This window comes from Drosophila albomicans, chromosome 3 (assembly GCF_009650485.2).
Source record: "Drosophila albomicans strain 15112-1751.03 chromosome 3, ASM965048v2, whole genome shotgun sequence".
Taxonomy (NCBI): domain Eukaryota; kingdom Metazoa; phylum Arthropoda; class Insecta; order Diptera; family Drosophilidae; genus Drosophila; species Drosophila albomicans.
In genome coordinates this window covers 1,526,554-1,598,028 of record NC_047629.2, presented here as the reverse complement: position 1 = coordinate 1,598,028, position 71,475 = coordinate 1,526,554, and the positions used below count along the sequence as shown (strand labels likewise).

Genomic DNA, 71,475 nt, shown 5'->3' with positions numbered 1-71,475 from the left:
TTTTACGTTTGCTTTGAACTGTTTGCCACGAATATAATAAATGCGAAATAGGCGCACAACTGTAAAATTTGTTTAAATGCCACCCAAATTGATGCTCAATTTGTGCATGAATAGAACTTCCCCAATCATTTTGGCGGCAAGTGAATCTGCGTTGATACTCAACTCTTTAAGAATACCAACTTCCGTCTAGACTTTATTTGTAACAATACGTTAAAAAAGGTCAAGGATTCTTGTTTTTTTTTATCAATGAAACACGATGTTAAACATTTTTTATACTTGCAAATTATGTAGTACTGAATTATTTGAAACAGCTCAAATTAAATTACTTTTAATTAAATCCAATACATCTATCTCTAAAAATACTAATAAATCTCTACTGTCCAGACAGATACTGAAATAACTCTTTAAGATTAACAACTTCTGGTTATACTTTAAGTATTTTTGAAACAATATGTTTAAAAAGGCCAATTATTTTGTACATATCATATTAAAATATTTAAAACAGTTTAAAATATTCAATCTTAGGATGCAACTGTACTCTGCCAACTTAAAATGTCTTTTTATAAAAGCGTTTAAAGAATGCACCATAACCATTCAAACCTGTACCTCATTTAACCTTTCTTTTTAAATATAATATATTGATGAACTTTTATGCAAGAGAAATGAACTCTTCGAAATGATTTAAGCATTAGACCTTTAAGTTTTTAAGAGTGCCTCAATGATATGTTACAATACGAGTAAGTTAAGTCCAATTGCTTATTTAGTGTCCGCTGTTGAAAGAACCCATTCTATGGACCCTGCGGGAAAGAAAGACCAATAAAATTCAAACGTTAAAGTGAATGAATTTTTCCGACGCGAAAATACCTGAGAGCGAAGTGTGTTTAATGAGGGCCATAAAATCGAAGCGCCGGACCACTTTCGAGGGTTTTCAAAGACAAAAGGCGCCCAAAGAAGAAGAATGTGTAACAGGTGCGATAACAACAAAAACACAGGACTGAACTCAACTGGACGGACTGACAAGACAATGAAAATATAATGCAGATTATGTGTAAAACTCGGGCTACTCTGGAACACTAAAACGCAGTTTAGGTAGCTGCAACAAACTGGACAGGACATTATGTAAAATGTTGAAAGCAGTTTAAAGCTATAAGCAACTTAAACGAAAGAAAACATTTTCTAATTTTTCGTGTTTACTTTGATATTTTGCCGTCGCGACGGACATACTCTTAAAACGTATTCTTCAGAAAATTGAAATCAGACCGAAGAGGAAGAAAAACACAATAACAGAAACAAAAATCGAGTTGAGTTTAAAGGCAAAGTCTTCGGTCGGACTATGCAAATGTGTGACAGAGATGGGGGTGATGTCAGTCCTTCTAAGTGACTGAGAATGTATAATCTATGAAGGAAGAAGTAAGAACACAGTAACAGCAATAGCAGTAGAACAATAAAAGTGCTAAATGCAATGTAAAAACAATTTAAGCTGCTTGCAAATGCTCGACTTTTGGCCAAACTGGCAATTGTAATCCAAACTAAATTTTCGACTTGAATTGTACCATGATTGTTCACTGAAAGAAAAAATACTTGTTATTATTGAATCGAGTTTAATCTAGCGGCGAGAAGAAGCAAGTGGTTCTCCACACACAGCTCCTCCCTCTTGCCAGAAGAAGAGAAGCTAAGAGAAGAGCCTGTCACTGCGATGATGACTGACAAGTTTATCCTTTCTGGCAGTTGCATCTTTTCATTATGGCCACGTCAAGTTGGGGCTATCTATCTATGCTGCTGTAGTTGCTGCTGGATGACTGCTGAATGCACACCAAATGGGTCAACGACCTGCGAACTGTTCTCTCTGGGTACTTGGAAATATACTTGTCGTTATAATGGACTGGGCCTAGCCCTGGAGTTTTGTGCCGTGTAACGCTTATTGTTGCCTGCTGATGAATGCTTCATAGTCATCCTATATCTCCCATTCATTTGTCCTGCTGTATGTCTGTCGGTCCGTCTCGTCTATCCACCGGGCAGGGCAGACTGCTGGTTGTCCTCTGGCCCCGTGTCCCTTGTTCTCCATACCTATCACAACTTCAACTTTTGATACCCATCTGAATTTGCATTATTTTCTTTCGCTCTTCATTTCGCTGCTGCTGTTTACTGTCATTCTGATTTTAATCTTTACAGCTCCCGCTTGCTCTCCGTCGCCCTTTCCCTTTTCCTCTCTCACTCTCTGTTCGCCTGTTGTTGCTGCTGCTGCTTCCGTCTTGCTTTATTTAGTTTTACATTTTTTCCACTTCTGGACAGTACATTTGTTGTTGTCGTTATATCTGTTCTGCTCTCATACCTGCCGCGTGCCCAAGCGAACAGGTTCCATTTCTTTAGTTGGCCACTGCATTGTTGTCGTTGTTGCTGTTGCTGTTGTTGTTGTTGTTGCTATTGCTGCTCTGTTCCTTCTGCCACTTACCGTTCCAATCGCATTTCATTGCCGTACCACGAGTTAAGTCTGAAAAAGTATCCTAATTGGTATTAAAAACGCTGTTATTTTTTTCTTTCGTTATTTGTTGTTGTTCCTTGCGTAGTCTTTAAAAGGCATATCCAAATGCATTTTCTGCTTTTATCCTTTAAGCGCTATTCAAATTGCATTCATCGCCCAAAAACAAATCTACACAAAACACAATCTTGAAATCTTTTTCTCTTTTCTCTGATTTTATCGCATCAATTCCAGATGCAAATCAAAGTAATAAAGTTTCCAATTACGCAAACATTTCAATATCGCATTACCTGAATTCTTTTTGAAGTAAAAGATGTAATTATCTTAAAAATTAATAATTTTAATATTGAATTTAAATTTTTTAAATTTTAAAATTTCTAGTTTAAGCGAATGTTGCTTGTGTAGGTCAGTTAAACATTGCTAATGTTAACTATTATAACATAACATTAGTCCGAATTGTGAATAGAAAACTGTTGGGCCCATCATCAACAGTGCTGTAGGCGTCAGCCATGTGTGGACTTTATTAGTTATAAGTTAAATAAATAAATATATAGAAAATTTCAATTTTAATAAAATTTTCATATTTTTCTTTATATATTTTTTTAATTTTTCTTTGTCGGAAATAGATGGTAACTTTTCCTTTTCGGCCTGCTATTCGCCAATTGCACATGAGTCTTGAATATCCGAAATATCCCCTTAAGCCACAAGACAAATGTTATCGTTAACAGATGCTCGATTATCATCCACAGACAGCGAAAAAACGTAAACAGTGAGAGCGAAGAGTTAACAGCGACTGAGCGAAAGTATCAACAGAATGTTAAGCTGTGCAGCGAGTGGAACCTATGTCGAAAGTATGTCATTTGTAAACTTTGACTCCAATACGAATATACGTAGTTGTACATGTGTAAGTTAAGACAAACAAACGGTCTGAGTTCGCTGACCGAATACGACACTGGCCAAATAGCTGAATAAGCATTTGACCGGATGTCGTTGCATAGCCGGCAACCACGACATATTTGCGTGGCCGCTATGAAACGATCTCGTAACCATAAGTTGCGGGATTGTCTTGTTTGAATTTATGTTTTAGTTCATTTCTTTATTCGAACAGAGGCACGTCGGCCCTGTAATAAACAGTAATAAGAAATACTCCGCCTTTCATTTTCAAGTTCTTGGATTTCAGGCGTTATCAGTTTAATCAAACTCTTGGTTAAAGTAAAACAATTTTATTGATTTTAATAATTGGCGCCCAACTAGTGGTAATTTTAATTACCCGCGCGTGTTTTAATATCGCGTTATAAAAACAAAAACCAAAGTGACAACACTAAAAACAAAAGAAAACAAAAAACAACAGCAAACGCTAAAAGTAAAAACCAAAGTGACAACAATAAGAACAACAGCAAACGCTAAAAATAAAAAAAAAAAAAAACAACGACAACTACAAACCAGTGACTGCTGCGCGGGAAGCCTACCCCATTATAATAACAACAAACCAGTGACTGCTGCGTGGGAAATATACCCTTTCCTACCCTATAAATTTTCGTAACAAGTCATGTAAGTGGAGTTCCTTTTAACAAAGTTTTTAAGTCTGCTTAGCAAATTAAATTAATCGAAAGTTAAACTGCTTCATTAAATTTTGCAACTTAGAAATAAAAAAAAAAAACATTTTAAGTAAGAACTGTGTTTATTTCTTTTTGCCACATTGTTTACGAAAAAAGTTTTAGCTTTGCATCATTCGTAATTCGACCCGTTGAATTTTTTTTGTTGTTTTTGCGCTCAGTCGCCTACTCATGAGTTTGGTTGTTTTCTTTTCCGTACCCATTCAACGTTCGGGCCGATGAGCTCGCCGTTTTCAAGCTACAGAACCCCTCAGCAACATTGCACCGATTCAGAGTCAGACTCTGATAGTCATACTAGAGTTCTTAGGAACAGAATTGTAAAGAGCAAACGTATTCTTGTTGCTTCTTCACCAAACATGGACCCAGAACAACTTAGAACAGTGGTTGAGGCAGCGATTCGCAACGCTTTAGCTGAGCAAGCTGTCGCCCACGAACGTGAGCAGCAAGCATTAATTCAGAGAATTAATGAGTTGTCCAACCAAGTAGCTTCAGTTCAAATTACACCGCCTGTAGTTGAAGAATACAAGGCCGTTGAGATAAGAAGCGACATACGTTGTGACGAGCCACTGGATGCCGTCAAATGTCTGCAAGAGTTTACAGGGGCCCAAGAGTCGTATGTCTCTTGGAGACAAGCGGCGCTAGCCGCCTACGAAATTTTCAAGCCATATAATGGTAGCTCGCGCCATTATCAGGCAGTAATTATAATTAGAAGTAAAATTCGAGGCCCTGCGGATGCAGTTCTTGCCTCTTTCGCTACAGTTTTGAACGTTGAGGCGATCATAAATCGCCTCGACTTCACATACAGCGACAAGCGCCCAATGCATGTCATTGAACAGGAGCTTGGTACATTGAGGCAGGGCAACATGCCACTGCTTCAATATTATGATGAGGTAGAGAAAAAACTCACACTGTTGATAAACAAAGTCAACATGAGTTACGAGTCAGCCCTAGCTGAGGGCTTACGTAACAAGTTCCGCGACGATGCGTTGCGAGTTTTTGTTTCGGGGCTCAAACGCAACCTCACAGATGTTCTTTTTGCTGCAAAACCTAAAGACCTACCTACGGCTTTAGCCCTTGCTCAAGAAATCGAATCAAATCACGAAAGGTACGCTTTCGCGGCTAACTTCGCTAAAAGTTTAGAAGAAAAAGCCCACAAAGCGGAACAGAAGACTCAAGGGAAAGACCCAAAGTCAAACCCGAAGCAGTCCAAGTCCCCACACTTTAAGCAACAGCAGGGTAGCAAGCAAAATGACCAGGCACAGAGCAAGCCAAATAGCTCAGACACGCCGGAGCCAATGGACGTAGACCCATCTTCGTCCAAATTTCGGCAACAAACGGCGTTTTCAAGGCCAAGCCCCTCGGGTAATAACTATACCCAAAACCAGAAACGTTCCGCTTCTCAGCGCACGTCTGGACAAGGTCAGCGACAAAGAGTTGATCATATCACGCCGGACGCACCTCAGGCACAAGCATTTCCCTCTTACAACGAGGCAGCCACGTCAGCTGTCAGCAATATAGACAGCGACGCAGATTCAGACCAAGATGCGGTCAATTTTTTAGGGGCGAGTCCCTGCTACCGTTCATTCAACGGAGAGTAGCAGGGATTAGCAGAAAATTTTTAATCGACACGGGCGCTGCAAAGAGCTATATAAAGCCATTTCAGCAACTAAAAAACATTACCCCTGTCGATAAGCCATTCTCGATTCATTCAATCCATGGCTCAAACCAAATAACTGAAAAATGCCTAATACAAATCTTCGGCGTAACCGCCTCATTTTTTTTACTAAACAACCTGTCGACATTCGATGGCATTATAGGCCATGACCTCCTAGCTCAAGCGGGAGTCGACTTGTGCTTAAAAGACAAGCAATTAAGGATTGGCTCCAAATCCGAGACCATCCAATATCATAAATGCGTAAGCGTTAACCTCACGACAGCAGCAGATATAGATGCCCCGTCGTGCGTCAAAACTAAATTCGCACAAATGCTAAAATTCAGGGTCAATGCCTTTGCTGACCCAGACGAAGCATTACCGTTCAACACTTCGGTTGTAGCAACCATACGAACGGAGGACGAGGAGCCTATATATTCTAAGCTATACCCTTACCCTATGGGTGTGGCCGATTTCGTCGATTCAGAGGTAAAAAACCTCCTTAAAGACAAAATCATACAAAAATCCAAATCACCGTATAATAACCCAATTTGGGTTGTTGACAAAAAAGGTGTAGACGAAGCGGGTAACAAAAAGAAGCGTATGGTAATAGATTTCAGAAAACTGAACTCAAAAACCATTGCGGATAAATACCCAATGCCAAACATATCAATGATATTGGCGAACCTCGGACAAGCGAAATATTTCACGACACTAGACCTGAAGTCAGGCTACCACCAGATAACTCTGGCGGAACGTGATCGCGAGAAGACCTCGTTTTCTGTAAATGGAGGCAAGTACGAGTTTTGTAGGCTCCCGTTCGGTCTAAAGAACGCGGGAAGCATCTTCCAAAGAGCCATCGACGATGTGCTCCGTGAAGAAATTGGCAAGACATGCTACGTCTACGTAGATGACGTCATAATCTTCTCAAAAAACGAAAGCGATCATGTCAAACACGTTGACGTGATTTTGAAAAGGTTAAGTGAAGCAAACATGAGGGTTGCTAAGGAGAAATCTAAGTTTTTCAAAACTAGCGTAGAATACCTTGGTTTTATAGTAACCGATCAGGGAGCTAGGACTGACCCCGAGAAAGTAAGGGCCATCCAGCATTACCCTGAGCCAAAAAACCTGTACGAGGTTAGATCCTTCTTAGGTTTGGCCAGCTACTATAGGTGCTTCGTAAAAGACTTTGCTGCCATTGCAAAGCCGGTGTCCGACATCTTAAAAGGTGAAAACGGCACAGTCAGCAAGTACAAATCAAAGAATATTCCTGTGTTCTTCAATGAAAAACAGCGCAACGCTTTTGAAAAACTGAGAAATATTCTGGCGTCGGAGGAGGTCATGCTGATGTACCCTGATTACAAACAGCCATTCGATCTGACCACCGACGCCTCGGCATACGGTATTGGGGCAGTCCTATCACAAAAGGGCCGTCCAATCACAATGATTTCTAGAACTCTCAAAGACAGAGAGGCGAACTACGCTACTAACGAGCGTGAACTCCTAGCAATTGTATGGGCGTTAGCAAAGCTTCGTCAATACATTTACGGAGCAAGAGAAATCAATATCTTCACAGACCACCAACCTCTGACCTTTGCAGTTTCCGAGGGTAACCCCAATGCAAAGATAAAGCGTTGGAAAGCCCGGATCGACGAGACCGGCGCCCGATTATTCTACAAACCCGGGAAAGAAAACCACGTAGCTGATGCATTGTCGCGGCAAAACGTGAATTCCCTTGTAGACAACACTCCAAGCTCTGATGTCGCTACGATACATAGCGAAGCTTCCGCCACTTACACCATCGAGACCACCGATAAGCCAATAAATTGCTTTAGGAATCAGATCGTGATTGAGGAGGCAAGGTACCCTTTAACTAGGAGAGTCATATTGTTCCGAGAAAAAACTCGGCATACTCTTCATTTCGTTAACAGGGAATCTTTATTTAGGGAAATTAAGGTTGCAGTTAACCCCAAAGTAGTCAACGCGATCCATTGCGACCTCCACACCCTCGCCCAGATTCAAGATGAACTGGTTCGAACGTTCCCAGCAACTAAATTCCAACATTGTAAGAAGATAGTCGCCGACATCTTCGACATCAATGAGAGAAGGGAAATCTTGACGGACGAACATAATCGCGCCCACAGGGCTGCACAAGAGAACGTCAAGCAGGTCTTAACAGACTATTATTTCCCCAAAATGACAAAGCTCGCGAACGAGATAACATTGAATTGTAAGGTGTGTCGCAGAGCCAAATACGACAGACACCCAAAGAAACAGGAACTAGGCGAAACACCAATCCCTTCACATACGGGGGAGATGTTACACATAGACATCTTTTCCACTGATAAGAAATTCTTCCTCACTTGCGTCGACAAGTTCTCCAAGTTCGCTGTAGTTCAGCCCATCCCGTCGAGAACCATTGAGGATCTGAAGCCAGCAATTCTTCAATTGATGAATTTCTTCCAAAGGCTAAGACAATCTACTGTGACAATGAACCCTCATTGAACTCGCAGACAATCTCAACAATGCTGACCAACAGTTTTGGAGTCAACATTGCGAATGCTCCACCGTTGCACAGTGTTTCGAATGGGCAGGTAGAGCGATTTCATAGTACCTTGCTAGAGCTTGCTAGGTGTCTAAAAATCGACAGGAAAATAAGTGACACAGTAGAAGTCATTTTGTTGGCGGCAACGGAGTACAATAAGTCAATACACTCTGTTACTAACAGAAGGCCGGTCGATGTCGTTCAGGCACGTTCAGACGAACCGCAAGATCAGATCCAAAGCAAAATAAGAAACGCTCAAAACGCGCTAAGAAGCAGAGAGAATGCGTCGCGGCAGAATAGAGTCTTTGAAGTTGGCGAGAAAGTATTAGTTAAGTCCAACAGAAGGCTGGGAAACAAGCTGACGCCTTTGTGCGAAGAAAGAGCGGTAGAAGCGGACCTGGGGACCACGGTCCTAATTAAGGGGAGGGTGGTCCATAAAGACAACATAAAATGACCCCCTTTCTTCTCCTTTTTTTTAGCCACTAGGCATTTATATTTTTTAAGCCACTAGGCACCTACTTTTTTGGCCACTAGGCACGCTAGTATTAGTTAGTAATAGTTTCGTCAGCCACTAGGCGCATTTATGTTTAGCCACCTTGGCATAAGTTTCTATCAATCTTCCATTTGGTGCTGGGTAACCTCTCTAATTCAAAAAAAAAACTAAAGTAAAAATAAAACACACATTTCACCCTACAGGTTTGAAATCATACTTGTCTTTTCTTTGTCGCTGGCTTCGGCGCACATCACCGACTACTCGCACGCCAAGTACATCCCCATCATAGATGGACAAGTCCTGGTTTGGGAAGAGTATGCTTATGTAAAACATTCCGCGAACCTGTCGGAGTACGAACGAGTTGTAGAAGAGACAGTCAAGCTCATTGACGTTTTTTCCACAGTCTCACATGAAGAAGCTCCTGGTCGTAGATACAGTGCATCTGCAGGACTTGCTAGAGGCCTTGGGTACGCACCACAGGGTCGCAAGAAGCATAGACTTCCTAGGGTCCATACTAAAGGTTGTGGCAGGTACACCTGATGCAGGTGATTTAGAAAGGACTAGGTTCACGGAGATGCAACTGATAAATTCCAACAATAGACAAATAGAAATAAACACTAGAGTTCAAGACCAAATTAATAAACTAACCTCCACGGTCAACAAAATTTTAAAAGTAACTCAAAACTCACAAATCGACACAAGTCACCTGTATGAAACTTTGTTGGCTAGAAATAGAATGTTGTCGATGGAGTTGCAGAATTTAATGTTGGCTATTTCACTTGCAAAAGCTAACATAGTTAGCCCTAACATTTTGGATCACGCAGACTTGAAATCAATTTGGTTAGAGGAACCCACCAACACCCCGATAGGTGACCTTATGTCTGTCTCATCCGTTAAAGTCCTTCAGTCCCCTAACTCATTGCACTTTATTATTAAATTCCCCAAAGTCAAATTTTCCTGTAGAAAAATAACTATTTACCCCGTCGCCCATAAAAACTTCATTCTGAGAATGCCGGACAACGTCATAGCCGATTGTGATGGAGAAACTCATAATCTTCAGAGCTGCACCGTCTCGCCGGGGGCCACATTTTGTCGCTTGGCGACAGAGACCTCATGCGCAAGGGAAATACACGCAGGGGGCACGGCACATTGCGAGATCCAGCCTAGCGACCTGGAGGCGATCACCGAGGTAGACGAGGGGATTATCATAGTCAACGATAATCCAGCAATGATTCAAGTCGACAACGGTACCGAGATCAGAGTGCTGGGCACGCACCTCATCACCTTCAACGACAGAGCCAGAATCAACGGGACTCTATTCGTCAACCACAACAACGCCCAGAGTAGAGTTCCTGGGATCTCCAACTTCCCTATCTTGAATATCACCGCCAGCCAAGATATTCTGAGCCTCCCGTTCCTTCATCGATTAAATGAACGAAACCTGGAGGAGATCGAGAAATTCAAGGAAGAAGCCGGAACGCATCGCACCTACAACGTGGCGTTCTCCGTGGCGGCTGTATGTTGCACGCTCATCTGTGTCGGCCTCACCTGTCGGCGCATCATCACTGCGAGAAGGTCTGCAAAGCGGCTGAGGGACGTCGTTGCGGAGATAGGGTCGGCCGAGGGCGGCCTTAACCTCGAGGGGGGGAGTAGTTAAGACAAACAAACGGTCTGAGTTCGCTGACCGAATACGACACTGGCCAAATAGCTGAATAAGCATTTGACCGGATGTCGTTGCATAGCCGGCAACCACGACATATTTGCGTGGCCGCTATGAAACGATCTCGTAACCATAAGTTGCGGGATTGTCTTGTTTGAATTTATGTTTTAGTTCATTTCTTTATTCGAACAGAGGCACGTCGGCCCTGTAATAAACAGTAATAAGAAATACTCCGCCTTTCATTTTCAAGTTCTTGGATTTCAGGCGTTATCAGTTTAATCAAACTCTTGGTTAAAGTAAAACAATTTTATTGATTTTAATAATTTGTATATCTATGTATGTGTGCAATGGAGAGTTCCACAAAGTACTTCCATGTAAATAGACTAATTAATCAACGTTTATGCAAATAAAGCACATGCATGTTGTTAGTTACATTGCAGATTAATAGCAGTCGATTATGCAGAAATGGTAGCAAAGGACTATGAATAATGGTTAATGATTATGATGATGGTGATGACAATATTAATGAATAACCTGCTAACGATCCACATTAATTTAATCGGTTGCCTTGAGTTTTATTGAAGAATAAAATAATAGTGTATATATAAATAGTTATAATATATTATAGCTCTTAGGATAGTAAAGCTAAGGTTTAGTTCTTCAGCTGAATTACCACTAACTTGCGTGCTCGGCCATTAACAGAATGCATTTGTAACAGCGACAGCGACTCTCACAATGTAAACGGTGAACAGCGCATGCGAGCAACCCACAATCCACAATGCTCTCAACATAGGGCTGTTAGTTAACATTCGTTTGCGTTCGTTTTGTAATGCTCGAGCTCAGTGTTGCCGAGAGTTTCAAGCGTTGTGGTAGTCGTAGCGGCTGACGTTCAATTTCACACAAAAACCGATTCGCGTTCGTTCGCTCGTAGTACGTTCGTCGTCGTCGTTGTAGTCGTATTATCGTCGTATGCCCAGAAAGCTATTAAAAGATCCATAGCGGCATCCAGTTGACCAGTCGGGAATAACGCGTGCTTCTCCTTCCAAAAACACATCCAGCGTCTGTGGGTCGGCTCCTTGTCGTTCGATCGCTTTTTTTTCGAGCCGAGTCTTCTCGAATTGTGATTTTGACGGGTATCCGCAGTCTCTTGAAAATAACATTGGGAAAAAAGTGTACCAAAAATTAAAGGAATTTAAAGAGAAAAATTTGATGGGAACTATGCAAACAGCGGAAGCACAATAAAGCTGCGGCGAGCGAATGCAGATTATGGATGCTGCAGCTCACGCACATAAAAGAGTTGTGATTGCATCTGTGTGTTGTTGTTGTGTGTATGTGCCAGTGTGACCAGTGCAAAAGTGTACAAATCCAAATATCCAAATATTTAATTAGCTCACTCGGTTGGTGAGTGGGACTCAACATAGTGAGGAGAGGAAGGATACAGGATACAGGGATAAGGGATACGGTTCCTTGGCCAGCGGATTACGACAAGGATTAAATAACAAAGTAATTTGCATATGTTGAAAATAAATTAAAATTATGAATGCCCATCAAGTTGGACAATACTAATTAAGCATTAATTTATGCCTCCCCTCCGCCACCGCCTCCGCCTCCTCGCTCAACACTCCACGCTTTGCACTGTGCACAATCCGCAGTCGGATGTCCGTCCGTGTCCATGTTTCGAGTCAATGAAATTTTTAATTGTGCACGCGTGTCGAAAGCGACCCCCAAAAACGGGGAGTGAGTGTGAACGAGTGTGCCTGAGTGTATGTGAGTGTGCGTGAGTGTTTTGGGTGGGTGGGGACTGACCTGTATTTTGTGCCAGATCCGCCCCGTCGCAGAGTGCATGTTTCCCGCATATTCATCATGCGTATTTCAAGTCAGCTTGCAACCATTCCACATGCCCCATGCCCTGAACTGCCCCGACAAGTGCAACTCTGCATCGAATAATGTTGATTTCTTGCATTGTAGTTGGGGAAACTGTGCGTAAATATGCGTTTCATAAATGCCGTTCAAATTCAGTAGTTCAGAAGGTACAATGAACTCTAAACGATTTCTTCTTTGTATTTTCTATTGAATACTTGCAGCTAAATTGTCTAATTTCTGGAAGAGTAATTTTTCTCAGCAAATTTTATGGGGCATTAATTAAAACTCTAACAAACTTTAGCAGTTGATAAAAGTTTGAAAGTTATTTTAAAACTTGCGACCAAAGCATCTTACGAAGTGCAATTTGTAACTTTATGATGTTATGTGATTTTTGAATAAAGATTTAAATGGATAATTCTAGTCATCGAAGTAGAAAATCGTTGTAAGATATTGGAATATTTTGGAGATCTAACAAAATATCATATAGTCGAAATTTAGCTTTAATTTGTAAACTTATATTTTAAAGTATAAATCTGGGTATTATTTGAAAAAGTTTAATGATTCGGAAGTAGAGATTTCAAAAGGATTCCTTAAAATTTTTGTAGTACATTGTTGCTTATTTTAATAATAATGAGATACTTAGAAACTTTGGCAATCGCTTCACAGTTGTCTTAATCATTTTTGTAAAATTTCTATTAGCAACTAAGTGAACCCCATCCTTCTTCGATAACTAACTAAGGATCTCATCAACATTAAACTTGTTAATAAATCGTAGATAAACAAGTTTATTTTCATAGTGGGGCAATGTTAAGAGTCTGCTTAGTTCGCATCTTATTTTCAATTTCAGTTTTCCACTCCAGCTCGCTACGTCTCAAATTAATTCCAGAGTCGTCTCCCTCTCCGCGCCATTCAGTTTGTGCCACGCTTTGGCTCTTTGCCACCAATTGTTGAACGAGCCACTTGGCTCAGTCCACCGGCTTTTGACTCTCACTCGTTGTTCGCTTTTTGTGTTGCGGTCAGTTTGACGCGTGCCGCGTTTTTCGTTCGCACGTGAAAAGGACATAACACACACACACAAAAACAGTAATACATACATTCGTGTGTGTGTGTGTGTGTGTGTGTGTGTGTGTGTGTGTGTGTGCTAAGAACCAAACACACAAAAGCCAAAAAAAGAACCACAACGTTGGGTTAGAGAACATTGTAGAGGGATTTGTGGCAATGGAGAATGGAGAAGGCGTCGGGCTTGGGGCATGAGGCATGGGGCATGTTGGGTCGTTGCGAAGTCCACGTTGACCTCGCGTCGCCTGCAGCGTTAATTTATAATTTACTGTGCTCACTGAAATCGTCGAAACGAGGCGAGGCGTGGCGAGGCGGGGTCTGCCACCAACCATCCAACTGCTGACTGCCACCTGCCCCGCAGCTGCCACCCACTGCCTACTTTTATTATTATTATTTCTGTGCGTTCTACGCGCTTTTCCGTGGCGCGCTTTTCCATGCCGCAATGCCTCCATGCCTCCAGTCAGCCCCGTCTCCAATCTTCATTCGCAATCCTCCGCTCTCATTCCCTTAGAGTTTTTGACTTTTTTACATTTGCCGCCGGCGTTTGGCGCTCTGACGCTTTGTCGTTGTCCTTGCTGTGGTTGTTACTCGTTGCTGTTGTTATTGTTGTTGGTGGTGGCATTGTTGTTGTTGTTGCTATTGTTGCGGTGTCCCTTCATTTACTGGCTCTGGTCTGCATTGGTCCTGTTCTCTTCCTGCGCTTGGCTAGCGGCTCCTTTTTCGTGTTGTGCCCGCGACAGACGTTTGTGAAAATTGCCTTTTCAACTACTCAGTGACATTTGACTTGTACTCGTTGTGTTGTTGTTGTTGCTGTTGTTTTAGTGCTTTAATTTTGTTTTCGTTTTGTATGTGTTTTTTTTTTTTTTTTTTTTTTTTGTTTTTGTTGGCAGCGCTTTTTTATGCACACAGATTTCTGACTGCTGACCCCAGAGCTCAGCGAGCTGTTGCTTGTCCTTTTTGTCGCCGCTTTTTTGTATGTTGCTTTAATTAATTTGCAAATTTATTTGTTGAGATTAAAATACAAAAAAAATTCTTGAGAGACAAGCGAAGCAAATTAGGCAAAAGTTCAAATGAACAGACACATCATATACATTAAATTCAACTTAAAAAACTTGTGTACAAAAATGTATTTGAGTTGAAATGTTCTTCGCTTGAAATGATTTTTTTTTGTTCCAAGTGATACTAATAAGGAAAATAGATGATACACTGAAGAACAAAATGTTATAAAATCAAGATTTTACTCTTCGGACTCTTATTCATAAGACTAAAAAAAAGGTATTCATAAATATTTATGAAGCTATAAATACATTTGAAGCCATAAATAATTGAGATATATAAACTAATTAGAAATTTCGATAGATTTGAGAATTTTGTAGCCTAAATCTAGTATTTAAGGTCTTATTTTGACATTTTGTAGATTAAAATTCTTAGTTTGAGTTAGTTAGTTAAGTACTTAATTTTTAAGATGTTCTTGGTTAAGCCAGTGAAAGAACCATTTTATTTAATCTGATTATCCATAATTTAATGTTATGTGCAAAGGAATGCAAAAATGAAGCTACAAATCATTGAAATTATTATTCTGTTTGTCCGGCATAATTAAATTTAATAACAATTGCCTCGCCTTCAGTCAAGAATGCTTGCCTAGTTGATTTTAGATAATATTCAACATGATTTATGGCATCTGGTGTGGTGAATTTAACCCGAATTCATCGTTTTACTTAGGACGCTTCAATGGCAGGAAAAAGCCCTCAAAATATCTGCTAATAAATTCCATTTCCTTATTCGAGCAGAAGTAAAAACAAGAGTAAACGCACACGCACACACGCTCACGCACACACATAAACAAATTGAGGAAAAGCCAGTGGAAAGCATTTGCCTAACGGCCATTAATCGCTCATTTTTCGCATAAACAAAGAAAGCGCCTGACGATGTTTGCCCAGTCAAAACAAAAGCAACAACGCATAAACAACAACAACAACAGGAGTGTTGTTAAAAACAGCTGTTGGACGTCGTTGTTGTTGTTGTTGTTGTTGCTCGAGTGTTTAACTTTTGCTTCACTTCGAGCACCGCAAAAACCAAAATAAACTTTGTCATTGTGTTGCGACAAATTTTGAATGGAAAATGTCGATGAAGTTGTTTCACTGTCGCCCAGAAAATGTGGCTAATAAAAAAATACAAAAGCAAAAACAAAAACAAAGCAAAACAAGACTAAAACAGAAAAGAAAAATGACATTCACAGCGTGCACACGAATTTAAAATTAAATAAACAAAAGAACGAGAGAGAGAGAGAGCAGAGAGAGAGCAAAAAACAAAAGAAAAACTCCCAAATGTGCAATTAAAAATTTTACAGTCATAACTTTTTATTATTGTACATAATTCAGTTCTCCTTTTAATGCACAGTGTGGCGCATGTTTCCCCCATTTCGTTTCATTTCATATTCTCTTTTTGCTCCTTTTTCCAATAAATTTTCCTCTCCTCTGCCGTTGTTCTTGGGATCTGGAAAATTAATTTCATTTTCGTAAGGCAAATTGCATTAAATTTAACCAACTTTATGTTTATTTCATAATTATTTTGTTGCATATATCCTGCTGTTGTTTTTTTTTTTTTTTTTTTTGGCTTCTTTACGCTTTCTAACGTTTGCTTTGTGATAATAATCACACTTGAAGTCAGAGTTTCATTTCAATGTGCAAATGAAAATAGTTTTATAGCAGGAGTCATAAAGTTAATTTCATTTCAAATTGCTTAGATTAAATCCAGCAGGCATGATTTAAGATAAGCACTTGTGCTAACTCCGCCAACCTTAACCACTTTATTAGGGCCTCACATACTAGTATATTTCGTAATTACTTAGATTGATATCTAACTGATGCATTCGTTTTGTGTGCTCTTGGTCATCGTCCCATCCACACAAAAAGCTAAAGTCAGGTCAGGTATATAACATATTTATATATATTACGTGAAATGAAATGTACAATTAAAACCGAATATTAAAATACGTAGTTCATTAGTTCGGGTCTCTGACGTGGTCCCTAGCTGTAAATATGAAATGTACTCATTCCCTTTATGAATTGTCACTTAATTGAGGCGACTCCACTGGTAATGCATAAATATAGATATCAGAAACTTGAGGGTGCAAGTTGTCAGCTGGCAAAAAGGGGTTACAGGGCCGCGCCCCTGTTAATGTGGGCGTTCATCCTTAGGGAGCCTTGGCTCAACTGATATCTCACACATGTCTCACATTATCCTGGGTTCATAAAACTTCCTAACAACCTATAATTGTCGTTTCGACTAAATAATGCATAAATAATAAAACTCCTGTCGACAGCAGCAAGAAGAACAGTATTAAAACTAAGCGCAACAGCAGACACAAGGCGGGTGGTAATACATTTACTTCGTTTTCGTTGAAAAGGCAAAGGGATTGGGATTGGAACTGGAACTGGGAGCGGGATTGGGAGCAGTGGATTTGTCGGCCAACAAAGTGAGAAAACCGCGACATGGAGCATAAAAAATGCATAAAACGAGGACAAAATAAAGTCATAAAGTAAAAATTGCTGAAAGAACGGCGTCCCGAGACCCATAGAAGAGTACAAAAATAAATAAAAATAAAACGCATACGAAAAAAGAAACCGAGAACCGTCCGACCGACCGACCGAGGAGAAAGAAATAAGGAAAGGAGTGTAATCTGCTCGTATGTTGCACAACCATGTGGCGAGGTGGCATGAGTTTGAGGAGCGTAGGTGTTGTAATGGACGTCTACTATGTGCAGCTCTGTTTGTTGTGGTGAGACTTGTTTGAGGTTTCAATAGGTCATAATTCACGCCTAGTCCCCTTTCCCCTTCCCTTTCCCTGGTTAGGCGCCACCCAAAGGGATTGCAAAAGAAACAGGAGTATGGCGATGAGGGATTCTTAGTAGGTGGCATGCAGATGACGATGGCGCCACATGTGTGTATGTGTGCGTGTGCGTGTGTGGGTGTGGGTGTGCACAACCAATATTATAGAATGTGGAACAAGACAAGCCACTGTTGAATGCTATGACGCAACATCTCATGCACAGTGGGTTTATTATCATGCATAATATATTCATTGCAGGAGAATAATGTAATGGACTTCCACTTTGAATGAAATATCAAACATTACAAACTTATTTATTTATTTCTTCTTTTTATTTGAATTTTTACAAATTATGCATTGATCGCATACAAGTGACACTTTATTATTGGTTCTCTATTTACTTCCTTATTTTTAATATTACATAGTTTGTAATAATTACTTAATTCAAGTGTTGAGTCATGCGCAACGATAACTATCTTTAAGTGTTGTGTAGTGGATAAAAATTAAAGACTACTGAGTGAAACATCTGTAAAGTACAAAAATTTCATTATTTATATATTTATTTCAAATTTAGTAAAAACTACATAATTTTTAAAGCTTTTAAAATATTACAATATTTATTTGAACCGTTATTAAATTTGCATCATTCATTGTTTAATGATATTTATTTAAAATGTTTTCAGTTGTACATACATTTTATTTTATTCTTTTTAATGTGGAATAATTGCATTTAAATATTTTTTGATTGTTCTTAATGTGGATTATTATAGTTTGTTTCAATTGTGTTAAATCGTGTACTTTATAGTACTACCAACTCAGTGGTTGCAACTGTTTATATAAATTGTAAGTGTCAGATGTGCAACTAAGTTAATTACTCAACATTGTTTGCTCCACTGTGGCAACAAATTAATTGTAAATTTATTTTGCCGTTGCTGCCAGTGCTCCGCCTTTAATAATTGGCGCTCCGTACTTTCGATGGCAAAGTGTAAAAACGACAACCGCCCCAAAGCCAAAAGCCCCAAAGCAGCTGCCGACAAAGGGAAGCGAGGAGTGGTTTTAGCAGTGGGGAGGCGGTGCGAGTAATAATGGAAATAAGAACAGCAAACATGTGGTGTTGCAACTCTTTGTTGCTGTTGTTAGTGTCGCTTGTTTTGTTATTAGCATCCGCTGTCCCTGCAACTGCCCCTGGCCTTGTTTGATGGGTCATCTTACAACACTTCTCTTCAGGCTTCTCCCCTCGACAATCGCCACAATCCTTTCTATATCGCTTAGCCTCTTCGCCTTCTATGTGCATTGTGCAAATTTGTTTGGTCGCTGTGTTTGTTTTTGCATTAGCTGTGGTCTGTAGCTCCCTCCTCTCTATCTCCCCTGGCTTATCCTTCTATCGCCACTCTTTCAGCAGTCTACTTCACTGCCCTCTTCTTGGCTAACCAAGTTGCCATCTACGTCGTTCTGCCTTCTTTATGGCTGTTAACGATGAAAAATTTGCGCGATGTGCGTGACCCACCGCCTGTGGCTCCCACTCCGACTGCTTCCCCTCCCCGCTGCCGCTTCATACAATCTTTCTCCTTCATCTCGAGCTCCTGCCTAAGCTACCCGGCAGCCTCTTTGGCTTGCGTGTTGTTACGTGTTTTTCTGTGCATATGTCAAAGTAAGCCTTGTAGTCGGAGACACAAAAACGCAATATAAGCTGAGCACATGAGCAAATACCCCTTGCTATTGCTCCATTAGATATGATGGACTTATTACCATAGCTTACTTCGACAAACACCAATAAAATTAGTTTCTAAGTGTTAAAGAAATTTTAATTTAATGGTCTCTCTGCAGCAGTATTCACTTAAAAACATATTTTCTTGCTTATTCTTCATACATGGAGGATACATATTTATCCTCATTCTGCATTTAGTACGAAAATTACAAAGTACAAAAACAGATAAAAATAGAAGCATTAAAAAAAACATAGAAATATATAGTGATTCCCAATTAAGGTATCTTCCTCTGAATTTAGGGAGATTTAAGAATTAATTTAGCGGCAGTTTTTCGTATTTAACAGCCCAACATGGAAAATATATTAGTTTATTCTTATTTAAGAAATTTATCATCACTCTGCATTTACTACATGAATTCAGTTAGTAGCATCTTTTCTTTGTTAACAGTCGCAGACAAAATTAAATATACATAATTAAATACAATAATAATAATAATAATATTTTAATATATATATTTCTTTTCCATTTAAGTGAAATATCACCACTCATCGTTTAATACAATACAAAATTCAATTAGCAGCACATTTTCTCACTTAACAGTCACCTACAAAATATGGAAAAACATGAAGAAGCACAGAGGACAGACAAATTCTGCACTTGGCATTTTCTCGCTTAAGTGCCAATATGTTCGTTCCCAGTTGTAGTCGTTAAGCGAGGTATGGGTGCACAAGCTATCCTTAATAGTTGCTGCAATCTTGTTAGAATCTCACTACAGGGTATCCTAATACAAAGTTATATCAGTTGTCTGTCTACGAGTTACGAGTCATTTCTACTTGTTGTCGCCGATGTGGGTTAAAGTTAATCTCCATTAGTGAGAGTCCGGGGCCTTGGCTGGCGTCAGCTTTAGGGTTGTGTGTGTGTGTGTGGAGTGTAAGTTAAGTTAGGGAACTTTTCCGTAATGTCCAAAGTGCCGACGATGACTGCGCTGCGCCCAAAGTGGTCTGTGGTTGTTTATGTGTGTGTGTGTTATTTACAGGTATTACGGTGGTTGTTGTTACGCTGCGTTGTGTTATATTTTTGTTGTTGTTATTATCGTTGTCGTTGTTGTTCTTGTGGTGGTGGTTGTTACATGGCATACGCATCATAATTCAAAGTACATTACCGTGGGGCCGGTGCAAGGGGAATTTCAGTTAATGGTCCCTAGATACGGTTCACGTGTTGCTGCCCATGTCCATTTACTTAAATAAAATCGATAGCTTAACTAAATGTTCGCTTGGACAAAGCCCAATGATTGTCAATGATATTTTTTGTGTGCAGGACAAACAAAACGAAAACAAAAGCAAAGAAAAATGCTCCTCTGCCAGTGATTCTAAACTGTCGTCAATGTTTGCTCACACGCGGTAATTAAAACAAAAAAGATAAAGTTCTAAAAGAATCCAATTAATTTCACACGACAGCCAATTAAGTTGACAGTCGTCTGGCAAGACGCCCACTTGCCACTCGTAGTGGCAGATCCTGTTCCCAAAATACACGTTGGTAATTGTATTCCTACATAAACCGTCAATTAATACACCACACACACGCACACATACACACACACACTCTCACCCACCATCGTAACTTGGTTGCGGCACGTGCGTAGGCCATGAAAACCGCGAATTTTAACACAACCAAACAAAAGTCCTTTGGCCACCTCCCAGCTTCAGTTGTCGCTTCTCGTTTAAAGCAGGTTACATTCCTTCTATTCATCCGCAACCTAGAATATATGGTGCATACATATATTTTGGAGAACACGGGAGCGGGCCAATAAAACATGTTTTAACCACCGTCTGATCCCCGCTTCCGTCTTTCCTCTCCACTTCCTTTTGTTAGCTGCTGCAAACAACTCTCTGGCGGCACATTTGAAAATAATTTTCCCAGCATTTTGTAATCCATTTGAAATACGCAAAGGATCCACACAGTTCACATTTGGGATGGGTTTGTGTGTGGCTTGCTTGACGCACCTTTGCCTCGTTACTCGGCATTTTCCACTGAAAATCCCCATGAGTTTTCCAGCAGTGGCAGCAGCAGCGGTTGCTCTTTTTTTTTTTCCTTCACTTGCTACAACAAAAATCACGTTTTTCCGTTTTGTAAACAAAATGACAAACGGACAGCGAGACGGGGGAGCAGCGGAGGAGGGGGAAGAGATACAAGTGAAACGTGCTACACAATTTTGGAGCACAGTTGGCATGGGTTCGATACCATTTATATAAACAATATCCGTAATACCTATTTATATATATAAATGCATTTTTTATGATTTTCAGCCATTGTTATTCAATATACCCTGCACAACAAGGGCTTGAGGGTAGACACAGCTGGAAAGAGCTATAAACTTAATTCGAATATATTTATAGACTTCTGTTTATAGAGAAGTATTCCTTGCACAGTATTACTGAGTCAATCAATCGAATCGTTAATAGTTCTCTGTCAATATGTCCTGAAAGGATACCCCCTAAGGGCACTTGGAACACACGCGGAAATGCCGCGTTGGCTTTTTACTATTAATTAAAAAAAATATCTACTGAAATAATAATACATATAAATTTATAGGTAAATGTTTTCATTGGAACAACAGTTGAAATGCTTCTGCGAATTGTTTTGTTTTTGCATTTGCATTTTCCATCACAAATATTTTCGCACCGGAAAATTTCATGCAATTTGAATTTATTTGCTTTTCATTTTGCAATATACACAAACGCAACATGTGAAACGCAAATTTTTGTTTATACACTTTTAAAGTTTTTGTGCATTTTGTGTGCAACAAATTTTTGCGGTTGACCACAGCACAGAATACAACGAGAGGGTCTCTTGTCATTGCCAGGAAATCGTTTAAAGCGATTTAAAACCCATATTTGAAATTCTTCTCTTTTGGATTTGTCTGTGTGTGGCTTTCATTCGAGGTATTTGTGTATCTTATTCAAGTGGCTTCAAAGTTGCAAGAAAAGTTTCGAACGTTTTTTCACTTTTGTCAGAAATTCATTACGCAAAATGTTTGCTTAGCCAGGAAGCAGAAGACACCAGAGCACAGATCCTGGAACAACGCACAAATTTAATTAATTATCTCAACCACAGAATTTAAACTTGATTTGATGTGGTGCAAAGAAAATGGAGAGAGCATGACAACGTTCATGGAATTTGAACTTTACTTGAGACTAAAATATATATGCGTTTTTATTTAAAAACAAAAAAGGGGAAAGAATACGGAAAGAAATAAGAACTTGACAAATGCTTACGTCATACAAAAGCGTGGCATTAAATATTAAATTCAATTATTTAAATGCCAAAGTCGTCTCCCTCCCGACCAAAACGATCCGCTAAACACTTGAACCCATTACTCAAGACAACGAAAAAATAAAATAAAAACCAGAATGAAGAATGAAGAAACAAGGAATATTCATATAGTATAAAAGGCTGGAAAGAAAATACTTCAAGTGGCAAAACAGAAGTTACGTGAAATGAAATGAAAAGACGCTGAAACTGAAACTGAAACAGAAGCTGTAGCTGTAGCTGTAGATGAAACTGAAAGAGCAAAGTAACCTCTTTCAAAGGAAATTCCCTGCAGACTCAAGTGGAAACAAAATAAAGAATAAGTGCTTATTGTTGTTGTCGTTGCTGATGTTGCTGTTGTTGCTCCGAGTTTGTAACGCGAAACGAGCAAAAATAGAAGTAAGATTCTATTATTAACAATGCGCCCCGTTCTGAGGCGACGTGCAGATATCCTGGCACTTCATAAACAGCGGCAGAAGGACGATGTCGTCGCCGCTGACGATGAGAAGAGCAATATGAAACAATGACAGCCAACAATGGACAGCACAAGAACAGCAGCAACAACACTAACACCAACAGCAGCAACAAGGACGAGGATGAGGATGAGGACGAGGACAACGTCATCATCTTGAACAAAGTGTTGACATCTTTTTGCTCATTCATTGTATGCTTGCAAGTCTGCGCTGTGCCATGGTGTCCTGCTGTCTGCCACAGACTGCTAACAATCCTTGACTAACGCTATGCGTCCTTTTTAATTAATTTCACTTACTACAACAGGAGTGTTGGATTCGCACCCACCCACCCATTCAACTATCTCTTCCCACATCCTCATCCAAGCAAGTCAAATAACAACTACCCGTTGTCAGAGTGACGTGGTCTATCCTCCTATATTGGAGTAGTTGTCCTGCAGTGAATAGAATACCTGAAGTCTTGTAATTTGCTTTTGCATGTGCAGGTTCTGTTCATAAATTTGTTTGGCATCACGTTATCCTCTTTTGACGCCGTTTACCTCAAGCTGGGGCCCACACATAGAGATCATGTGAAGCGACTTGGAACCCGCCAAGTCAACAAACATCACTCAACTCTGAGGGAACAACAGCAACAGCAGCAGCCGAATCACTTATGCAAATTGGCTTGGTGAGAATGCACGTGAGTGTTTTGAATCCCGAATTCGAGATTGTTTGGGCAAAACTTAAAGGCAGACTTAAAGCAAGTTAAATATAAATTTCTTCCATACTACGGAATAAGTATTTCAAAGGTCGACTGGTCCTTGGGGATTTTCAATTCCAATCACTTTGGCCATGGCAAGTCAGTGCTGCCTAGTTTCTTCACATACCAGAGAGAAGGACTCATAAACAATTGGCCATCTATCCGTGGGCCGGAGTAAAGGCAGCAATTGTTCTCGTACATTTAACATCTGCACTTACCAGTCTCACATAATTCTGGCAGAGGCAACGGAGGCATAAACCCAAATTAAATACCCATGTGCTGCTTCGACGCTCCGTTTGCTCCTACTCCCCTTCCTCCTCCTTCTTTTCCACCTCCCTGTCACTGAGTTATGTCGCTGGTTTTGGCCTGATGCGTGGGCAGCACCAAAACATCGACTTCCACTCCCACTCCGACCCGTATCTCGAGCCCGGTAAATTTGAGTATATTTACACGTACTAGGCTCTCGTACTGGGAATCTTAGGGAGCTCTCCGGTTCGTGCATGAAAATTAGATTTTCAGCCAACAGGTTTCCATTATTTGGCAATGTCTTCATCTCCATCTCTATTCGCAATCCATGTGCAAGTATACTACGCATTTCGCTTTGCATAATACATAAATATTTTCTATTTGCGCTAGGATTCAAATGGGGAGGTTGGAGGCGTCGTCTTCGCCCAATTTCTGCTGGCAACTCGGAGGTCTTGGGTCTCAAGTGGCGCCAATAGGCACAGCATAAATAAGCAAACGTCCTGGCAGTTGGCGTGTCCTCCCCGCCAGTTATCCTTGCGTCTCTCTGCCAACTCTCACATTTACCATTCAGACATCATTCATGCGAGTCTTGTGTGTGGATTGAGGGGCTGCCAGGTGGCATGTCGTAGAATGTAGGTGATAGGTGGAAGGTGACGGTGATGGAGATGGAGATGGCTATGGTAGCGACTCTCGTTTTTATTATTTATGTTACTCATTCGACTCGTATCCTGCTTGTTGATTGCTTTGCGTACACGTGTAGTTTGTGGCACTCTTTCCTGCCTCTATTTACCAATTCGAGCCAAGCCAAGCCGAGTCGAGTCGCGTCGAGCCCACAACAACGTCCTTGCAAATGGCTCGAGCCTTTGTTTGTGTTTCACTCTGTCTCGTTCGTCCTCGTTTGGCAGCCAGCGTCGTCATCGCCTCGACGCGCTAATATTATGAATGGCAACTCATGCATTGTAGCCAGTTGCCAGCTCCAGTTGCCACTCGGCAGTTGCTTTTCTCTTCTTGGTTCTGCACTGACTCTTTCTGATACAAGAATTGTAACTCAGCTTAGACTAAGAATGAGCTAAAGTTGTGCAGGGGTGGATTGAGGTGTGAAAGCGGCCCAACAACGTCGAATGTGTTTTCTTATTCATACATATGTATATACATTCAATTATCTGTAACTATTTAATAAAATAGCAAATCAGTGTTATTCATTGCATATTAAATTTTGGGGTATTTACACAATATGAATCTAATCCAGTATTTACAAAGAATAGTAAAATCCACAAAAAGAAAATAAACAAAACGAGATTACATGAAAGAGTTGTTATTCTCAGCCAAAAAAGATGAAATATTGCTTAAGATACAAATAATAAAAAAAAATATTTAGTTTTTATATAATATTTACATATTATATATTTAATTATTATATTAAAACTAGAATTTAATACTGCATTTAATTATAGAGAAAAGAGAGTACTGGCTGCTGGGACCTTCGATTCGATATTATATGTATACATGTGCATATATATGGGTATTTTTCTGACGGAATTTGCCACGTCCGGCCGGCAGTCTTAAAGTGGAAAAAACATAACCTAAAACAATTTTAAAAATAAGTGAAAGTTATTCTTAAAACTTTGTATTAGCACTATATTTAGAGCTAAGATTGGTTTTGGGAACTTGTGCTGTGTTTTACGATAAAATATGTAAATTCGTTCATTTTTTGGTTTGCGTGCGAATTTGCTCATTTTTACAATTATCTTAAAACACAAAAAAAAAAAAAAAAATCCAGGATCATTCATGTAGACTGTCGCACGACTATCCATCAGAGAATTACCCAAATAAATAATATTTATAAATATTATTAGAATTAAATTAGTTTTTTCCACCCGCATTTTGGTTGAAACGGTCCTGCGCTCACAGACGCCCTTATGGTTATTCTCAGCGCCTGTTAAAGTGTCAATGGTAATGTGTGGGAGTGTGTTGTATTTGTATTTGTATTTGAGTTAGAGGTAATACTGCTAAGTTTCGTAGCTGCAAAAAATCTTACGAGATTGCTTCAAGCAGAATAGAAGAAATAAACTAGAGCATGTCGAGGGGAAAGTTTGCCCAAGGGGGAGCAGGAGGAGCAGCTCGTTGGGAGCCTGATTGCTACTTAAATCTTTGTATTTACTTCATATTAAGCAATATTTCACCTGGCCACGATAAAAGACTCCAACCACCACCAACTGTGTTGTGTTGTGTGTGTGAATGACAGCGACAGCCACGCCCCCTTCGAAACTCAGTGTGTTTACTCTGTGCATTCATATTCGGTTACACTTGTCCCCATTTTCAGGCAAGACTCCACCAGAAATCCTGAGTATTTGTTATCAAAAAAACAAAAAATTGAGGTCAATTTGTATTGTCATGTTGAAAGGTTGACAAAATTCTCCAGTCCAGTCCGGTCTCTCCCCTAGTTGTCATATCCCTTCGATGCCAAGCACATTCTTGTTGTTTAATATTAAAATAAATATTTATTTATTTATTATTTACTCTGGCCCCCGGCATTGACCAGCAAACCTGGTCATTTGGCAGCTCCGAGCGGGACTTGCGGGACTGTAATCTATCAAAAATATTGCTCCCATGCTGTGCCTGTCGACTGTGCACTGTGTGCGCTTCCAGGCATTTTTAATATTTAAATAGTTGCCATCAAAATGATTACATTAGTTCGGTAGGGGCCATGCATTCCAAATGAGTCATTTTTCCAGCAGCTTTTCCTTTTTCTTGTTTGCTGCCAGAGCCAGAGCTCTGGTTGTTATTTTTGCTGCCAAAAGGTATTTTTGTGCTGGTTTAACTCTTTAACCGGTCCTGATTGTGTTTCACTTTAATGTGAATTAGATATAACACAAAATTCGAGGTCAGCAAAAATTTTCAATATTAAACATTCAGCTAAGTAATGTGAATGTGACTACCCGCTACCCAGGAGCAATATATTATAACTTTGTGCCTACAAGAAATGTATGAAATAGACAAAAGGTTTCATTTCCGACCTTATAAAGTATATAAATTCCAATCTATTAAGTTTGTTTTAGATTTTTAAAAGTTTGGTTGCGATCAGATAAGAATTGTAGAAGGTATTTAAAAATAACGTTGCTGCTGTCGGGTCTATATCAATATACCAAATACCGCATTCGGAGTATTTTAGTATTTTTCTATATATCAATTTTGTATTTTTTACGAATAACACTGCAATGTTTTGTCTTTATTGATAATGTGTAACGGGCATATCACAGTTGAGAACAAGTCTTGTTCTTACCCTCTACGATGTGATTAAATTCTTGAACTAAAAATTAGTTTTTATAAATAACTTAAATTTCTAAAACATTAATAAAAACCTTACAGATTGTCTTATTGTGGGCAAGTCAGTTATCTGCATTGATAACAATATGTTAGATATTAAATACACTTGCATCGTTGAGTTTTGAATCAATAACTGTTCGTACACGCATTCCTACAAAACTGCAATCATATCAAATTTTGACAGCTATGCCAAATTACATTGCGAATGTTTAATAATTTTGCAAATAGAAAGAGCAAAAATGTGTTGCGTTCAATGCAACATCATTCGGCTATTAATTTTATATGCATTCTTTGATTCATTTCATTTGCAATTCAATATCGAAATACTTGCTCGTTGCTATTGTTGTAGTTGTTGTTGCTATGCATAAATGAAAACTAATTCGTGAAAATGTTTTGTTTTCCAATTTCTATTTACAGTGGCGCACATCAGTGGCAAAAACCAAATGCAAATCAAATCGAATTGAATTGACGCAAAACCACAATACGCATTGAGATAGAAAGCGATAGCACAAGTAACGGAGAAAGAGAGAGAAAACGCGATGCAATACGATGAGAACAATACACGCATCAAGACGAAAAAGTTTAGCGAGTAACTCGGAAAAGCTGTCTGGCGCAATGAAAAACTTATGAAAAACGCTAAATTAACAACGGCAAAGCGAAAAGTTTGAACTCACACACAATCAACACACACACAACCATAACAATTCACATCCAGGACCCGGCAAGGGCTCGTCCTGCCTGTCAGCCAGCGTGCCTGTCAATAAATAAGGCAGCCAAATAAGAGTTGAAATTCATCGATTCGAAACTGAGGCAACCCCTCTGACACCTCCATCAAGAAGACGAAACGCGCAATTGCCACAATGTGCACGAGTTACAAGAGCAACAATAACAAGAAGGGGAAGGAGTTCGACTTCCATCCACTTATGTGGCTCTCCCTGGCTGGATTTGTTCTGGCGTTAGGTGTTCCTGCCTGCCTGGGGGAGCAGCACCCGGCGACTGCTGATGAAGGTGAGTGTTAGATCCTTTTTACCACTGATAGGGTTACACTACACTGTATCGATCCACATACACATGTACACTAAAATACACACACATACGTTTGTATTCTTGCAACGTCTCGTGCGGAAAACCCACACGCAACGAAGGGTGGCGGCAGTATAAATAAAACATTCGGAGCCATTGACGGAATTGCGTCAAAACCTCAATTGAAAAATAAACAGCGTAACCACAAGAACACAAGTCAAAATGTTTTCAAACGAAAATGGAAATGGAAATGTTGAAAACTGTGCAGGGTAACGAATCAACCCAAACCAAAAACCCGAACCCGAGCCACAAAAAAAATGGAAATGAAAATATAAAGAATGAAAAGTAATTTAGCCATTAACACTTTAGTGGGTCGTGCATTGAGGGGTTACTATATTTTTTGTTAAAAGTTCGAGTTTTATTCAGTTTGTTTTCAATGCGCATTCAATTTAAAAAGTAATGAAAATGACATTTCGATAGAGTTCAGTTTTGTAAGGCGACCCAAAAGTTAGTTCGCATTGGTAGCGCACTAAGTATGTATTGATATACTGTTTTTACAGTGAAGTAATAAATATCATATTCAGTTAAATTTCTATTTGTTTTGTGTAACAATTTAATTTGCTTTGTCGCTATTTGTTTTAAAAAACAAACTTAAAATGTTAATAATAATTTAAACTGATACAGATGGAAATAAATATATTTAAAAATATGGTTTAAAAACTGTTGTATATATTTAAAGAAAAATAAATAATTATTAATTAAGTTGCATTGAAATTAAAGTAATGAAATCTTTAAAAAACAAATATGGTATATAAAATAATATGATATTAAAACAAAATTCAAATTCTTAATAAAAACATTTCTTATTTTCATCGCTATCTCTTTTTGTACAAATAAACAATTGATAGCCTTTGGATATCGATGGATAATTACAGTTAGCTATAGGTCAGCTTTTTCAAATGTTTATTAATGGCAGATAAATAGGTAAAAGTAAAGGTCACAACTGCTGAGCTCACAATGATTTGATCCCTTCGGTTTCAAGTCGAATGAAGTTCAGGAAAATGTCATTGAGTTTTCCGTTTGGGTTTCATTCGAATTGCAGTCGGTCATGTTGGTTCATTATCGTTTACTGTGATTATACTTGCCAGCAGTCTGTGTTTGTTGGCTTTTTCGTTTGTGTATTTGGAAACAGAGGCGTAACCTTTCAGGCCAAACATCTGGCATCGAAATTCACTCACAAACACACACGCACACTCATTGCACCGTTAATTACTAGGGACTGGAAAATAGAAATGCACTTTCTGAGTTTTGTGCTCGTAATGTTGCGCTTGGATAGCAAAGCAATTCGTTGATGGCAACATCAACTGATGACCGAGGGACGCAGATGCAGATGCGGATGTGGATGTGGATGTGGATGTGAATGTGAAAGTGGATGCGAGTCAGATGTTATAGAAGTGGAAAGGGCGATTTGTAAATTTTCATACAAATCGCGTGTCGATTTCTTCCCCCTCAGAACATCAACAGACCGAATTGTGCCATGTGTAATTGGATTTATGCTTCTGGTGACAAACTGTGACACTCATTCGATCCTTAGCCCCGTCCTCAGAGTCAGACTGAACAGCACCATTAAAAACAGTTGTCGTATTGTTATTGATGTTCTCTGCTCTCTCCCCGGCTATCATCATCATTGTCAGCGTCATCATGATTATTGTGATTATCATGATCAGCGTCAGCCAAATGTGATTTAAATTTGATTATTCTCAATTATATTGTAACATGCATTTCATTTCAATTTCATTTCATTTTCGATTTCATTCTTGGAATGTTCAGTTACAGTCGCTTCGCCCTTCGTCCCTCGCGCATCGCTTCACTCTTAACCCCGCACAACCCCCATCAATTTTTTTGACTTTTCCTGTTTGGGTTCGATTCGAACTCGTATTCGTTTGTTTTTTGTTTTCTGCTCCATGTTTTCTTTTATTGGTTCACTTGAGTGGATTTTGATGCCTGAGCCTCTCTTCGGACGGTTGCATTTGTTTGATTGAAATTGATTTGGTCTCGCTGGGGATTTGCCCAGACTTTCTACATGTTGTTGTTGCCGTTGCTGTTGCTGTTCTTTTCAAGAACCATAACCATATTGTAGTATTATTTTCAAGTGCTCAAGTTGACTTCACTGCGGCTTAAGTGTTAAAGTTATAAGCAGTCTCAGCTCCAGTTTCATTGGCCTCTCTTATGAGTATATGATTTTTTAGCACTCCCGGCATATGCCCGTTCCAATGCCATACAGATTATTGCTCACTACATTTCAATTTTGAGGATTATGAAGTGCTTCTTTGGGTGTGTGGGAAGAGCGTGGCTTTCCCAAGGCATTGAATGAATTTGTCATTATCTTAATTATAAGTGCATCTTGAGAACACTCAGCTTCCCATTCCCAAAATACACTAAGTACGCATACTCATTTTCATAATTAGATGAGATTGTTCCCCAACTCCGGTAAAAACAAAAAGTATGAAAGAGTCCTTTTTTCCCAGGTTCGAGGTCAATATGATACCCAAAAAATAAACAAACAAACCTCCGAACTACCCAAACCTAACGTTGCTATCTAATCAAATATTCAACCTTTTTTATTTCGCTGAACTGATTTCATGACTGCGATAAGCAAATATCTGCCATTCCCCGACAAATTACTTGTTAACAAGTGCACTTTAATGCGAAACAAAAAAAAATTTACAGGCGCCTCGATTTTTCCCTTTAGCCAATTTGTGGCATGTGTTTAGACGCCCACTTCAGCTTTGTGTGCCGTGTGTGTGTGTGTGTGTGTGTGTAGTAGCCGCAATTGGAATGAATGTGGCCAATAAAAATAAAAACAAGCCTACAACTGTAGTTGCCTGTGCTCCCTTCTCTCCCCTGCTCGATGTCCCCACTCTTTCGACCAATTGGAATAGAAAATTGGCAGGGTTTTTTATGCTTTAGCTCTCTTTGTGTTTCAGTTGTGATTGCGGCGCTTTTTTATTTTTTGGCTAAACGTACTTTGTAATGTAATTTGAACATGCAACAAACTATTTGGCTGGATTTTTAGTTTCAACAATTACTGCAGCAACTGGCTCAAAGGGTCTGCAATTATATGTATATATGGAAAGCGAAAACTGGGTAACTTTTAAGGCCTTTAAGAGAGAATCGATTTGTATTTCAGTTCAATTTAAAATATTTGGGGAATATGCTTTGAAATTGACCATGATTAAATTGGTTTTCAACCATTGATAAGTTGCTTGGCAACACCCTTTTTAACAAGGCAATTGGAAACGCTTTGTAATGAGCATTTCCTGAAAATTCCACCAAATAAATTATAAATTTCCATTTAATTAAATGCGGCAGCAAACAAATATATGTATGTTCTCTATAAATACAACTAACACCGCAATAAAGATTGTAAATGGACCTCGTTTCGTTGTGGAGTGGAAAAACAAGTAAATAAATATCGCAGGAGCCAAAGTGTTTTGAATAAATAATAAAAAGAAAAAAGAAGTGGAGAGAAAACATAAAAACAATAAACAAAGGCAAAAAAATGTGTGTATAGAACGCAGATGTTTCCACACAGAAATAATCCATTAATTCAATAAATGCGTAGCGGATATTTTTTGTCGGTTGGTCAGAAGCAGTCAGTCGTCTCTTGTCTCTTGTCCTTTTGCAGGCAACTTTGAATGCCAAATATTTGTGGAACAATTTGTAAAAATGTTGTTGGCGTTTTGCCGCAGCTGAGGAGCATCCTTCGCTGCTTCGCTGGCTGCTGATGGAATCAAAACCCTTGACGGCGCTAAGCGCGAAGGCAAATAAACACAGTCCTGGCGGATGTTGTTGCTCATTTTAATCCCTGTGATTCCTGCTCCCAATACAATATTGGGAAAAACACATAAAACACACATATAGGATTTTCAGACCCTTTTTCCCCATTTTCCGTGGCACTCGAGAAACAGAAGCTAAGCAAACAGCGTTGGAACATGGCAGCAAGTACTTGAAAAATTACCCACCCGCAGCAATATCCTGTGAATGGATACGAGATATGTGAATGGATTGCTGCGGCCTTTGACGCTCTGCGGCATGAATGAAAATGCAGAAAAGCCAGAAATATTTTAAAACAAATACACACACACACAGCCAGACTCCTCACACACTACGGGGGCGTAAACTCCGCAGACTGTTGGCCGAAAAAGAGGGAGAAAGAGAGAGGGAGAAGGACAACCAACGTGTTCCGCTCAAAAATCAATGGGCTCAATTTTAAACCGCTCGAATTTCATGTTTCATGTTTGCTAGCCACCTACAGATGTGCCTGAATCTCTGTATGCGTGTGTGTGGGTGTGGGTCAACTTCCATGAGTGTGTGTGTGTGTGTGTGTGTGTGCTGATGCGGTCAAGGCAGAATCCTGGCTTTGACAGCGCGCCTGCTCACCATGTGTTGCTGCCTGCGGATTCTCAATTGAGGATTGCGCATTGGCGTCGGATGCCTTCTCGATTTGCAAATTGTAAATTGGCACTCGATGATTTTCGATTTACAAAACTGAATGATGGTCATTTTGGCATAAAGCGAGGGTTGTTTGTAAACAATATTTGACTAGAGTTTAACTTTGGATATTGTTTATGTATTTCTTACAATTAGGTAAATTTCAAGTATTAATCGAAAGTATACAAAGTTGAACCAATTTTTATACCCGATACCCATATGGTAGAAGGGTATTATAACATTGTGCCTCCTGGAAATGTATGTATGAGACGTCTGTCTGTCTGTGCGTGCGTATGAACATCTTGATCTCAAAGACTATAAGAGATAGAGCTATAATTTTATTTGATACGTTTGCACAGAAGGGCAAATTTGCGTCAAAAATGCATATTTCCGACCCCCAAATCCACAAAAATCGGAAACCAAAATTAATGTTGTAGCTAGAGCAATTTTACGTACACACAATAAGAACTGTAGTCTTTATGATTCCTGAAAATTTGGATTACCCTTGGATTGGAAAATACTTCGATACTTCGGGAATTAGTTGCTTTGGCTGCTATAACGTTCACTCTATGGTATATTTCGAAAGCAGTGCTATGTCAATATATCAAATATAGCGTTTGGTATACTTTTAGCATTATGTGGTATATTCGTTGGTATATTTTAAAATGAATACCAGAGTGTTTTGCTCTTATTCACAATGGGTAGTATCTCACAGTCGAGCACACTCGACTTACTTGTCAATTTTACTTTTCAGTTGATCACTTAATTTATTTTTCTTGTAATTAATATTCCGGAAAGTTATTAATAATAGTAAAAGTTAAATTTGTTATTATAATCCTTTAAAGTGGTGTTTCTTAATTTAGTAGCTGTATATGGTATAGAACACATATTACATAGAACAATAGCTGAGTACTGTGACCTTCGGTAAATATGTATGAATGCATGCATATATGTTGTACTTATCGGTAATTTATGACGACTTTGCTGCTATTGTTGGTTTAAGCACACGTTTTTCTACTCCTCCCACATATGATGTTCAGGGGATTTCCCACAAATTTGGCATGCCTTTTTAATGTACTTGACCCCGCTGGCGATAACTCGGAGAGCACTGAGACGGCATGAGGAAACCGACCAGGCAGCTGCCTGGAAAAGTGCAGCTCCCGGCGGCATGTGGCCGTGACTCTGACGATGTGAGTGTGTGAGTGCTCGTTTCTAGACTTTTCCCTGTGTGTGTGTGTGAGTTTGAGTGTGTCACTGGCATGCTCCATTTATGCGCTGATATACGGAATTATGCTGAAATCACGTTCCCACACAGCACACATCGAAAGGACGAAGCCTGTAGAGCTAGAGGATAAGAGCCCAAGCCCATTCTGCAGCTTGTGCTCGGGTTCTTATTCTTGCAGCAGCCAACCACTGGTGTAGCGTTGAAAATCTCAGCAGGAGCCCCACAGAAAAGTGCCTCCTGCATAAGCGATTTTCTCTGCTTATACTGTTGAAAATGGGTGTGTGCTTCCTTTGATGTTCGTGTTCTTCTTGGCCCGTTGTTCTTGCCGCTGTCTCCATACTATTTATTTTCACTTGAAATGCTTTTACTATTCTTATGCTCATGCCACTGAGCTGCCTAAGAATACACATAGTATATAGCATACAGTGAATACAGTGAATGGAAAATAAATTGTCTGTTTTGCTTACTTAAAAGAAATCGATATTGGACGACTGAATAGCATATCCTCGCCCTGTAACAACACATTCTCGCCTCGGGCACTTTGCATGTTCAGCTGATTTAAAAATAATTCAAATCAATTCATTTCTTTCGTATATCTAATTAGCTGTTATAATAACTTTAAAGTTTTAATGCTTTATGTATAAACAGAATACAAATTGAACATAATTTTATTTTTGGTTTACCATATTTTGTGATTTAATGGCAACATAAAACTTTTCAAATTGAAATAATGAAAGTGTGTTAATGAGTAATGAGCTGATTTCATCTATTTATCAACGTGGTCAGCTTGACGTTCTAAGCCACAAATCAATGTGTGTGGACCAAATTTGGTGACAAACAAAGAAAAACAATTGGCAACAGACACCTTCAATCAATTGAAGCTGTGGTTTTATGACTTTGGTGGCGCGTTTAACGATGACACGTCGGCTTCTCGGGTTTAGTTTTAAGATAACCGGCATTGCCATCTATCTGTCTTCAGGCCCGTTCCAGAGTTGACAGCCCATCTGCATTAGGTATCTGCTGTAAATGGGTCTGTGATTTGGTTAAAATGCCATCATTGATGCCAATCAATCGACTATTTTATGGCTGCACCATTTTTTTCTAGGCTCTCGCAATCAGAGCCGTGTTTGAGTTTTTTCTTAAACATTTTACCCGACAGTGCTGCCGATTTCCAAACTAAAAACAGCTAAAATTTAAGCATTTTACAGTTTTGTTTTCAAGTTTAAGAGAAGTTTGTCAAAAAACAAATAGATTTAGCGGGAAAATAGCCATATTGTTATCATTTACCGAGAATACCTTGTCATTGAGTCATGACAAATGAAGAAGCCCTTGTTTGGCAGCTGGCTGCTAGTTAAGTGATGGTTGGGCGTATCCACAAATCACCTCGGTAAGGCTGAGCAGGCTTTGCATGACAATGACACGGCCAAAATCAAATCATTGTCTCACTGACTTCAAATTAACTCTCGGCGGATGGCACTGAGAAAGGATGTGTTGTAGCACCATAATGGAGATTTATCAGTCGTATTATCTATCCATCAATCTTGTCAAACACATCTCTCTATATATCTAGTCTTAGACAAATGCGTCTGGGCGATGAGTTTGATATTTACAAATTACAAAATTTTGACACGATTGATGATAGAGCCAGCCAAGGTCTGATGTAAACAGTTTGTCTCCCACCAATAATAGCAGAAGCCCCTCAATTAAGTTTAAAACCAAAAAAAGAACGAAAATAAAAAATAAAACACACATCAAATGGACGCCCTAAGTAAATTTATGTGTATGAAAGTTACAGCTCGGCAATACAAAATAAAAATATATGTATGTATATACACAAATATATAAATTTAAACATCAACTTGTGTGCAGCAAAAGGCAAATTTGATTTTCATGCATATTTAAAAGGCAGTGTCGGAAAATTTACGAGTTCATCAAGTGTTTGAGTCTCATGAATATTCATGATTCTGCACCGAAAAAACACTTGACGCATATTTCAAAAATTTTGGAAAAAGGAACTAAAAACTTTAAAACTATTAAACTGTCCAAAGGCTCAAAGGCCCATATGATAATTAAGTTAGCAGCGATTAAAGCATAACCTTCGCTTAACATATTTTTTCTCGCTTTAACTTCATAATAACTCTTTGGCTATCATAACATTTTTTTGTTTCACTTTTTTAATAAATGATCTGACGTTTAGTTTATGTTTATAAGTCTCATAATCTACTTTTATAGTTTGTTTACTCAATTTGGTTGTAGCATTTTGACATTTCACGCTTCAAATTAAACGCAAACAAAGCAAAAGATGCACATGCCATATTTTATGGACTCAGTCCCCTTTTTTTTCTTTTTTTGACTAGGGGGACATTCACATTCTCAATCCAATTCCCATCCCAATTCTAGCTCCCAAGTGCAGAGTTAAAAAAAGCGTGCCATCAGACAAAACAAAGCCTAAAACTTGGGGCGGAAGTGGCCAAAAAACAGAAAACGTCTATAACGAAACTAACAAAACACAAAAGCAAAACAAACTGCAACGAAAACGAAATAATAATGGAAACAAGCGAATACCAAAATGGAAAAATTGTTGTGCCAGTTTGGTGAGAGAATACAATGTGGGGGAGACACATTGAGAATGAAACGAAAAACCCAACAAAAATATGCACATGAATTTTGTTTCAATTTCACATAAATCGCAGAGGCTTAAAAATGCCACGAAGTTCCTAAAAATACGCTATGAATTCTGTAAAAACTGAACTTAGTAGCAGCTAATACGAGTTGATAAACTAGTAAATGATAATATTGGTCTACGCTTGAGTGGGCTAATCATTCGAGTACTAGAATGCCAAATTATTTTGTCTGCATAAATTAACCAATTATCATGTAATTTTCTACTTGAATATTATTGAAACTAATTAAATGCTAATAATAAACCTGTTTGTTAGTTGTTGAATCAACAATTTCAAATAATTATCCGACTGAGTAAATCCTAATTGGATAGCGCACTCCACAAAAACATTTCCATCTATATATGCAATCTCTTGTCTGCCCTATGGCAAGCCCAAGGGAACTTGGAAGCAACAGCTGATCTCATGTTGCCTCAAAGTTAAGCACAGTCTATTTGCGTATTTATATACTCAGAGGTATCTTGTAACCAGCAGCGATTGCATTTTTCATTCATTCCTCTGTTGCTGTGATTAATTTTTGCCATTCCAATTTTATGCCACAGCCGCCATGGGTTACACCCTGGCATTTTTATTATGTATTTTTGTTGCTCCCTCTGCAGTATCCGAGTGCTGTTGACAACAGGCGACTGCCAGAGCGGAGAGTGGAGAGTGGAGACTTCTGGCGTAGTAGTCTCTTGTCGTACGCCCATTCATGGCTCCTAAGTGGCCCAATGCGTTTATACTTTTTGCTGTTTTGTGTGCGATGTTATTAATGATCTACAAATTCCCGAGACATTTCATTCCATTTGAAGTTGACACACAAAACGCATGACAACAGACGACAAAAGGGACTGGGATATGGGAATAGGAACTGACTGAGCGTAGGGGCGTGGTAGAAGGTGGATAGAGGGGGAGGAAAACTGAAACCAAATGTTAAAACTGTCCAAACACGCAGTTCCGCTGTGTTCTCCACTGCGTCGATCTCTCTGTTCATTCTATTCTATCTCATGCCTATTTTCCATTGTATTCTATTCTATTCCGTTCCATTCTATTCTGTGTGGTTGTTTTCGTTGCGATAGTGAAATGTGAAATGATTTTGAGTAATTTATTTTATAGTTGCGCTGAAGTATTTATTATTTTGAAAAGCGCTGAACAATGCAGTGATTAATTTGACATACCCCCGTCACCGTCGCACATCGCCCTACGATCGTGGCCTCCCTCTGCCAACGCTTGCGTCGAGCAAGTGGCGCACTAATCCCTTTGGAAATTCCTTGTGGCCACGTCCGCCACGAACCCAACTCAGCCCCAATAAAACCAGAGCAGACTCGATTTTCTATATTTTTGTTCTTTTTTTTTACTTTTTTTGATGCAACATATTTGATTTTATGTGGCATCGTGTTATTTATTCGAATCGGTTTCGCTTAGAGTCCCACAGACATATTGCGGCAAAGCGGCCTTTGAGGGCGTAACAAGGAACCCTCCCTTTCCCGCTTCATCATCTTCACCACCTCTCCGCCTCTAGCCTTGGCTGCCGGCTATAATTCAGAATCAATCGTTATGGTTTTGGCAGCTTGCAAATTTTTCTTTATTATATCATATTAATTTTATGAGTGTTGTTTTTGCCGCTCTTCACAGAGGCCGCCGACACCGCAGTCATTTGCCGCTCCTCTCACCCATCTGCTTTATAGCATTTAAAAGATATTTTTCATATCAATGAAGCTTTATTTGGCCTGGCCCAACAAGATCCGAGCACAACAACAAAAAGAACAGCCACAGAAAAAAACTTTTGCTAAATTTCCTAAAGTCATGCAAACATTTTTTACATATATCGATTTTTTGTTGGTTCACTTTTACTGCCGTTTTCGTTGAGCCAGTTTTGATATTTTGCTTTCCTTTCGGCCTTTTTTTCAGACATTTTCTTGCGTGCTTTGTGTTGCTAAGTGGTAGGGGGAGTGGGAAATAGAGAGAGTAATGGAGGGATTGGTGGGCATACATATTCAGGACTTGTTTCAGCACATTTGTTATGACAGGCTCAAATTGGGTGCTATCAAAATTATATATTATTTTGCATAATATCTTCTTTCTGGCTCGAATTGTGCCTGCCTCTGTGGCTGGCAAACGACGTGGCTAGAAGAGCTAATTTGATGCGGCATGAATATCATGTTACCCAGCGATTAGTTCCGTGGGGCGGGTGACGGGAGTCGAACTGCGAACTGTGAATCGAGCACCGTAAGATGCCCTCCGTGTTTAGTCTTGAACCTTTAAGGTAGACCTTTCAACGAAAACAACACGCAGCACTTACAGCACTTTATTGCAACTATTTGTCAAAGGTGTCATGGCACTTCAAAAGCGAGCTTCCATTTGCAAGAGCAAGAGCAAGAGCGAAAGAAAATGCAAAAGCTTTTGCTTCGCAGCGCCAACAAACAAAGCCAGCCCAAGACAAGGCGCAGTTGAGATCATAATGTGTCCTGTCTAACAGCAGCAACAATACTGTAAATATGAGGCTTACTTACGCTGGGAACTCAACTAACATCTTGAACTGTTATGCCATTATGGTGAACATTACTAGACTTCAGTGCGACCCGTTGAACTTCCTGTGAGGCGGGGCGAACCCCTTTTATGAGCTGCCATAAACACGTGTAAATCCCGTTCATAATGAAAAAGTCACGATTTCTAGTGTCAATATCGTAAAATTGAGAACACGTCGGAAAGAAACTCCACGGGAAAAGAAGTCATTGGCATAGCCATTCTCATGCCCATTTTGGGCAATAAAATCGAACTAATTGAAGCTCCCACACATACCTCCAAGTGAATACTTCTCAATCCAAATAGATCTATGGATTCCGCTCCAAACAGCGGTTTTACTTATCTATCTCTACTTATCTCTCTTCGACATTCTTCCGCCCATTCCTAGACGTGCTTGAAACTATGATCTAATCACTTTGAGTGATGTCTCTAACCATTGACAGTGTCCCCTAAAGTTGGTGTGCTCGAGACGAGTCCACCACGTTGGAGTTGAGAGTCGTCCGTATCCATGTCCATGCTGCAGGTTATCTATCGCCTTTGCGTGTTCTGTTTGCATTTTACAAATGTCAACAAAAGTGAAACGCGCTTTGAGGTTTCTATTAGCATCGAGGGGTGGAGAAATAGAAGGAAAGGTGAGTGTAGTGTGCATCGAGTGCGATAAGCGTGGCGAGCCATACGTTGCAATGCATTTGATGGACGGCACAGCGGACGCGATAAGTGCAACCCAGTGGAACCTCCAAACAGACTTCAGATTGCCATTGGTCTTCGGTTTGGAGCTGCAGCCAGAGTTGCGGGGGTTAGGGCAGTAATCCATCATAAAATTAGTTTCTCGGTCCCAAGTGCCAGAGTACAAAGATTTTCGAACATAGATTACGTTGCAAGCAGCTTGTTATAAATAAAATATAAGCATAACATTATTATATACGGTTATATAAAAATTCAAGTGCCCGCTCGAGCTCGAGTGCATTCAGCGGTTGACTGATGTGGCCTCGACATGCCAGCAAAAGTTGACGTTTGATCTGTCTTTCCGTTAGTTCACTTACCAGTCACTATTAATAAATAATCAAAATTCTCGGTCAACGGTTTGCGTGTAAATGCAAATCTGAATTTAGTTCCAAGCTTAATGAAAATCCAATAATATTCGCCGCGAAAGCAAATTATTTGCCATATATTTATAACCTCCGGGGTCATATAAAAAAGGAAGTAATCACAAAAGCTCCTGGCTAATTTAGAAGTTCATTTGAATGAATTTGTCAGTGGAACAGGATTTGGTCATAAGCAATTGGAAGCGTATTATTGGAATTCTCGGGTATCGGGTCTATATGCCAACAAGTGTATGGGCTGCCACAGCAATTTGAGCTTCCGCCAAAGCGTTTGATGTTGGGCCAGAGACCCCAAAATCCCAACAAATGCGCCTGCAGGAAGTATTAAAGCTCAAATCGACGACAACGAGCAAAGTTCTCGGCCCAAGTCCAAGGCTATTCTAAGGTGTGGTAGTTATCCAGGGGAAGGGGGTGGGAGAGACGTTTGTCCCAAAGTCAAATAAACGACAGCAAAATCAAATAAAAAATCCACTCAACAAGGGGGGAGACAGGAACGAGACGGGTCATAAATGGGCAGCAGCAACTCGAATCGCAAATTGTCATTGGTCACGTGCAGAGCATTGCTCAGAGGATTGCTGTTGTTGTTGTTGTGTGCAAAATATAGAAATAAAGGAAAAATCAAAGACACATTTACGTTACACTGTTGTCATTGTTGCTTTTGCTGTTGCTGTTGATGTCAAGTGGCGCCTATGGAATGAAGGGAGGGGAAGGCGTTTGCTTGAGTCATTGCCAATTTGTCGCCAGCAATTGTCATGGCTATTACTGCTGCCATGTGGCTTAAAGACAGTTGACGTCTTGGCTTGAATTGCAGATAACCTTTTGATAGCAAATAAGAAAATTGTTTAATGCCAGACTTTGATTAAACCTCACACTTTATCATCGCAATCGTTATTGATTACGAGCCGAGGATATCGAATTATATTCAAAGCATGAACCAACAATATTATAAATTCAAAATCGAATCCGAGACTCAATCATTTCCTTAGTCAAGTGTTTCAAATTACATAATCATTTCCATTTCTTTTTTCCCAGCAGTTTACAGTAACACTAAATTTTATTTATAGTTGCTTTCAATTTAAGCTAAAGCTTTTCCAAACATTTTCATTCCGACTGATTCATTTCCTTGATGTAAAAAACATAAACATTTTTTGTTTGATTTATTTGTCGATCTGTTTGGATTCTTGCTGCTGTTTTCTTGTTTGCTTTAGGAGAGAGAGGCGCCAAGTTGTTGTTTCTTATTTATGAATGCGACGAAAAGCTCTCGAGGGCCGTCTAGTTTCCCATTTTCCACTTCCCTTTTTACACTGCCAGCGGCCCCCCATTGGGAAGACTCCAGAGACCAAAACAAATGATCTAAATAATTACCTCATGTTGTTGTACAATAGAGTTAAACAATAACTCGCCACATGCCAGTGATTGTCAAAATATTTTCATTTCAATTTCAAGCTGCAGGCAAAATAAATAAATAAATAAGTGCTTGTTTGTGTTAAGAGGGAAAAATGAATGAATGACCGATTGACTGGATAATTGAATCTGATTGGTGGAAATTAGCTAAGGTGGAAATTAGCTAAGCAAGTGAGTGTAAAGTAGTCTTCGATCTAATAAGTCAGAAAAAAAAACGAAATATCAAACAACACATAGCAAGTTAATAATGCATATGTTGTAGCTAAATATATATAACCAAAAGATTTCAATAAACTCTTTCGAGATTCCAAGAATTTGATGCAATTGACATGCATTTTGATGTTTGGAGTTCATAAATTGACTCTGCTGCATCACAGAGTCTTGTATACAATATGTTCATGTTCTCCATATAAAACGCAACTCTCCGAGACTCGTTCGTCTCATGTTGACGCCCACATTAAGGGGCACAATTATGAGGCGAGAACATCGGGGCATACAACATGTGCATGGAGGAGGAGGAGAAGGCGGAACGGGAAACATGTTTCTACTTAATTATAGAATACATCATGCAGAAAAATTTGTTGCAAGCACCATTAGCAGCAAAATGCCCGTTCACTGTCGCAGAGCGCGAAGACCAAACAAATTTGTCAAAATATTGTTGGCCAATAAAACCAGAACAGCGCTGTGTTGTCGGCTGGATACGAACAGATCAAAGCAGATCAGTGATCGAGAGACCAAACGGCCCATTACGATGTTCCCGAACATTGAAATGCACTTTGGCGTCGGACGGCCGGCCATTCATTCAATCAAAGCGTCAAATTCGGATCGTGTGACAATAAATCTTTCCCCCCTCTCTCAAGCTAGTCTCCTCCCAAAATAATAGTCAAATTGATGCAACGACCTTCCAGTCATCCGACAATTGCGAAATATCGCTTTTTTGGTTTGCGTAGCCCATTGAATAGCGATTCGATTCGATTAATTTTCAGTCATTCATATGCCAAGTGTGTGAACATTTGTTGTTCGATTGCAATTAGTAATTGCCCCCCGACAACTTAGCTCAGCTCAACCAGCCACTTGGACATGCCCATCTTCATCCGCAACTCATTTGCTGCGGCACAATTTTGTTTGTTATCGCTTTGATCTGTTGACCCCATTTTGTTTATTTGTGAAGCCAAACAAATTGCATTTGCTGCCCTCCATGAATTAAATCATTCGTTCGATCTCCATTTCCTATCCACATCCCAATCCCTTCCCCCAATTCCTATTGCGGTCATACACTCGTTTATTTGGCGCCTCCAGCCAGGCCGTAAAGCATTCTGGGCTAAGTGCGTTTTGTATATTTTGCGTGAGGCCCGAAAAAGTCTACGATTTGTTATAGTGATTTGACATATCTTTCACGATTCGTCCATGCTTAATGGCCATGTTCATTTCTCATGGTTTCCTGCCCCCAATTTGTTAAAGTTGCCATGAATAAGTGCGGAACAGATGGTTAAACGGAAGATGCTTCCGTCAGTGTAATCGAATCAATATAAAAGTATCAGTTCGGTCTTTTCACAACATTCTATTCAAAGCTGGGTCCTTGCACTTTGTCTCATTCCAATTCTCTTACGTATTATTATATGGCTATTAATGAAGCACAAAAATAGCCCAGCGATTGCTGACCTATAAATATATATACTAAGCTTAGTCGAATGTGTTTCCCAAAACAAACAGAGCGAACAATAGCTTCAATTATTATGAGTATTAATTAAATTTTCTGCTGGCAAATGAATCGACTTATTTTGTGTGCCGGCAATAATCGAAAGCACAGTCAAAGAAATACTTAAGCTGCAATACGAATAATTGTTTTGTATTCACAACATTCCACTTTTCATTAGCTAATAATAATTGTGTTCCTCTCCTCTCAGTTCTTTTGTCGCTTATTACAACAATTAATTGACCTACGATTGTTGGTCCCTGACTCTCTTCGATGCTTTAGACTTTACTTTAGACTAATACTAATCAAGAGATATAAAATTGCATTAAATTAATTAAATTGCAGCTAGCGTTTGAATTTCATTTTCATTATCTACTTAATAGATAAATGCTTACCAATATTTGTAAAAGCTTAAAAGCAAAGCAAACATTAACTGTTTACATAGTCGAGGCACCACACAAATTTTTGATAAGCATTTTTGGCTCGGTCTCGGGGTCGGGGTGAGGTGCCAAGGGGCGCTGAATGTGGCATATAGGCACGTACGTCACGCCCATTGGTTGCCTGTATGTAGCTCTGTGTATGTGGCAATAGAAATATGGAAAATATAATTTGTATAATTACAAGGCTTTGATAATACCAAATACCAATCAACAGCAACAACCACATTGCATTCAATTGTCAAATGGTCAGAGCTATACCCAATCCAAGTCCCATTCTCGGTCTCCCCCCTCTGAGGGGGGTAACAACGACTAATTGTCCGCCCAGTCGAGCAGCTCAGAGACGTTCCACAGCGGGCGGCACGCACAGCGCGACGCCATAGAAGAAGCCATCGATGTCGACACCACGTCGCGAGTTTTGGGGGCGCGGACTGCGAGCCGCAAGCTTTGAGGCGCCACTCAATGCATTGACACTATCCCATGTACTAGATGCATAGATGATGGTGACGACTCTGTGGACTACTATATTCATACACATATCTGTATCCCAATCCGTCCAGCCGAGTTCGGTTACCCTTTCAGCGCCAGCTTATCATCAAAGGAAATCAAGCTGTCAGTCAATTTATAGTTATGGCATTGTGCGAGTCCACAAAAGCGAGTCACATACAGACATAGAACTACATACCATCATATATACACACTTACAACCGCCACACAACACGCTCACATTGGTAGGGGGAAGGGCAAGAAGCATCACGCACAATATTAAAGTTCACATATTTCAATTAAGTGTAGCTCCGGCCGAAACAATGGGCAGACCATTCAAATCAGCCCCACAAAAATGAAATGAATTATTCTCAATTCCAATTTTAATGTAATTGATACCGAGTATAGTATTAACTAAACCAACTACATTTATTGCTTTTCCACCTCCAGGTCCTTTATCGGAGGTACTGACGGCCGTTGGCTCGGAGGTCGCATTGCCCTGTGATCTAATGCCCGGCACAATGATTGCCGATAAGGTTCAACTGGTTATTTGGTATCGCCAGGGCAACGTGAAGCCTATATACACGTAAGTATTGAACACGAAAGCTTTTAATTATTATACATATAATGTTTGGAAAAGGGTTTGTGGAAAATACCAAAAATATAGAATCCATCGTATTTAATTAGATTATAATACGTAAGGTTTGTTCCGTATTCGCCATAAATATTTAAATGAAAGCGCAACCAATAATAATATTTAACTAGCCAGTTTGAATTTATATAAATATTTGAATGTATGACGGGTTTTAATTGATTTGGTTGATAAACTTGTATGTATATGTTGTTTTCAATGTATTAGTATATCGATATTCGATATACATGGTCTACAATGGTCTATCTTCGTATTTTTCGGTATACTTAAACGGAGTATATTTGAGCTAAATTCATTATAAGAAGCCACTAAAGTGAATTCAAGTTAATGCATCATATTTTTGTACTGATTTCAATGCGTGGTTTAATTAATTGCAGCACTTTAACGGTCAGGGCAAATAACTTCTTGTAATTTAAATTTGTAAAAAGGTTGCGGAAAACTCTACAATAAGCATAAAATTATAGCCGTAATTATTTTAATGAAAATTACAGAATATAAGGCCACTTTTTTAGTACTAATAATACTTAATTTATAAAGTCTTTCAATTCATATTCGGTTATACAATGTACGCTCCATTTGGTCCTTTTTGCAAATGTATTTTTATGGAGTCATAGATTGTGGCATAACTCTCGTTTTATAAGCGGCTTCATGAAAAGTAGATTAGGAAGAGGTCCTTCCATTTATGAATGTACCCAAACATATTAGATAAAAATCATTTTATTGGCAACACACGCGATCTAATCAAATAAGATGCTATTAAAGTGACACCCTACAAAATTAAATAAACAATTTGACAGATACACATTAGGTGCTTTTTTTTTGGTATTTTCCAAGGTAAAAGAAAAAAACGAGAAAATATTTGAGCACACATTGAGCTCCCCGTGGGGAGCCAAGTAATACTGCGGGTGTATGTCAATGTTTTCGGTTCGATTCCCAGAGCTCTCTGGGGCCAATTATGAAAAGCTAAAGATGGCGACACACGCCACTAGGTGTGCTCATTATAAATTCTATTAACGTAAGGCATTTATGTTGAATTTGACGATATAAACATTACTTACACACACATACGTGTACATAAAGAGCGCCAGCTAAGTACGTGCATCTTTTGGCCTGATATATGTTTGCAACGAAACGTGAGACTTGTGAGGAGGAAGCAGTGAGCAGTGTGCAGGGAGGAGTGGCTGACTGGGTAGTGAGGACCGGGCTTCTGCGAAGTCGAACCCAAACGATTTTTGAAAATAATATGTATATATATGCTAGCAGGTGGGAGACCTGTTGGGTGGCATTTCTTAACAGTACGAAAATGTACCGAAGCTGAAAGGCGCTCTCGTAAGGCTTTATCGTCAGCTCAGCGACGAAACTTGAGGCGGGTAAATGCTGATGGAGTGACGCGCACTAGACCATAAATTGATTTTACATACGCGGAGAGCAACCTTGACGAACAGAACAACACTCGCAACGCATCATTCCCTCAACAGACTCCAAGCGAAAGCGAAATCGATTATACCCAAGTCAAAGTGTCAAAGTTGAATGTGCATTCATGTGGTTCAATTGATTCTACTACAGCACGAACTCGCTGCGGTGACTGCAATTACAGTTGCGAGTGTTGCCTTTTATGGCCGCATAAAGTTTATGGCCCTGCCCACCGAATACTCATCACACCTAGCACCTCTCTCATGCCCGATGTGAACAACAGATCTGTCGAGCTACCAAATAAAGCGTTTTTTCTCTCCTCCACCGCCACCTCCGCCTCCAGCCCCTGCTGTTCGTGTCCGTGCTCTTGCCCGCATTTTTTTATTGTTTTCCATCAATTTTAATTTGCTTTTTCTACACTTCATAAATTTTCGTTGTTGCTGCTTGCTCTTATTGTTCTCGTTCTATTCTATTTGTTCTCCAACAACGCTTTTACAACACAAGTAAAATTTCCATATGCCAAAGAGGTCGGAAGATTAATTACATGAGAAGTTTGTTGCCCAATTGCCAAGGCAATGCCCAGGTACAACTGCACTTCCCCCATCTTCCACTTTCCAATCAATGACCTTTGACGGCCTAAGGCGGCCTGCAATTATGAAAGTTTCTATGGGGGGCAAATGGCAGCTGCAGCGTGGGGAAGGGGCCTAGCTTACATTTTTGGATGCGAAACCTAATTTAATTATCTTTAAATCCATTAACAAATAACCATCCATCATGTGGCACTTACTCGCACTTCTCCTATTATTTTTGACTCGCATTGCAGTCGGTCGGGAGATGAGAATTTCGAGTCTGTTTTCTTGACTCGTGGGTGCATTTAAATGTTCCGAGTGATAAATCACTAGCTTCACCGAGGGCTGAGACTCAAGTTGATATGCATAAGCTTTTGATATATTCAAGATGCGCGCTAATCTAGGGGAAAATTGTGATATCAGGCGATCATAAATTATACACTCTAAGCATGGGTTAAAGTGAGACTGGACCGACCAAGTAATGACCTAAAATAGTTGCATATATAGAACAGAGGTCATAGGACTATATTATATTTCAAAGAGGAGAAAAATTGTAAATTGATCCATCTGGTTTTTATAATAAACCCTTGGGTGTAAAATGTATTTGATTGCCTCTGGTTTCTGGGCTATTTAAAGCTGCTTAACTACGGCAAACAGCGCAGACCTGCGAAATGCAGCTGGCAAATAAAGCAAATTAAAAGCAGAAAATAAAAAGAATGTAAATGGAATCGGCTTAAAAAGTACACAAAGAAAAAAAAACAACAACCCGAGGCAAATTGATCAATTAATTAATTGAAGCAAACTATAAAATGAAAAACTTAGCCCGAGCCAACGAATTAACATAAACAGCGAAATTTATTTTGGTTGCCAACATTTCGCTGTAGAGCTGGAAGAGGGAAGAGAAGAGAAACAACAGCCACACTGGGCGTGACTTTAGGGGGGAAATAAACACAGAAAGGGCAACGCAAATTCGAGAGGAAAACAAAAAACAAATTAAAAATTTACAAGTGTCATCAAATTAAGTGCCACACACATAAAGAGCCAAACTAATGTGCAAGGGGAAATCCCCAGCAAAAAATATATATTGAATGAAAAAGACAACGAAATACATACAGAATAAAATCGAGGAAGAGATCTAACAATTTAAATGTAGAAATTTTAAATTTTACGAAAAAAAAATCGTTCTGAAATTTGACAAAATTGAAAGTTCTTAAATGCACTTTGGGCTATTTACGATTATATATATTCCTATACACACGATTTGATGGTGTTTGCTGCCGTTGGCTATATGTTTGGGGCGTTGACATTTAATGTGGTATTTTGTCAAAATGCGTACAGACGGCTATAAACAAAAAAACCTTTGGTAATAACAATAAAATAAAAAACTGTTTGGTCGTTTCCATTGTTTGAATTTGGTTCTGTTTTGCTGGGGAAAGTTAATTAGACATTCTATTTTTACGGGGCGATTGCGAGTGGATTTTGTTGCATTTTCAGCGGTTTTAATTCTTATTTCATTTCTGATTTGACACACTTAATTTTTCCCATCTTAATTGCTGCCAAATAAAATCGATTGTTGACAATAAAACGACGACTGTCTGGTATTTTCACTAATCTCTAGGGAGTGCCTATGCATGAAGGCATTCTGATTTGAATAGATAATTCTATATGCAACAACATCAAGTGCGCTGAGTCTGATGGAAGCTTCAAGCATTTTAAACCGTGTATATCACATAACTATTATAGATTAACATTTTGACAACCATTTTTTTTTTTTAGTAATTAACCAATATTAATCCATTTGTTATATTGGTTTCTGAATGTTATATATCACAACACTGCCTACTTATTTGAACCAGAAAATTATTTAAATTAATATCTAATAGTAACTGTTATTCCATCTTAGACCTGTTAAATGTAAATCTTATAAAAAGATTTACTCCAATTTTAATGAAAATTCTAATCTTGATTTATAGAATAGTTCCCGAAAATGTTAAATAATCCTATAAAGTTAAATTCACGTACAGAATCTGTAATTTCATGGGAATCAATATTTTGTAATATATTCATGAAGCTCTCCCCAATCAATATGCCAATATTTGACATCGAGATTGGTTATTTAATGCAATAAGATATTAAGACCATTTTGAATAAATTGATATTCTAATAAATTTAATAAAGTTGCTTCATTCAATTACAACGTTTGAAATATGCAAATAGCTGTTGGCAATAATTAAATTAAACGTTTTATTTATACATATTTTTGTATTTATTTAACAGCTTTGATGCCAGAGGTCGACCACTACACCAGGCAATACCGTGGGCTGATGAAAATGTCTTCAACAAGAAGGCCCACTTCTACTATGACACAAATCCGCCGGCTTTGCGCATCAAGAACATTCAGACCTCGGATGCTGGGCTCTACAAATGTCGCGTTGATTTCCATAAATCACCAACGCGCAATTGGCGCATTAATGTGACAGTTTTGGGTGAGTGGAGAATGCCTCTCAATAAGAAGTCCCTACTCTACTCAACATGTTTCTATATCCTTGTTTTTTCGTTTTTCAGTGCCTCCCACGCAGTTGACTATATTGGACAACAATGGGGCGGCAGTGAGAGATCAGACTGCTGGGCCATATCTGGAAGGGGATAGCATCAACCTGACATGTCTGTCGAGTGGCGGAGTTCCCCCGCCTCGGGTGTCCTGGTGGCGAGAGCACGCCCTAGTGGATGACTCCTATCAGGTGCTGCCCGATGGCTCAGTGCGCAATGCCCTGCAGCTGAAGAACATTCAGCGCAAGGATCTGCTAACGGTAAGTGGCCCCGACCATTGGCCAGCTGACGTCCAAAAATTCTTAAGCCTTATTTACGAGCAGTCAACAAAGACAGCCGCTTTGGATGCTTTGGACACTTGAATGCATAAGCCAAGCACAATACCCACCGCCGACCATTTATTTCGGTTAGCCACAATAGCATCGCCTCCCATTAATGATACAACGCTTGGTGTGGTCGGCTCCCATTCCAGCAGCCATCATCCTCCGCAGTCATGGTCGCACAATAGCTAATAGAAATCAAAGTGCCTGGGAAATGAATGCAGCCGCGGCTGCATTGGGGAATAATTCAATGGGGAGCTGCTAGTTGTTGTCGGTTGCCCAGTTGCCCAGTTGTTGTTTGCTCGCTCTTCGCTGTTGATTCTAAGCCGATTTCGCTTTGCTGTAATGAACAATATTGTTAGAACGCTAATCCAGCGATTCGGAGCGATATCCCCTCGAAGCGGGCAACTTGTACAAATTGTAGGCCATTGTGAATGCTGGTCTTTGTGCGCGCTTAGCATTGTGGACTAAAACTAAATTAATGCCAGTCTTAAAATCATTTGCAACTTGTGAGCGGTAATACCTCAAATTATTGTACGCCAACAATGTTGACTCTAGATGCATTTGACTAATATGCATACAAGAATTAGTCAGATTATTTAGCTCAGTTTGAAGATGAATTTGTTGCATTTGTTTTTCAGCAATAAGTAGTGTCAATTAAAAAAAAGAAAGAAAACTAAATTTTGTGTAAAACAAAACAGTGCAAATTGTAAGAATGATCTTACAATGTACTAAAAAATTACTAACATATACAACAGCAATATTTGGTTTGATAATATATTATTACATTCAAAATATACCGTAGAGAACAATATAAACCAGACTGCAGTATTTTTTTGTAATCTATTGCTTAAATAATTTCTAGTTCTCAATTAATGTCAGTTCTTAAACCACTCGCAAGAAAACTACTGTCGAGAGTGCTTTACTGTGAATTATCCGCTATCCACTTTGAATAATACCAGAACAGGGGCGATATTATTCTTACAATATACCAAAATAGTAAACCGAAAAAGTACAAAATATATTGAAGGTTATTTTAGGTATATCAATAATTGAAAATTACCATAAATTAAAAGAAATGGCAAGTTGTCAACCAGACTGTAGCATTGTTTTTCTATTCTTCAATTTCTTAAATAATTTCTACTTTTAAATTAATGCCAGCCTTAAAATCACTGAACGCTTTTGTGGCGTAATACCACAAATTATTGAACGTCAACAATGAATTTGTTACATCAGTTTTTCAACAATAATTAGTGAGATTTCATGAGTTCCTTTTATCAACCAATTTGGTTGTTAGTTTTAAACCAGTTCTAAACTAGAACTGTGTGCATAACTTGTTCTTCCAGCACTGTGTTACACAATTCATAACATTTTTTTAGTTATATGTCAATAAGTTAACTTTCGAATAGTTTCACAAAAGCAGCTCAATAGACGACAGCGTTAATTGATGTAACTTCAAAACGATGCCGTTTAGCTTGACGGGAACTACAAGAAATGTATTGTACATTAGCAATAAACACATGGGAGACAACGTCAACGGCACCAAAGACGATGACCTACTGCGACCCCACCTGACGCAGTCATTGTATAACCGATGGAAATTTATGACCCAATTTCCTAGCCAAAAACGACACTTTGACAGACTGCGCGAGGCAGCCAGGCGCGAGTGAACCGTTTTAATTTTCCCCAAGTTATGCAAATATTTTTATTAGACATCGTTACAATATTCGTGCCTCAATAAAATGTCCCAATTGGAAACGTATATGGTCAGAAAGTATCGAATTACAAACAACAACAACAAAAACAAAAACAAGAGCAGCAACACACACACAGAGCTACAACAAGTTTACTACAGAATTTATGATATTAATACAGCGCGAGCCTGCGTTTTCCTTTGGAACGAAGCATAATTGATTAGCATTTGAAGGGGGGACCATTGGAGCTGCAAGGCAGGTCATGATGGCATGGCTGTGGCTGGCCTTTGGTCGGCATTCGTCTGTCGGCGGTGCGTGTTCGACGAGCATTTTAGGCAATTAAAGTTAAATGTTCACCTCTTGGTCCGGTTGATTTATCATCTTCGAGACATCCCCTCATTATCGCCAATATTTTATCGCATATTGTTGTTATTAATAGAAGGCCAATTATCGTAATATGCATAAATCAAATAAGTGTTTACATCTCTTCTTCTTCTTCTTCTTCTTCTTCTTCTTCTTCTTCTTCTTCTTCTTCTTCTTCTTCTTCTTCTCCTTCCGTAGATGTACACCTGCCAGGCCACCAATGGACACGTGGTTCCGGCGCTAACTAAAAAAGTTATCCTGGACATGAACCGTAAGTGAAGGCAATTAAATTTATGATTTTTTTTTAACATCCAACTCGTGATGCTGTGTGCAAACTTGAACATTATAGTCGACAGTTTTGTGATTGTAATTATGTTTATGGCCCCACGTTGGGCGTATTTCCCCAAAAGTCAACAGTTCAAGGCCATCACTTGAATAGACAGTGAATGTGGGCGGTGTTAAAAGTGGGAAAGCTTGCGCCTTTTACATAGAAATTAATGTAATTAAAGTTTTTGTCGTTGTGGAACGGCGTAATGCCCGTAAAGTCCAATGTTTATGCATTTATGACACCGAAACAACTAACATAAAGCGAATATGCTAATCGCGTTGTGGCTCCCACGAGCAAAAGCGAGTCCAACGCCATAATAATATAAAATATAGAACGTATGCAAAAGGCACTTTCACTATTATACATTTAATGTACTGCTTATAGAGCTGCGTCGGAAATATGCAAAAGCGGATTACCAAAAATAGGAGGCAATAATTATCGTTTTATATGTACTGCAAGTAATTACGAATCCACAAAACATTATTTACTGTGCGACTGTGAGAACAATCAGATAACTTTTTGCAAAACCCGCTTAGTTGCGGCTTTCATTTCTGATAATTTCGCTTTACATTCATTTTTATAGTGTCTTATAAGTTAAAGATCATAACTATTTTCAATGAAATTAGAGTTCAATATTGCATTTCATGTTTTTAGTATCACAAAAAGATTAATGATATTATCAATGATAACCATTTCTCTTGCATTAAGTCTAAAATTTATATGTGAATAACACTTAACATACAGAATGGTATTATTACTTTGTGCCGGCAGAAAATGTATGTAACAGGTAGAAGGAGTCATCTCCGACCCTATAAAGTATGTATATTCTTAATCAGCGTCAACAGTCGAGACGATATAACCATGTTCGTCTGTCCGTCCGTCTGTCTGAACAACTAGGTTCCATAGGCTAGAAGATATAGAGATATAATTTTTTTCGACTGTAGCTTTCTTACTTGTTTTATATCAAATTCGGTCAATATAGATAACAAAAACCCTTTGTTGCTAAACTTAACGTCTTGTAGCGTAATGTCTTGAACAGTAGTTACAAAAATTGCTCAAAATATCTATATTCTAACATATATGTATAAGTATTTTTATGTAAATTCTTTCAACTGAATATCTTTTTCTCTAACAGTACCACCATTGAGTCTGCTGCTTCAAGGACTGAATCATGCTGTGGTCGCTGGAACCCGCACTCATGTCACATGCACAGCAATCGGAGCTCGGCCTCCGCCACACATTATCTGGTCAAAGGCAGGACAGATATTAAAGGGCGCCTCGCAATCGGTAAGTTAGCCACTAATGTCTCCATTTAGCCATAGCATAATCTCATTTTGTACGCAGAATGCCTCCGATGGCAACACAACCATATCGGAGCTAACGCTCATTCCCGTTCCGGAGGACAATGAGCGTCAGGTTGTGTGCTCCATTGCCCTCAATTCCGGCATTACTTCGCAGCAATTGCACGAGGGCGACACGACAGTGATGACAACGATGGGCAATGGCAACACAGGACTTTACCTGAAGGATTCCCGTGTGCTGAATGTGACGCGTACGTTTGGACTCTTACAACAGCTAGTTTAAAATGCTAAAGATAAAATGTTTATCTTCTACAGATGCACCCATTGTTAATCTTAATTTGGGAGCTCCTCTGGACTCCAATAATCTGCTCAAGGGATCCGATGTGTATCTCGATTGTGCTGTGCGCGCCAATCCGGCGATTACTCGTGTTGAATGGTATCACAATGTAAGTGATTGAACTTTTAAGAATGTTGGAATTTTAGTATTAATCTTTTCTGTGATTTTGCTTTTTTGTTCAAAGTGACAAAGTTTTTTATTTAGAAATAAAGTTTTTTAAAACCCATAGTTTAGTATAATAATATGTATGTTTTTTTACTTAAATAATGTAAGACATTTATACAATAATTTATTTTTTATTATTATTCCTTATTAAGTTTCCGAGTTTGCAATGATCAGAGTTAACGTCAATTAATTGAAAATAAGTAAATAAGTTGCAATGCCTTCCCCTTCCTTCAATTTGCAGGACAAGCAATTGCACTCGTCTCGCGGCATTATCATCTCCAACCAAACACTGGTACTTCAAGGCATCTCGAAGTCTTCGCATGGCCAGTACTTCTGCCGTGCCACCAACCTACAAGGCAGCGTGTCCAGCAATGAGGTCTTCCTCGATGTCAAATGTAAGTGACCTGCAACATGCGACCAGCACTTGACCAAGCACTTGACTTTATCCTGCACTCTTGTTCGTTCCTTCCTTCCTAATAGATCCGCCCGTGTGCAAGTCGGACTCGACGATTATACGCGCCGCCCTCAAGCAGACAATCAACATTACCTGCGAGGTGGACGCCAATCCACTCGATAATCTAAATTACAAGTGGCACTTCAACAACTCACTGGAGAGTCTCATCGAGTTGCCGGTGCTGGCTCATCTAGTGCCAGCAACGTTGCCCCTACAACAGCTGCCGGGGGCTTCCGGCCCCGGCGGATATTATCAGCGCAGCAAGCGGAAGCACACACATGGCAGTCAGCATTTGCTGCATGGTCGCCATGGCCGAGTCGTCAGCGTTGTGGATGTGGCAGAAACGGTGCACTTTGAGGATGACTATGACCAGGAGCACGACTCAAACGATGAATTTGACAGCTATCAGGATTATATGGAGCCACAAATGGTGTACTCCAACATGGTACACAAGAATCACGTAGAGAACAAGCAGCCCCAGCGCAAACAGCAATCGCAGCATCCGCAGCACGGCGAATCGAGTGTCCATCACAACGCAGCCTCCAGCAGCGGACAGTTGGCTGATCGCAAGCGACTGGCAGCGTTGCACAAGCAACAGCATCATCGTCAGCTCATGCCCACGCCCTCTACAACATCGACGCCCCCGTTGAACAATGTCTACAGCTACCACGTGGAGAGTTACGAGAGTTTCGGCGCCATCTCCTGCGTGGCCAACAGTCCTATGGGCCACAGTCAGCCCTGTTGGTACCACATTCAGCCTGCAGGTGAGTGCAATATTAGAGCTAGTCAGTGGCGAGTCCGCTCAGCCTAAAGCAGCAAGTACGACAACATTTATTTTAATTAATTTCTTCGCTGCAACGTGGCATGTAGTATTTCAACACTGTGTGACGTGCAACATGTTTACTCAATTTGCTTGCGATGTGTCGCCCCTGCTGGCCAGTAGATAATTGTTGCACGTATCGCGGCCAAAGTGGCAGCCAAAGCGTGGTGCGTGCAACTTTGGTGTGTGGCGTGTTATTTACATTCGGGCATGCCAATGTTGCATGGCGATGTGGCAATTTTACGCACAGCAATTGTTTGCCGTTTGCTGCCATTTGCCGCTGCGATGCGCCATTCTACTCTACCTCCGGTTGTCCGGTTTGTTGAACTGTCCTTGGTCCAAGTGTCCTTTCAGTGTCCCTGACAGCAGCAGCAGCAATAAAAGCCACATTTACCAACGGTCATGTTGCCATTGTTATTAACGACATTGTCGTTGTTTTTGTGGATGTGGATGTTGATGCAACTTCAATCTGTGTCGCCAATAATCTGATAATCAAATGCAATAAATTGCAAGGCGCATCATTTCATTTATTTACCTATCGCCAATGGGTGTTGCCATTAAACATACAGCGGCCATGGCCTAAAAAGCCACAAGGATAGTTAAAACGAATTAAGGCAGCAAAAATATTTAATGAAGCATCAGCCAATACGAAGTTATAGTGCACCCTCATCTGTGTTTAAATATTCACTGTAATTTTGATGGAAATTCGCAAACAACATTACAAATTTGCGGAATTTTATCTAAAGCTTTAGAAATTGTAATAAATAAGGTATTCAAAGAGCTGAAAACGGTAATGGCGAAATCTAAAAATATTTGAGATCACGAATATATCAAAGTTTGAAATGTAAATTTTAATTATTGCATTGTCAGCAAACATATATTGCTGTGTATATTTGCGATTTGCAATTAAGTACCGCAATTTGAAATTCTAATTAAATGCGTGGTTAATGGCTCAAATTGAGATTTTAGATGTGGTAAACAGTGTCTGCTTTAATATATTAAGCTAATTACATACTTGTTGCTAGGGTTTTATCAACAAGGGAAACTTGCTATCAACATATTATTTTTACCCATTTGTAATTTAGTATCACTTAAAAGCCTCTTTATTATACAACAAATTTGCAGACCTACCAGAACCTGTGAAAAACTGCTCGGCCTACAATGCAACAGCCAACTCACTGCAGATTCAATGCATTCCCGGCTATGATGGGGGTATTCCGCAACATTTCCATGCTCAGGTTTATGATGAACTCGCTCGCCAGATACTCTACAATGCGTCGTATAAGTATGCGGAGTTTACGGTGAAGCGTCTGCCCAGTGACTCGGTGTTCAACATACGCGTGACAGCGGTAAATGCTCAGGGATCCAGCAAGATGGCCTATCGAGTGCGTGGTCGAACTCTCTCCGCTCCGCTGCTTCGCACAGGTAAAGAAACCGATACAGTTATGCTGCCGTTGAATTTCCCACCAGCAAAACCGCAATCGCAATGCATTCGATAACCTTTTATTAACCATGATTCTTGTGTTCTGTTCCGTTCTGTTTCTGTGTTGTAGCTTCGTCGACGGCAGTGCTGGTCCAATTGACACCGTTGCTGGGCGCACTGGTTGGCGTGATTGCGACACTCTTTTTGGTAGCCATCTGTGTGGTGATCTTCATTAAATTCCGCAGCAAGCGAAGCCGTCACCATGTGAATGGCGATGCCACCACAACGGAGGCAGACAAGGGCAGCGCTGAGCCGCTTTCACGCAACATGGGCAGCCATTCCAGTTTAGAGGACAAAAACCCGGATGTGGTGCCGCAGGAGGCCAACAGCGAGGATGAATTTCATCTGGAGGAGAAGGCTTTCGACCGCCTGAATATGGAATCACAACGCATCCTCTACACCCCGCCCACACGCATCAACACCACCTCCCCGCCACCGCCATCGCTATCGCCAACATTCGGCAAACAGGTAAGCCGCGAAAGATAAATTATGAATTTCATTTGCTACACGAGTTGCGGCAGGCTGTGTTAGTAGTTGTTGCCGCAAATTAGAGGCACGGCACACACAAACATCCCTAAATCAATGCGTCCATACGCAATGTTCCGTTCATCCCAGCAGCAGTCGCAGACATATTTAAACTGTTGCATACTTTCGAGCAGCGCATTTAATAGGAGAAAACATGTTGCCTGTCTTTAGGCAGCTGTTGAATAAATTGAAAAGATTTATTTATAAAAAAGTTCTAATTGGATGGCAAAATCTAATATTAGACATTGACAGGCCCCTACAGCTTGTATGAATAAATCCCCCCAAAATCCTCAAGGCACTGTCTTAATCGATTTTGTTGAGATTTATACGCATATTTCACACTCGACGTAAATGTGCTTGACGGCATTGCTAATGGCAATTTAATTGGAATATGATAAAAGCCAAAAACTTTGAATTCACTTTGGGGTATAGATGAAGATGATGCGTTTATGCAGATGTCACATGCTAGCTAGAAGGCAACTGGAGTCATTAAATTTTTGACCTCTACTAGACTGTACAATGTGTGATGATTATTTTCGATTCAGTCTCAATTAAATGGAATATAAAACTGAGAAACAAGAACATGCTCCTTTTCATCCTTGCTGGATATTTTTAGACTTCACTGACAACTCCTCAATTTGATTTAGGAATACGATACGCCAATAAAATATGTGCCAATCTAAATTTAGCATATTAATTTTGAACACATCCCATTGTCGTCCGTTGATATATACCTTATAGTATAGTATGTGACAGCATTCTCTTGTTTTTTCCATTACATCATTGTTGATGTTGTTATTCGGCTTTGGACCAACATTAAACTTTGATGAGCTGAAAATGTTTTTGACTTTGGTTGGCCAAGTAAAGTTAAATTCACTTTTGTTTGGTTTTTAGTTTACGTTGTGGTAGTTCCAACCCAAACCCATTTTCCTCCTATCCTCTCATGGTGGGCTACTAACAAGCTCATTAGGAGTTAAACTTGTTTTTGTTGGTTCGCAACTTTTAACCGCATATGCACAAAATTTGTTATCAGCTTTTAAATATGCAGTAAAAATACAAAAGTTGCACTTTGAATATTAATTATTTATGAGCTGTTTTTAACTAACCTCACATCCTCCTCTCTCTCTCTTTCCCTCGTTTTCTCTTTGCAGTATGGAGAGCTGTCGCTGACGACAAACCCGGCGTTTAGTTTGTACAACACCCCACAGAGGGCGCCAGCTGCTCAGCGACCGGTTTACACCGCGCCACCGCCGCTGCTGTCCACACGGACGCCCCCAAATATCTACACTAGGATACCGGGACGAGGTAGCAGTGGCCCCAATGGCGGAGCCACAACTTACCTGCCCGCCTACGAGACACGCACTTCGCCCACCTCCCCCTATGGCTCGACAACCACCTGTACTATGCCGCTACTGAACGGGCAATCGAATGGCTCCTTGCAGACGAACAGCAGCATTGGCGGCGGCGGCGGTATAACCTGTAACACTTTGCCGCATCCGGGTAGCCTGCACTTGGGTGGCATTTCGGCCGCGATGACCAGCTCGGCGACTAGCGGCAATATAACCATTGGAGCTGCCCAATCATTGCTCACCTCACCGCGGGCTCAGACAGCGTACAGCACACTGGGCAGTGTGGGTGGAACGCAATCGCCGCTGCTCAGCGTGGGCAGCTCGTTGATGGGTGTCGTCGGCGGTGCAGGTAACTATGAGACGGTGAGCTCCTGAGAGTTAGCCAAAGATGACATCAAATGTCAGATCGTATGTATGGGGGGCAGTAGCACGTGCACGACATCCGGCGCTGAGCGCACCACCATCGTCTAGAGAATCCCCCAAGGCAACTCCCAAACCCCAAACTGAAATCGAATTCGAAACCCAAACCGAACTGTAATCCCATATTGTATTATAGTAGTTAAGCTGCCGGCGTGGTATTTATATATAGTGTATAACCATGCTTTCGTCTAGCTTTCCGGAATAACACTTCCAACCAACAATATTAGCATGAAGCGAAACGAACAAAACAAATTATAAGACTTCCACAAAATGCAAGTACATATGTAGATGTTGAATCGACTTAAAGTAAATGTAACTCGACTAACTGTAACTGTCAACCACAAACGATACATAAAAAAGCATTTATCAATAATTTACTTGTACCAATAAATCGGAGAGAAGTCTAGTGTGTGTGCATGGTCTGAGTCTGATCATGATAATGCAGATTGGGACCGTGACAATGCTAGTAGTTATAGCTTACATGTCTGTACCAAGAATCAGTAATATACTGAACCACTTACACATATTATATATATATATACTTAGTTAATTGTACTTGAGATACTATGTGCGCAAATTACTTCAGAGAAATTAAATGAGCTATGCTTCTGAAAATTCATCACGAAACTAGTTTAAACGAATACTTAAAACAAATCATCAAATACACACTTTGAGAATTTAGATGTAGCCAGAGTTGTACATATGATAGTATATAGAATAAGGCAATAAGATAATGATTAGTTGTAGTCATTTGACTTATGTAGTCTAAACTAAAATTAGTTAGTCACATTGAATCTACGAAAAGACTATCCCCCTTTTGAAATGAATGAACAAATCCTGAGTATAAATAAATATGATTATAACTAAATATATATATACTTACATATAGCACAACATTAAAGGAAACTGATTAGGCGCAAATTATAATTACGCGTATATGTATGTATCAAAGATAATACGATATTTTGTTAAATGTGAAAGAACTTTATGAGCATCTGTTGTCGAAACTATCCAAATATATATAGAGTATACATATATATGTAATTTAAATCCGAATGCCCGCGTCAATGTTCAATGTGTATGTAAAAATTTTGCCACCTGCCCAATTTTCAAATTCAAAAAACGAAAAATGAAAACAAAAACAAACAAAAACTATCATTAAAGACTCTCGCTCGAACTCCAAGTTTTTGCCAGTCTTTGATACTCTACGGAACCATCTAAATAAATAAATTGCAAGTGCTTTTTCAATGGACAAAATCAAATTTTATTGTGACTAAAATTGTAAATTAAATATGATAAAAGTAAACTAAATTGGTATAAATATATTATAAAGATTCTCTTTGGGTTTTCATATGTTTCATTAAATGTATTTCATTGGAACTAAATCTAAATTTCCTGTCCTTTAAGTATGTATTTCTGTCAATTACTTATTTTGTAAGCATACTACATAATATTTATTTAGTTTATAATTTGCGATAAATTAAGAATGTTTTTACGGTCTACTACAATTAAATCTTAATATTAAAATCACGAATGAAAGAAAAACTGAATTATGTGAAAGAATAAATAAAGAACTAATTCTAAATATAAATCTAAAGTATTCTTTGTTTTTCAAAAGGAGGCAAGATCAAAATGATTTTAAGTATCTGTATCTGTTCTAGGGAATAGTTCTTCGTATGAAAATATAATTGGGATGGGACTAGACATAGAACTTTCAACGAAATTATAAATCGAAAACATTTTCTGGCGGATGGTTTCCAAAAACTGTCCGAAATCCTTGCTTTGATGAATGCCGGGGCGCTGTCAGATATTTTTCATAATTTTAGGAATACACACGCCCCCAAGACGCTGCTAATGACAACAGGCAAAAACAAAAAAAAAAGCAACCGAGAACCCGCACAACAGGGCACAAATTACATGAGTTCGTGTGCGCATATTTGTCCTTTTGGCAGGACACGCAATACACTTTTGGAATTAATTAACGCAACGCAACAAAACCCCAGACAAAGCACCCAAAAGCCTCCAAAATTAAACGCCACATATGTATGTATCTAAACGAAACGAATACGCGAGTATATACATATGTGTGTGTGTGTGTAGGTATCTTGCTTGCTGTCACTCCGATGTCCCTTTGTGCGTGTGTATGTTCGGTTGTGAAGAGTCCACATCCTGCGGCGAAACTTGTCACAGACTAATTTCGTGTCTCAGCTCATAAATTGATATTAATGAGCAAGCATATTTTTTCGCGATGGAATTTGACTTGGTTCGTTTGACTCTGACAGTTACAAAGTGCCTCCTCCAAGTATGTGTAATTTGAGTCGGCGACCAATGTCCTGTGGTTATTTAACATGACTCGACATTCAAATGAACAAACATACATACATGTTTGTCCATGCATGTGCGAGCCCACAGTCCCAAAGCGAAGGGGAGACAGACGAGGTTGGATGGGTGGGTAGACGACGGTCGACGGTCGCTAAGGGAGCTTACACAAATAAATTGTATGGGCAATTTCTGTTTGTACACTTGTTTTACCTCAGGGGGAATGCAAAGAATGCGTTGAGGTTGAGTGCAAATGACAACATTTGCTGGACATCAAATGTCATTGCTTTATTTGTGACTTCGACAAAATACAACAACATTAAATCATTACTTGAATACTTAATTTAATCAGTGTTCATGTTGTTGCGATCAGTCTTATTCTTGCGATCAGTCTTATTCTTACGATTCTTTTTGCCTTCCATTGATTTTCTCACAGATTTAGCACTGTTTTTATATTCCGTTGCGTTTTCATTTCCATCCATTCGAAACAGTTTTTCTAACGATTTCTCCGATTTCTGATTATATTCTTCACACTTTCCCTTCTCAATTTCTTTCCCACGATTATTCTTCTTCTTTCCTACCCAATCTTTAGCAGAATTTGAGTTTTCCTTTTCTCTATCCATTTCTTTTCTACGTTTAACAGGCGGTTCCTCATCAATATTATTATCTTCGTTCTTCCATTCATGGAATCGCAGAAGTTTACATTTCCTCGCCAGCCTTTTGGCCAAATGAAAGGATTCATCCACGTTACCCAAATACTCAAAGAAGCTGCATAAAAGTAAACATTATAAAATGCTCAAAACATCAGACATAACTAAGTGGAAACTTCACCGATTGGCCTGCTTTATATCTCGCTTGGCTCGCTTGAATTCTTCTGTCTCAGGAGATTTGCTGGCGAATACGAGGCCACATTCTTGTTTGATTGTTATGGAGAGATTATAAAGCAGCATCATTTTATGGGGTGCCAAATGACGAGACTTAAGGAGCATTTGCTTTGACTCGCTGACTTGTCCAGTTTGAAAATAAGTTTTTGCCAGAAAATGCATCACTCTGGCGTGATAGTTTTGTGGTAGCAATTGCAAACAATTCAAATATCTAGCAATTGCCTTTTTATAATTATTCAACTCGAGAGCTACATTAGCGTAATTTAATATTGCTTCGGGACATTTGTTGCCCGACTTAACAATTCTCCGGAATATTGTCTGGCCCTGCTTCACTTGGTTGGTTATACAAAGCACAACACCAAGTCCATTTGCTGCCCACACATTACGTTCATTTTTTTGAAAAGCCTGCAAGAAATGTTTAATAATAATGATTAATCAATATTTTCATCTATTTACTGTATGATAAATCGAAAGCGCTTGTTTCAAATATCCATTTTCAGTGATATCCTCCCCCATCGCCTTAAGCCTTTGCGCTTTGATCACACATAAATTAGCCACGGCAATGGACCTTTGCTATTCTTCAAATGCTGAGTGAGCATATCTAAGATTTCGTCAGGTAGATCAAAGTCGCTGCAAAACAAATCTATTAATCATGGTACTGAGAATTATAGATTTTAAGTATTACGGGACTTTATCATTTTCGAAAGCGTTGATTAGATTGCGTTTGATGGCCATGTGGCCCAATCGCACATAGCTGTCGCAATAACTTGGATACTCGGAAATCAATTGAGTGTAGCTTTGGGCAGCCTGTTCGTCCAAATGCAGCGCCTCCAGCACACGTGCTCTGTTAAATCTCAGCGTGAGCATGTTGCTCTGCCAATGCTCTTGGGACGCATCATCTCGCATTGCCAGAGCTTTGTCCAAAGTACGCAGCGCAGCTTTCGGTTGGTTCGAATGCATCTGAAGAGCAGCAACATTGTTCAGCCAATTAATGGGTAAATTGTGTGTGCTGTGCAGACGTCGATGAGTGCTCATTGCCTTGTCATAGCAATCGATGGCGTCTTGCCAAAGTTGCTTGCGCTGATAGATGTCTGCCAAGCTGAGGTGGCTGCAGTAGTCATCCTCTCGCTGTGCCTTTCTGAACAACTGTATTGCCATGTCCTGCGCAGCTGGATCCTCCCGTTGAGCGTAAAGTGCAGCCAGCATGCGCAATGCCTGCGTCTGTTGAGGTAGCGCTCTCAGGAGCGTGCGTAATGCAACTTCTGCCTCATCAAGACGATTGAGTCGTACGCACATTTGTGCCAGTCCCAGATAGGGCAACACATAGCCGGCGGGAGAATGCGTCACTGCTTTTCTATAAAAGGCAAATGCGTCTTCATAGTTCCGATTCACGTGCAAGCCGCGTGCAATTTGAAAGCAGTTTTGTGCCTTCAGCTGTGGATTGTCTGTGAGTCGATATGCAGTTCCAGCCGCTGATTTCATCTTGTCATAGTCGTGGGAGTAGTAAAAATGAGCGGCCAGCCACGTGAGCACGAGAGGGTGTTGATAGTCCATTTCAAATGCGGCACATAGCAAATTTACGGCATCCTTGGTAGCCGCCTGTTGTCTCTTGCGAAGCTTCAAGTGGGCAATGCCAAGCAGAGCATTCAAACTATGTCCATTGCTGGACACTGCCACCTCAAAGGCACGACGAGCACTGTCAAAGTTGCCTATTTTCAGAAAGCAATGACCCATAGCAACGCGCACATCAGCGGGTCCTTGTGGGAAGTTGTAGAATACGCTCTTTATGTGACCCAACGCCAAACGATAATCCTGGCGCTGGTATGCCAAGCAACTGCGTCCTAGGAGCGCCGCCACATTGTGTGGTATTCGTTGGAGAACGGTTGCAAAGCATTGGTCTGCTTCGGCTAACCGTGTGTTGGTCACCATTAGATCAAATCCGCGGCACAACAGAAATTGAGCATCTGTGGGTCCTATTTTCAACTCATCCATTGCCAATACAATGCTCGACAATTTCGCCTGCCACTCTGAGTGCGGCCCTCCCAGCGACTTGCTGATAAGACGTACGAAGTGGCCTGCAAGCATCGTATAAATTTTAAGTAGATCATCCTTGTATCCCGCATAAGTCTTGTAGCCATGGGTGATTGCACTTTGCAAGAGCTCTTCGAAACTTTCCAAATCCCGAACCCTATAGAAGTCCCTCTACAAAGAATGGTAAAGCGTTGTCTACGTCAAAACATATTTATTTTCACTTACTGCTTTTTGTATCCAGTCCTTTAAGTTTGCCCGTTTTTTGATTAGCGATTCGATAAGCTTTTGAATTGCAGTTCCTCCTTTAGAGTCAGAAGTTTCCATAGCTTTGACAATGCTGCCTATTATTGCAAATGACAGCAGTTTCTACGTAAAGATAAGAATATAATAGATGACACTTTTTGGTAGTAGCGATGAATTGACACAAAACTCAAATGTCAAATGTTTTGAGGGTTACAAGAATGAAGTTCGTTAACTTGATATTCCAGCCTAATAAAGTGCAACAGATTGACAACTATTATGAAATTGTCAACATACATATTATTACGATTATTCATTTTTCACATAATATTGATTCAGTTCACAATTAAACTTAAACTTATTTATCGCCTATCGATTGTGACAAATATCAACAGTTATCCACCGCTACTTATGCATCTTATGAGTCATAGTTATGACACTTGCACTTTCTCGATACTATCGATCACCGTGACAAACCGATGACATGCATATGTATATCAAAATATCTACTAAAAATCTTTAGTCGCATTATTATTAATAGAATATACATTGCATTTAATTTTGTGTATACTGCGACACCACGATACTTATAATTTGTGTTTCATGCAAAGTCATTTTATTTTCTCTTTCTTTGAGTTGTTTTCAACACCAGCTATTGTCTCATTTTCCCCCGCATCCGAGGGCCAATGTCAATGTCAAAGTAACAACAATCGTTGTAAATAAAGGTTCATGACGTAAATTACATACAAACAAACATATGTACATACATATGTACAATTATGGAACGGCTTCCAATTGTACGTTGTAGGTTATTATTATTAATTTTTGTATTTCTGTCTTTTGCTTTTGGTTTGAGATTCGTGGTCGGTAATATTGCTTGTCACCTTTGAGTTGGGCACGAAACGACGCAACGATTTCGAAATCAATAAGCCTAAGTTTCCTCCTAAAAATAGACATCCATTAGGTGAGTAATGAGCACACTTGTGTGTGTTTGTGTCAAGTGCGAAACCAAAGTGAACAATGCAAATCCATTCGACGTGGCAGATTAGTATACTTGGCGCTACCAATTCACATCCGCATCAAGAGAACTTGTTCTTAAGCTCCGTTTAGTTCAGATCGGACTATAAATGTGGCGACCCGACTGTAGAACAGTATCAGTCAACGCACTTCAATCTTTCAGAACGTTCGTCGTCTCAACAACCCAAAACAACTCAATCAACATGAAAGTGAGTTTATCTGCATATATAGTAGATATTGTTGATGAATACATGTAACTTTTTTCTATATAGTTCCTCATCTGTTTGGCTCTGTTCGTCGCCGTGGCTCAGGCTCATGTTGTGGCCCCCGTTACCACCTATGCTGCTGCTCCAGCTCTGACCTATGCTGCTCCCTCAGTCTACTCGGCAGCGATTCCTCGTGCCTACACCGCATATGCTGCAGCTCCATCCGTTTACTCCTCCTCTTACGTTGCGCCTTCGGTGTACTCCTCGTATGCCGCTCCAATTACCACCTACGCCGCTGCTCCCGCCGTTGTCTCCACGCTGCTGAAGAAATAAATCGATCAATCCGAATCCACATCCGAGTCCAAAAACATGATATGCAAATTGAAATATGTCAGAATAAATTGAGCTGAAATTAAGATTGACGTAAGGTTTTATTTGATCCGAAACAAGCGTGAGGCGATTAACGGATTACACGAGTGCTCGCCCAATCCGTTGAATATGACTATCGAATAAGCGACAACACAATTGAATATTCAATCGTATAAAGCCTGACAACAGCAACTTTGACAACATTTGGAAATACGAATACGATTATCATCGCCTTCTTCCATTCATTCTAAAGATATTTAACTTGGGCCCAGTTATAAGTCCACTTTGAACTGGAATTGTTTGTATGCTTGGGGCATGAATCCATTTAGACGTTAATGCTATGCAAATGAATTATAATGGGACAGCGACACACACTCACCCCATGCTTTGAGGTCGTAATCCGCACTTAATTGCTCTACACGCACTCACTGTTTAGAGATGCCAACTAATCACCCAAGTAGCAAGTGAGTACACATTGATTTTGCTTTATTCAAATTGTGTTAACTGCCTGCAAAAGCCAGACAGCATTAATATTCTAAGAAGGCAGTGAGATTTCAAATTCATTTGCAAAAATACAGTTTCAGCAAACGGTTTCCGTTGCGCCATTTCCGGTGGGAAGAGCAGCGATTATGCACAACAAAAGTTTTCCTCTTGTTTAGTGAAACATTTTCGCTGTTTTTTTTTTTTTTGGGGATGAGCGCAAAACTTTTACCTAAATCACTTAGGCCAAAAACAAGTGTCGGAATGTCGAAAAATCACGGAAAAGCAGACAGACGACGACGATGAAGTCGACGTCGACGTCAACAACGACGCAGACAGCGACTGTGACTGCGACTACGACTGCTGGGAGTCAACCGGAAAAGTTTGAGGAAGAAAACTTTGGCAACAGTTGCGAGTGCTTCATCAGCCTATTACAAATATGATGTTATTTATAGTAACAAGTTGTGTTGTGTTGCTCCAAAATTAAATTCCATATTTGGCACGACTTTCGACTTTCAAAGGTCTGAAGTTCTCTTTTAGTATCAGTTTTATTCACACATAACATATTTACGTATGATGGGGTCTTGAGCTAATCAGTCTTTCAGTGTGACCTATTTGATTTATTTCAGAGGCAATTTCAAAGACATCTTACTATATAAGTATGATACGCGCAAATGAATTGAAAACAACTTGCATCACACAAAAACAAATGAAAACAGCTTAAAAACAATCGAAAAATCATGTCTGCATTTTCATTTCAAGCATAAATTGTAAAAAGGCTAAAAAGTATTTATAAGCTATAATTTGAAGAGAGAGAAGAGGGTCGAGCAGAAAGAGAATAGCTATAAAGTATCTTTATACTCAACATTCTGGAATAACCTTTTCCGCCTTTTCGTGGCAATAATTAAGCCTACGGCAAGTGAAGTGCATATCAAACAAGTTCGCGTGCATTTGACTGTGTCTCAAGAGCTTGCCACGCCCACCCATTATTACGCCTCTCTCACCTCTGGCAAGCTCTTGCAAAAGGGAATTTAAACCCTTTTACACGTTCGCTGTTTCCCATTTGTTGTTCATGATTTTCTTGTTTGTTTGTTTGTCTGTCGCAAAAACCTCTTGACAATGGTGATTCTGTCATGGCCGTGTTCTCAGCCTTAGCTGAGCGAGTCCTTGTGATCCAGACACAATGGCCACGGACCAAATCAGTCTGAAGTGCATTTGTGCAGAAACTCAAAAGAAATTACGTGAAAAACGAAGATGCACCTCAAATTAGAATGTAAATCAACAGAGTCTTTACGTCTTTAATTCACTTATTTTGGTTGTCACTTTTTTATTTAGACGCATGACTAACAAGTTATATAAAGCTGATATTTTTGTTTTTAAAGTCAAATTGAATTTCTAATTGTTTATTCCTTGACATTGTTTTCTAATTGAGTCAAACTTTTCTCTATAATTTATTTATGAATGTTGACAAATCAGGCAAACAAATAAATTTGAGGTTAAATATTTCTTAAGTGACGCATTAAATATTTAGTCATGTTTTTGTGACAATTGCAAAAATAATTAAATTATTCATAAAACACAAACGAATACTAAATAATTCACTTGAGTAGCTCAACATTCACAGTTAAACTGTGGCATACTTTAATACTTTCGTAAATATGCATAGGAAGATATTCCGTTGTCGTTTTGTTAACTCATTCTTACTCTCAACCCTTGCTAAATTCATTCCCATTCCGATTCCGATTCCCTTTCGCATTCGCATTCCGAACTGCCAACACCCAACTGAAAGTTTGTGCCGCACCAAATCAAATGTCGATTATCGGCTAGTTAGTTGCACTCACAGGACCTTTTCTAAAGACGCAGCCTGGAAACTCTTCACATTAGCAGAAGGCAAATGGCGCCTGGCACTGAATATGCGCTTCCTGCCTGCGATGCCATCTTCCACTTCCACTTCCGCAGCTACCTCAGTCCAAAGATACTCGGTATACTTCGCCTCTTCCTCTATCTATCTCCTTCCCATTCTTGGGCCGGGGACGTTAGCACCGAGCTGCCACTTCGACTGGCACTCATTATCAGCGTGTTTGTTTTATGAAGGTCGTTTCGAACAGCACGAACAACCCGAACAGCCCCCCTCAACAGCACAAAAGGATTCAAGGCACGCACGCACATAGCAAGGAAATACACCCCAACATTGCCCTAGCCCTACATTCTATTGGAGCTGCTCCTTTGCTAATTGTTTTTGTCGTTGTCATCGTCTTCGTCGTTGTCGTCGTCGTCGTCATCATTCTCACCATTTTCGCCAACGTCAAATGCGCCGTTTGCCATTGTTATCTGCTGCTCCTGCCTCAGTGCCATCTTCATGTCTAGCTCTTGCCACTCTTCCTGATCCATCTGTTTATGTGCCTTTGCTTTATGACACTTTTGTAGAACTACCCTCCACTTTGTCCATCTTTGGGATATCTTTTCAAAATCAAACATTTCGCTTGTCCAGCAAACCAAAAATTTGTCCTTGCTTTACAAAGTGCTAATAGGGCAGCTGTCAGAGGATGTGGATGAGCCCCAAGTTAATCATAATTGCGTATGACAACAGTCAAAGGAAATCTGAAAACAACTTCAGGCGTGCGCTCTCTCTCTCTCTCTCTCTCCTCTTGTTGTTGGGCCACGAGTTCTTTCGGGGGGAGCACATTAAATTATGGCGCATTATTGACAGTTTATCAAATTGATTTAACAAAGCGTATTGTTGTTGTTATTGCTGGTTGCTGGTAGCTTTCCACACCCTCCAACAAACCAACCAGTCGCCCCCTCATCCAGTGCTGGGTGTGTGCTTGCTTCTTGTGTATTTTAAGCATCCTTAAGTGGTCATGATAAATGTTATGGCTCTTTCTCTAGTTTCCCCCCTCCCCGGTCCCACTCAGCCTTTCCTTTTGTCGACTGTGTTTGTGAGAATGCGTACATGTGTGTGTGTGTGTGTGAATTTATGTAATGCGCAAAGTTAAAGCATACTTTTCGGCTGTTTGCTTTATGTTTTTGTTGCCGTTGCTCTGCAAAATTTAGTTCATTTTAGTTATTGTTTGTACGACAAAGTGCGTTAAATTGTCTGTTGTTTTATTAATTTAAACAAAGCTGGCCAAAAAAGTTAACAAACTTTTAGGCATTCTTCATATGAAATGAGTTTACAGCAGAGCTAAAGTAATACATAGTTAAAAGAGCAGATATCTATAATATATGTACCATGTATTCGTATACGTATTAATAGTGAATAGAGCGCTGTTCATATTTATGAGTCAATCCAAGGAGATACTGAAGGAAAAGCTCATATACAGCACATTTTTCACCTTTTGCAAGATTGCTTTTAATTCTTGTTGCTATGCGCTTTGCTCTCGTTCTTCCTCTCGAAATTAAGCCAGTTACGTAGCGGAAGTCATGTTAGCTCAGGCACACCCCTTATTACCCCTCGGGTGGTATTGTGAATTTGCATAAAAGGCGCTATTTTAGTGGAATACAGCAAAGGAACGAAGGACCGAACCTGAAACATACTTCACTTGAGCTGTAGCTGTAGCTGTAATAAAATATTTTCGTTTTTTCTTTCTTTTTTTTTCTTGGACCAGAGCTCCGAAGGCAAAAGGCAAAAGTGAAAAGAAAAAGTTCATAGGAAAACAGCGCTACAAACGAAGACGAAAAGCACAAAAGGAAACAGCAGCACATGGAGTTTTTCCTAGTGTGTGTCTCTCGCTCTCTCGTTCTTTCTCTCTGTGTGGAATTTAGTTTACGGAAACGGAAATGGAAGCTCCACGTCACCATATTGCCCGCAGATGAACGCTAGCAGCTTACTGCAGCTGCTGACCTTCCTCTACCCACTTTAACTCTCCTGGTGACCTTCTCTTATTTTGGCTTTTTAAAAACTTTTTACTTATTCGCTTTGTTCTCATGGTAAAATATCTAGCGGATGGCGACCTTCCAGTCTCACTTCACTTTTCTGCTAATCCCTATCCTCAAGTATAACTGCAATTGCAGCTCAGCTCAATCGCTCAGCAGCAGCCATCGTTAGTCTGGGAGAGAAGCATACTCTGTTGCTCCAGTTCCAATTCGAAGTCTTCCTCCGGCACTATCCTTGCCCTTCTCCTCTGGGATTTGCACATTTCCCAGTAATTGCAGCAATAAATGAAGACACCTGCAAACAATACACGTTCTGTGGCCTGTCAATCGAATTCCTTGTACTGCACTAAACTCACTTATACAGGTGAGCAACAACCAGGTCACAGTGGCAATTACCACCATAAAGTTATATTTGGATGCTTCTGCTTCGCCATCGTTGGCGTTGTGACTTCTACTCGCAACTGTTGGGTTGATTTTCATGTCAATAGCTGTCGTATTTCATTTGCAAATATTTACAATGCCAACCTTCGATTTGTCCTGGCTGATTTCTTAAATCGTTAATTGCAGCTTGACTTCGCATGGCTTTAACTTCTTCTCCTCAAAATGTTATGGGCAACTGATTTTTGAATAGTTGTGCCATTTGAAATGACTGAGAAGTAAAATCAGCTTGCGCAACTAGTCTGTAATCCATTGCTTTTTGAATTTATTCAATTGGTAATGAATACTTATAATATTATTTTTATATTTAGCAAAACAGTATGGCAATCCGTAATTTAGCTGCAACTGTTTTGGGGCCGTTTATCATTTGCCGCATTGCATGTCTTTAGCTCATATATCAATATCGTCCTATGGGTAACTCTTAACTTATTTATACATAAAACTAAACAATAATATTGACGAAATTATTGGCGACGCCCCAAGAAATTCACTCTACTATTATATCCAGACGTATTTTAAGTATTTCGTGCGCTTTGGCTTGCGTGAGAGCTAAGTTCGAGAGAGTGTTGAGAGAAGGAACATCGTGACCACTGCAGAAAACAAAAAAGAAAACAGTATACTATAATTACTTGCATAAGCATTTAATGTGGACTGAGTCTAATTGGAGGAGGAAGCGTACGATAAATCGTTTTCTGCGATCCATTTATGAGGATTTTCTTTGCTTTTTGTCGGTAAAAAAGTAAAAAGATGGCAAAGGATAAATGAAATGTCTCAAAAGTAGCTCAAGTGCATGCATCTTACTCTGCATTCAAATTTTTTGC

General features: G+C 39.6%; 4 protein-coding genes and 2 long non-coding RNA genes across 8 annotated transcripts; 3 read left to right on the top strand and 3 right to left on the bottom strand.

Moving 5' to 3' along the window:
• Window positions 1–11,300: 11,300 nt before the first annotated feature.
• On the top strand, window positions 11,301–60,315 carry LOC117567710 (uncharacterized). Its single transcript, XM_034247867.2, has 14 exons — window positions 11,301–11,947; window positions 27,415–28,005; window positions 44,502–44,637; window positions 48,963–49,171; window positions 49,251–49,495; window positions 51,811–51,883; window positions 53,076–53,227; window positions 53,285–53,492; window positions 53,557–53,687; window positions 53,985–54,138; window positions 54,224–54,961; window positions 56,143–56,442; window positions 56,571–56,968; window positions 58,177–60,315. Exons 2-14 carry the CDS (start codon window positions 27,858–27,860, stop codon window positions 58,747–58,749), a joined length of 3,465 nt encoding a protein of 1,154 aa, XP_034103758.1. The 5' UTR covers window positions 11,301–11,947; window positions 27,415–27,857; the 3' UTR covers window positions 58,750–60,315.
• LOC127565502 (uncharacterized) lies at window positions 33,312–36,495 on the top strand. Of its 3 annotated transcripts, none has more exons than XR_007954805.1 (3): window positions 33,312–33,479; window positions 33,555–33,704; window positions 36,097–36,495. It is a non-coding gene; the product is annotated as an uncharacterized LOC127565502 (long non-coding RNA). The 3 variants fall into 3 exon arrangements; XR_007954806.1 differs by lacking the exon at window positions 36,097–36,495 and adding an exon at window positions 33,830–34,308 and having other exon boundaries at window positions 33,555–33,712; XR_007954804.1 differs by lacking the exon at window positions 36,097–36,495 and adding an exon at window positions 33,830–34,306 and having other exon boundaries at window positions 33,555–33,750.
• On the bottom strand, window positions 40,077–41,514 carry LOC127565503 (uncharacterized). Its single transcript, XR_007954807.1, has 3 exons — window positions 40,899–41,514; window positions 40,663–40,844; window positions 40,077–40,603 (listed from the first exon to the last, which is right to left on the bottom strand). It is a non-coding gene; the product is annotated as an uncharacterized LOC127565503 (long non-coding RNA).
• Window positions 60,316–61,358: 1,043 nt separating the features above from the next.
• LOC117571542 (RNA polymerase-associated protein CTR9 homolog) lies at window positions 61,359–64,461 on the bottom strand. Its single transcript, XM_034253735.2, has 5 exons — window positions 64,254–64,461; window positions 62,683–64,199; window positions 62,543–62,627; window positions 61,945–62,402; window positions 61,359–61,881 (listed from the first exon to the last, which is right to left on the bottom strand). Exons 1-5 carry the CDS (start codon window positions 64,350–64,352, stop codon window positions 61,458–61,460), a joined length of 2,583 nt encoding a protein of 860 aa, XP_034109626.2. The 5' UTR covers window positions 64,353–64,461; the 3' UTR covers window positions 61,359–61,457.
• Window positions 64,462–65,016: 555 nt separating this feature from the next.
• Window positions 65,017–65,896, top strand: LOC117568672 (cuticle protein 16.5). Its single transcript, XM_034249477.2, has 3 exons — window positions 65,017–65,232; window positions 65,313–65,494; window positions 65,558–65,896. Exons 2-3 carry the CDS (start codon window positions 65,396–65,398, stop codon window positions 65,822–65,824), a joined length of 366 nt encoding a protein of 121 aa, XP_034105368.1. The 5' UTR covers window positions 65,017–65,232; window positions 65,313–65,395; the 3' UTR covers window positions 65,825–65,896.
• A 4,341-nt stretch (window positions 65,897–70,237) lies between these two features.
• Window positions 70,238–70,844, bottom strand: LOC117571029 (uncharacterized). The gene is made up of 3 exons (XM_034252991.2): window positions 70,742–70,844; window positions 70,573–70,677; window positions 70,238–70,511 (listed from the first exon to the last, which is right to left on the bottom strand). The coding sequence occupies exons 1-3, from the start codon at window positions 70,794–70,796 to the stop codon at window positions 70,369–70,371; spliced, it is 303 nt and encodes a 100-aa protein (XP_034108882.1). The 5' UTR covers window positions 70,797–70,844; the 3' UTR covers window positions 70,238–70,368.
• Between the last annotated feature and the right edge of the window lie 631 nt (window positions 70,845–71,475).

Excerpts from the sequence above, each read along its gene's own strand:
- LOC117568672 (XM_034249477.2), top strand. The coding sequence starts at position 65,396 with ATGTGGCGACCCGACTGTAGAACAGTATCAGTCAACGCACTTCAATCT. Across the intron at positions 65,495-65,557 it reads ACAACTCAATCAACATGAAA|TTCCTCATCTGTTTGGCTCT; the intron begins GTGAGTTTATCT and ends TTTTCTATATAG.
- LOC117571029 (XM_034252991.2), bottom strand. The coding sequence starts at position 70,796 with ATGCGAAGTCAAGCTGCAATTAACGATTTAAGAAATCAGCCAGGACAA. Across the intron at positions 70,678-70,741 it reads TCAGCCAGGACAAATCGAAG|TTGCGAGTAGAAGTCACAAC; the intron begins GTTGGCATTGTA and ends TCAACCCAACAG. Across the intron at positions 70,512-70,572 it reads GTTGTTGCTCACCTGTATAA|GTGTCTTCATTTATTGCTGC; the intron begins GTGAGTTTAGTG and ends TATTGTTTGCAG.
- LOC117567710 (XM_034247867.2), top strand. The coding sequence starts at position 27,858 with ATGTGCACGAGTTACAAGAGCAACAATAACAAGAAGGGGAAGGAGTTC. Across the intron at positions 28,006-44,501 it reads CCCGGCGACTGCTGATGAAG|GTCCTTTATCGGAGGTACTG; the intron begins GTGAGTGTTAGA and ends TTCCACCTCCAG. Across the intron at positions 53,688-53,984 it reads GTGTTGAATGGTATCACAAT|GACAAGCAATTGCACTCGTC; the intron begins GTAAGTGATTGA and ends TTCAATTTGCAG.
- LOC117571542 (XM_034253735.2), bottom strand. The coding sequence starts at position 64,352 with ATGGAAACTTCTGACTCTAAAGGAGGAACTGCAATTCAAAAGCTTATC. Across the intron at positions 62,628-62,682 it reads TTCGAAAATGATAAAGTCCC|CGACTTTGATCTACCTGACG; the intron begins GTAATACTTAAA and ends TTTGTTTTGCAG. Across the intron at positions 62,403-62,542 it reads CATTGCCGTGGCTAATTTAT|GCTTTTCAAAAAAATGAACG; the intron begins GTGTGATCAAAG and ends CATTTCTTGCAG.